We start from the raw sequence: 72,089 nt of genomic DNA, 5'->3' as shown, positions 1-72,089 counted from the left end.
TTCCACCAGTAGCTTATGTAAGAAAACTATCAAGTTAAGTGTGCTCAGGCTGGAGCAGCCATCGGATGGGTGACTGGATGGGAAGTTGTGTCGATGTTAAATTAGGTGATGGGATGGGTCATTTCGGTCAAATGACCGAAATGCCCCATTCCCTCAGCTAATTTAACCTCGAGGTCCTTGTTATTTATTTATTTTTATTTTTAACACATGTTAAAGAAGGTCTACCGCATTATTTTTTGACAATGTGCGATACATGGCATACCGTTGATCCATCCGACCTATTTGTGATGGAATAGGCCGTGTGTGTGGTGGGCAAACGCTTGCTAGTATTCAACCGTTTGGGATTGATGAATTCATCACCGACGGGATCCCTAGTGTGGTCCGTGTTCATCTGATCATCATCTACTTCTTGTCCAGCAATTGATGGCGTTTTATAAACACGCCACCGTTTCCCGCCATTTCCTCACCTATTTCCCGCCACCCTGCTATATTGCGCATAGGGGCGCGTGACGCACGGAGGCGACAAGCGTAGCCTATAGCACATCCACCTTTTCCAAGCATGCCAACCCACCAAAGCGCCGCCTCTGCCATCAACCTCGTCGACGAGGAAAACGAGCAGGCGCCACGGCCCGTCGAGGCCGAGGCGCTCCCCGGCAATGCGATGGACGACGTTGTGATGCGCGTCATCGCCAAGTTTGAGCAGACCTTTGGCGCATGGCGCTTGAGCGCCGCGGATCAAGATATGCATGTCAGTGCCGACAGGCCGCAGCTCGCCACACAACATGATCGATGGCGCGCCGCAGAGCAAGGTAGGCGCGTCCACGCCGATAGGCTGCGGCTCGCTGCATGGCGAGACCATTGGAGCACCGCACTGCGAGAGGCGCGGCGCGCCGCACAGCAAGAGCGGATCCATCGGCGCTTGCCTGCTGTCGACACGGCGTCGCAGCTGGGTACACGTCCCGTCAGTACCCCCATTCCTCGCCAGGAGTGGGCAGAGGCCCTCAACGTCGTACTTGCACCAGATGCCGGCCACGCCGTACTTGCACCGAACGCCCGCCGCGCCGTTCGCATGGGTGCCGCGGTTCGCCTTGTCCATGGCCCGCTGGATGCCAACGCGCTGGTCTGTAGGCTCGACCGCCTCCTTGGCCCAGGTGTCCACCTGGGCGCAGTGGAGGAACATGGCCGTCGCGTCCTCGAGCTGGTGATCTCCGATGAAATAGCCAACTTGGAGCTCGATATCGCGCTCCAGATGTACCGCGAGCGTGTCGACCGCTTGGACGAACGCCTGCACGAGTTCAAGTAGAGCCAAGAGCTACCCTAGGCAAGGGCTGCTGGTCATGGTCTCATGGACGCGTTTTATTTTGAAAAGTTGTTTCGACATGGATAACTTTGTATTCACAGCAATCATAGTATTGCTCTGTTTCAATGTGTGTACTCTGTTTTCCATTCTTATATGTTTTGTTTCAATGTATGTATATATGCTTTCCATTCTGTATATGTGGATGATAACAGCTAGATTCAAATTAGTATACAAAAACAGATAGAAAATGGAATTCATAATATATATATATATATATATATATTAATTGTTCATTAGATCATCACAGAATATGTATATATATATACAGCCCGTCTATTCTGCTAATATTAGCAGAATAACTATTCTAATAACACTTCCGTACTACACGCTCAACGCAAGTGCACGTCATTGTTTGAACCAAGCGTGCTGCAGTACTCACGCGAGTGAAAACTTCCCATCGCAAAAAACTGCACGCCGTGTTTTTCAGTACTGTTTTCGCTCTAGTTTTCTAACCGTTTATTGGAACGAGGCGTATAATATAACTTTGGAAAGCTATGGATTAGGCGCAACTTCGATATGTTGAACACTTTTCGAGATTCCTCACGGTTTAAGAGCAGTTTTGAAAATGGTGCGGACCACAACGAGTGGCAGCGAGCGTTTTTTTCTAAACCGCTCGTCGGAATGAAGCAAATGATACACCGTTGGATAGATATCATCGAGGGTCATCTTTTTCATACCTATTTTTTCTCTAATTCGTTATGGTTTAAGAGCAGTTTCAAATTTACTAAATCGCGGAATTCTATTTTTCAAAAAAATTCAAATTTTCTGTACTGTTTTTGCTCTAGTTTTCTAACCGTTTGTCGAAATGAGGAGTATGATACGCCGTTGCAAAGCTACGGACGAGGCTCAACTTTCATATGTGGAAATAGTTTTGAGATTCCTTACGGTTTTTAGTTAATTTTGAAAATTATGCGGTTGACGACGAGAGACAACGGCCGTTTTTCGCGAAATTTTTACAAACCGCTGGTCGAAATGATTCAAATTGTATGCCATTGGAAAGATATCGATGAGGCGCAACTTTTTCATGTAGAACACTCTCTTCGATTCCGTACGGTTTAGGAGCAATTTTGATTTTAACGAAATGCGGACACTCTGTTTTTTCGCGACACCAAAATCGTCGTATGTACTGCATCAAACAGAAAATCGCACTTCTTTTAGACTAAAAACTACACTTCGTTGGACAAACAAGTGCACTTCATGATTTCTTTTTTGTGGGACATAAATTTTCCTAAACGAGGTGGAGTGCACTTCATGCCGAGTGTTGGTGAACCGCAATACTATGAAAAGTGAACCTCGAGACTACCGTAAACGGGCCGTACTGAAACTGAAAACTGCACTTATTTAGACTAAAAAACCGCACTTCATTGGACAGACAAGTGCACTGCATGATTTCTTTTTTATGGGACGTAAACTTTCCCAAACGAGGTGTAGTGGACTGCTTCAAACTAAAAACCACACTTCATCGGACAGACAGGTGCACTGCATGATTTCTTTTTTGTGGAACGTAAATTTTTCCAAATGAGGTGGAGTGCACTTCATGTCGATCGTTGGTGAACCGCAACAATATCGAAAAGTGAACCTCGAGACTACCGTAAACAGTCCGAGACACTACCGAAAATGAGCCGCTTGAGTTTTTTTTCAAACTCACTATTTTTTACGTGCGTAGACCGGGCGAGTGGGCCGCATGGACTGAGCAAGTGAACCATATGTAATGAGAAGTGAGCTGCTTTCCGAGGTGTTTTTGTTTCGATCACCAAGTGAACCACAAAGGAGTTTTATGGCGAACTTCGTGAGAGAACAAAGTGAGCTTCAAATGTACATATCCATTCATTATTTTTAATATATTTTTCTAACATTTTATTTTGTAGTTTCATCTAAACTACCGGGCCGAGTGTAGTGAATCGCACGCAATGACGAAGTGCACTGCAACTCCCAATGCATTTTTGTTTTTTTAACACATGAGTGCAATTTAATTTTTTGGGAGAAGTGAACCACAACATAAATCAAAGTGAGCTGCATGGTTTTTCCTTGTTGTTTTTTTAAGTATAAAGGATTTTTAGACTACACGACTGAGGCCAGTGAACCTCATGAACGGTTCAAGTGTACTGATTTTTTTATTAAAAAAATTGCATAGTGAACCACACAGACTTTATAAAGCGGACCACACGGATTTTTAAAGTGAACTACAATACTTTGAAAACATACACTTCTTTGGTTCACCGAGCGCACTGCTTTTACAAAAAAAAGATTTTACAAACTGAGCAATAACCCATGATGCAGTGTAACAAAATTGCATCCCTTTCTTTTCTTCTGTCTCCATGTTACAATCATCACACACAAAATACAACCCACTGCACATTTTTAAATGCCCGCACGCAATCACACAATGCGGTGCCTGCCCCGCCAAACCGCACGCGCTCTCTGGACGTACTGCAAGCACATGGTCGCTCATTTTGATAGTGAACTTCAAAAGCTTTTTCTCAATCACAACGAAATATTTAAGACAACTCCAGAGCAAAATAGGTGAATTGCCAAAAGGCAAAAAGAAAGGAAAATATTTTAACAGCTCCTCTCAGTGCTCAATGTAAAAGCTTCAGCAGCAACCTTGTTCAATTTTTGCTTCAACTCTTCTTTGAAGCATATCAGATAGTTTATCCTAGATTATTCTGGAAATCTCAGTTACATAATAAATGTGCAATGTTCTTGTCTAGAGCACAGCAAACACAAAGCGTCAGAGATACTTTTTCTTTTACAAGATTGTCAAGTTTTTTCAAAATAATATTATGAGCTACTACCAGCTACAACAAGAGGAACACATGCAACCTAGGGGGGTCATGAAGCTGCCATAGAGCCGGGCTAAAGACAAGCATAACAACACACACACACACACAAGTTAAGAGCAGCATATAACAATTGTGAGGAGTAGATTCCAGAGCTATCCATTTTCCAAACTAGGGGAATCGTCTTTATCTGAATGTTGTGGTAGAGCGTTGTTGTGCATGGACGCTCGCTGCACTTAGACGTGCACGGACGCTCGTCGGATTGCACGCGAATGAGCCCTGAACCGCATGCGAGAGTCGCGAAAACTGCATGTCATGGTCGGCGGATTGCAGGGGAAGAGATGGCCCTTGCCGGAGTGCACACGCATGAGCCCTGCACCGCATGGTGAGCGTCTCCGAGCCGCAGAACCATGGTCGACGGACCACAGGGGAAGAGATGGAGATGGCGCTCTCTCGACTGCACGCACACAAGCCCCAAACCGCATGACGAGCATCTCCGAGCGGCACGGCCATGGTTCACATACCAATGGGAAGAGATGGCGCCCGCCGTACTGCACGCACACAACCTCCGAACGGCATCGCGAGCATCTCTGAGCTGCAGGACCACAACACCCGCATATTGTGAGGCACAATCCTTTTTATGAACTCTTCGACCATCGAGGAGGAGCACCTCACCTCGCATGGAGTGAACTGCACATGCTGCTGGTGAAGCTGCCGGACTGCGGTGTGAACGAACACATGTGGATAAGGGGGAGAGAGCAGAGTGGTGGCCGTCGCTACTGGCCAAACTGCCTGCAGCTGGTCATCGCGGGAGGGCCATTGGTGGCCCTGTTGAACTGCACGAGGAAGCCAAAATCGCCGGCATCAGGCGAGGGAGCTCGGTCGCGCTCCTTGCCTCCTTCGGTGGGGTGAACTGCACCTGTTCCCTTCTGCCCCCGCCATGAGCGCGCTCGTCCGCCATCGCTCCTTTCCTCCCCATGCGGCATGGCGAGCAGAAATGAGAGAAGGCAGCACCCGAGCTGCACGGGGAGCGGCAACCGAGCTGCATTTGGGGAACGACGCCCTGAGCAGCTGCTGGTGCAGGGGCAGAAGATGGGAGCATGGCGGCGTCTCCCATTGCTGCGGGACACGGCGAGGTGGCGGAAATTGTCCGGGCAGCTAGTTGGGCGCCGGATTTGGCTGACGGTGGCTGGATCCGACACGAGAAACCATGGTGATGGCCGAATCCAGAGCAGCGGCGGGTGGACAAGATTTTTGAGATGGCCATGGCTTCACCTACAGCACGAGAGAGATGGAGTGAGGGTGAGGAGGGAAAAGACGGAGAGAAAGCAAGGCGGCACCGTCCGGCGCGGCATCGGGGCAGATCGACGAAGAGCATGGGAAGGCTGCAGCTGAGCTCTGCTTCTGAGGCCAGCCCTCATAGCTGCTGCCATGGATTTGGAAGGTCGAGCTTCACCATTGGAACCAGTTGCCCTCGTCGACCGGGATGCATGTAGATACATGGGAGGAGGTGGCGGGTGCACGCCGGCTCTGGGGATGGCGTGATTTGGGGAAGAACCCGCACAGCCCGCTGCTGCGGTAGAAGGTGTGGAGGGGGAGGGGAGAAAGTGGGGAGGGGAGGGGCGGCACCGCTGCCGGCCGCTCCGGCAGAAGGAGGCAGGGAGGGGAGGTGCGGCGGCTCTCCCGGTCGCTCCCGCGGTAGAAGGCGGGGAGGGGAGGGGAGGGGCAGCGGCGTGGAGGCGGGGGTGTTAGCAGAATAAGGTACTAGATGTTATTAGAATAAGACTCTTAAGGGTGTTATTAGAATAGACTCACCCTATATATATATATATAATCATCACATATACGTGATGGTACTTAACTACTAGGTACAGTGCATAAAATTGAAAACCAACAATACTAAAACTAACAATCCCTCCTGGGGCCAGTATTCCGGCAGCCCCTTGCCAGCAGCTCCCTGGTGCGCGGCGTCTTCCCAGTGTGGAGGCAGTACTCCGACTCCTCCGCCTCGCAGCACTTGACGTACCGATCTGCCTCTTGCTGGCGGACGCGCGTGGCCGATCTTGCCTTCGTTGGGCGCCCACCGGAGCTCCTCGTTGGTGGCACGCTGGAGCTTATCGGCCCACCTCTACGTAGCGACGAGGTGCCCAGCGCCTATGACCTTCCTCGCAAAGTACCCGTCTTCGTACACCTCCTCGGCACGACGACGCGCCTCCCCCAAAGCTCCGCCGCCTCCTTTTTCCAGGCGGCATCACGGGCTTCACAGGCCGTCTGGTACCTGGCTTCCTCCTCCGCCATCTCCTTCTTGAACGCCACTTGCCTGGCTTTCTCAGCCGGCGGCAGCGACTTCCACAGACAAAGATTTTACTAGCCCCAAAACCAATCCAAAGTTGGGAGGTCCGGCGCAACCTCGTTAGGTGACGCGTAGGGGTCCTCGTCGCTGCTAATCGAGTGAGCGTCCTCGGGGGGCGGCGACTCCTCGTCGGCGCGTGGGCAGACCGGCGGCGCCATGGCAAAGATTTGAGAGAGAGAGAGAGAGGGCGAGCGAGGGGAGGATGTAGATGAGAATGCAGGTAGGACGACGTGAGTGTTGGAGATATGCCCTAGAGGCAATCATGTATGATGATATTTCCTATGTGTTTATGAATAAAGATAGTCCTTGGACAATATCAATGATGTGTATCAGCAAGTACGTGACTTGTTTGTGGGACTATGCATTGTTTGATGGCTGTCCTAAAAGGTCCCTAGTCGAAAGGGCTGTGTGGACGCGCAGCCGACTAGACTAGCATATGACACGGTCGATGGCTTGGTCTCACTAGCCATGGAGCATTGGATGCTAACCGAATAATATGGGCTTGGAAAGATCTGATCGGATTCGACGTAGTCGGATCTGAGTCGAGATAAGGTCCGAGTCGGACAAACCCAACTATGAGACGCAGCGATATGTCATCTGTGAGTCTCTAGTACAACATACGTTCTATGTCCTAAGACCTAAGCTGATGCATGTACTCGGGATGGTGACAGACTTGCTTTGGGCCGACCAAATGCTACTCCGTAACTAGGTAGTTACAAAGGTAGGTTTCAGGTTTGTCTAGACCCATGCTGCGAGACGTGGTCGAGACGTGGAGAGATATACTCTGGGCCCCTCGTGTGATCCGACCAAGATAAGCATGGCCATGCGACATGGATTATGATATAATCCGGTTTGTGGTCGGCATCACTGGAACGAGAAAGAGGTCGGGCTAGCACAGGGATGACAGACTCGCCTTGAGCCTGACAACATATATCGTGTGGCAAAAGGAATGGAAGTATGATGTACAGGTTCGCCTAACCAGCTTCATCGTTTGCTTGGTGGTCGGCACGCCTTGCTAGAGGCCGCTACCAGCCATGTAGTTTGGAGGTGATCCGAACTGCGACCAAGCCGGCTTGAACCTAAGGGGTCGTGCGCTTAAGGGAAGGAACCTATGAGTTCGGATCCGAGGACACTGGTCGGATGTGATCCGAGCTGTGTTCGGATTGTGGCCGAGTAGACTTGTGGGCTTTAGGGTCCATGCGAGGCCCAAATGTTGAGCCCGTGACGGACGCCTATATAAAGTGGGGTGCGGCATACTCATGTGGTTGATCGCTTCAGCGCTGTCACTAGGGTTTGCATGTGTTGTGAATAGACACCTCCACTCGCCGCCGGTTGTGTGATCGGACCTAGCAGTCCGTCGCACGGCGTTCCTCCTGCACGCGCGGATACTGTTAGAGGCGGTGCGCCTGCGCCGCTCCGGCGAACCTGTGCGAGGGATCCGACGACCGGCTGTTCGAGGGAGATCGGACGAGGAGGAGACGATCCACGCGAACGCTGCCCCAACTCTTCTTCCACTGCACGGCACTGCGCGCCTAGTGGTCGCGAACTGTGATCCATCTCCCGTAGCATGTTCCTGGTTGTTCTGCGCGTAGGAAAATTTTAATTTGCAGGCAACGCACCCGACCGAAGAACCCAACAGTGGTATCAGAGCCTCTGTTATATGATTTGGATTCAGATCGTATGCATATTAGATATGTGGAGGCGGCAGATGAGATCTGTTGTCGTTGTTGAGATCGGCTGTGTGCACGGTTGATGAGATCAACTGCACATGGGGATCGATGAGGCTATGTTTTCTGTCAAACAGGACCGCCGTGTGCGTAGCGCCTTGTATTTTGTACACGATCACTCAAACCGGTAGAATGCGATTGTATGCATAACTTTGTTTTGCAGGTTTGATGTGAATAGTATGGCTCATGTGTATGTGATGCATGTGTGTAAATTATACATGGCCTGCGTGTCATGTTTGTCAGCCGGCAGGAGCCAAAGTGCTGTCATTATATTGTATAATGACCTGCGTGTCGACTTGTGACTCTATGTAAAATTCATTACTAGCTGTAGTAGTTGGATAATAGAGATCAGGTTGGTGGCTTGGCGTCCCGGTGTGACAAACAAGATGGAGTTCCTAGATGGTCATCGGAGTCGGAGCCGACCTAGAAGAACGTCCATGAAGGAGCCATACTATTTCACAATATGTTTTTATTTGTGATTGTTATGCTTCTTGTTTTCTATGCATGTTAGAATGGTAGAAAGATCCCTCATGAATATCAAGCGAATTGCCATCCCCGATGTTGCACCTTCGCACGACAAGTACGTCTAGTAGTGGGCTCATAAAATTGAGGTACTGCTGGGTGTCCTTGAACTGAAGGGTTCGTGTCGGACACGGACATGCACTGCATCAGGTTAACTTGACAAGGCTATCAAAATGGTTTTGGGCCTTGTGGCAAAGAAGGTTGGGGGCCGGGGTATGAGATACCTTCCCGATCGACAGGAGTCGTATAGAGATACGATTAGCAAGGAGTTGCTTACCGAATAGGCATGTTGTCTAGCAGTGATGCTAAAGCTCACTAGTCGCATGTGCTAGTCGGATCCTGAATCACTGAGAGTTTGCGGAGGGATGCTGACTTCAGTGGGAGTATTTCTGTTTAAGGCTTGAATTACTCTACATAAACACATTGCTTAGTGATTGCATATTTTCTGTTGTAGATCAATGGCACCACCTGCTCAACCCAACTTTGCATTGTAATCAATTCTGGAAAAGGATAAACTAAATGGAACAAACTTTACCACCTGGTATAGAAATCTGAGAATTGTTCTCAAGCATGATAAAAAGGAACATGTTCTAGAGGATCCAATTCCAAAGGAACCTGCCGATAATGATAGTGCCACAGCTAAGAATGCCTACCAAAAACTCGTTGATGAATCAACGGAGATCAGCTGTCTGATGCTGGCTTGTATGGAACCCGATTTGCAACAGCATTTCAAAAATGTTGAGGCTTACGATATGATCGAGAGTCTCAAGAGCATGTTTCAGACATAGGCTAGGACTGAAAGGTTCAATGTCTGGCGATCCTTGATGGATTGCAAGCTGAAGGAAGGTGATCCACTGAGCCCACATGTGATCAAGACGATCGGATATGTGCAAGCTTTGGATAGGTTGGGCTTCCCGCTCTTGGATGAGATGGCTACTGATGCAGTTCTGGGTTCTCTTCCGCCCAGCTATGGGACGTTCATCTCGAACTATCATATGCATGGCATGGAATGTAGCTCACTGAATTGCATGGGATGCTCAAAGTGGCAGAGTAGGATATTAAGAAAGGCACGCATCAAGTGTTGATGGTGCAGAAATCGGCTAAGTTCAAGAAGAAGGCTAAGGCAAAGGGCACGGAGATGGTAACCTCCGCCGCTGCGCTGAAGTCTGGACCGGACTCAAAGACCGTTTGCTATCATTGCAAGGAAAACTGGTCACTGGAAGAGGAACTATAGCAAGTGGCTTGCAGAGCATGGCAAGAAGGCCGGGAATGCTGCTTCAGGCAAAGGTACACTTGTTGCATATGTTATAGACATTTACCTTGCTGACATACCTAGTAGCTCTTGGGTATTTGATACTGGATCGGTTGTTCATATTTGCAACTCGATGCAGGGGCTGGTAAGAAATAGGCGTGTGGCACAAGGGGAGATGATGAGGACATCAATACCATTGTTACACCCACAGCCCCAACTACTACATATACTGGACCAATTACTAGAGCTCGCACACGCCAATTAAATTATCAGGTACTTTCGTTTCTTGGTAAAGATTCTAATGTTCATGAGAATATGATGCTGCCTAAATTGGATACATTTGTTTTTCTTACAAATGAAGGGCCTGGCATGGATAAGAGGGATGAACATTGGAGCAAGAACAAGCATGGAGTTGATGGCATGCGCAAGGGGAACAAGAACGGAGTTACAAGTGATGATTTCAGGACTTTGAAGCCACCATAATGAGTGCTTGAAGCCTTGGACGAAATATACAAGATGCCACTTCATAAACTTCGTCCAGAGGCTATTCTAGGTGCCGTGTCACCTTATTATTGGGTTAGGCCCATGTAATTTCGAAATACATAAGTATAGGTTGTTTTTAGAGTCCGTATGTGTGGGGAAACAAGAGATAGGGTTGGTTTCGGACCCCTTCCCCAAGGGCCACGAAATTCCCCCCTCTTCCTCCATATATACAACCCTTAGGGCACCGTTTAGACTTTGGGTTTTATTTAGATTAAAAGTTCGCCATAGCTGCAACTTTGCGTACTTCGTTTGTGTTCAACGACCAGACCAAGGCGTCACAGAACCCCGCCTTCATTAATAAAGCTTTCCTCTTATATTCGCAATATCCAGATTGCAATCTTAGTTTCTTGCTTGTTATTCGTTTGCTCGTAGGAAACAGGCCCTCGTGGTCAGGTTGATCGTGCTCCATCGTGGTCAATAACCCTCGGAAGTTGGTTTAGCGATTGCTAAGGCGCGATGTCTCGCACGTTCGTAGTCGGATCGTCAAGGTCGACTCCCACAGAAAACGATAGCCACCATCTCATCGAAACATCGGGACACCTTTGCCTCTATCAAGTGGTATCGGATTTTCAGGTTGCTCGGTGAGATTTTACAGTTTTTCATAGTTTAGATCGAGTCTGTTCTTCATACCTATAGTCCACGAAAAAGCCAAAAAAATAGGGTTAGTTCATCTTATTCGAACCAATCTGAGCCTTTGCATAATCTTTTCTGTATTTGCTTTGTTGAATTTGCGGTTGCATCGTCGTGTCAAGTTGCTGGTCCTAGCGTCTAGTACTTTAGAGTTTCGAGTTCTGTTCACAAGTTGTCACGCCGCCGCCGCACCATCATCATCACCGCTGCCATATACCACCATTGTCATCACCGCTGCCATATACCACCATCATCATCACCACTGCCATATACCACCATTGTCATCACCGCTGCCATATAACACCATCATCATCACTGCTGCCATATACCACCATCGTCATCACCGCTGCCATATACCACCATCGTCATCGCCGCTACCATATACCACATATCCACCGCCATCACGCTAATCCGAGTCCACCTCCATCACAGATTCGCCACCAGTCCGTGTTCCACCGCCCTGCATATATCCGCCACCAGTCCGAGTTTCCACCAGATTCATCTCCGCCACCAGTCCGAGTCCAGTAATTGTTGCTTTGTTCTCGATTTCCAGATCACGCGATACTCCGAGTCGTGACAGAGTAGGACTCCCCAACTTCCGAGCCATCCGCAGAAGAAAAATAGTTCCTGTTTCAAAAAAAATTCTAGCTAGGCAGTTTTTAGGACATTTGTAGACTTTTTCGAAAAAAAAATTTGCGGAGCAAAAAAAGAGAGGAAAAAAAGTGCAAAAAAAGTGAAAAAAGAAAAAAACATTCAGAGTGTGCTCCTCCCCTGTTTACGTGCAGCGCCGTGATTTTGTTAGTGTTCTAGGCTCGTGTCTCTAGCACGGTCTAGCCTAGGACCAACATAGTACCATCGTTGAGCGTTTATTCAACTTTGCATCTCTGAATTGATTATTGCTGACCCTTTTTGCTACCATATTATAAGCCTTCCCAGCTCCACACATCTACGTTGTGCGTTTGACTCTCCCTGGTAATCGCTCTATCCAAGCTTTGAGAGTTTTGACTACAACGGTTGACGATCACCGCCTGCTGCTGGGTAAGAACTGCTAAGAATTTGAGATTTGCTTGACGGATTTGTGACACCCACCACCACCACCCCTTTTTACTAGTCTGTTGGATCATATTCTTGTGTGTTTCTATTGCTGCTAACCATGCCAGGATCACAAGCCGACGAGATTGACTCGGAGAACTTAACGAACAAGGAGCTTCATGATAAGTTTCAGCAAATGATGACTGAACAGGCGCAGGATGTGCTGAACAATTTTGAAGAGGCCATGGAGAATATCACTGGCCTTGAGAAGACGTTCGAAACAAAGCTCGATAACAGATTTAATGAACTGCTTGCGCGTCTTCCACCACCGGCTGCACCTGCCGCACCTCTGCAACAACAACAACAACAACTACTACTACCTCCACGTCGCGAAACATCCCTCCGCTGAGCGAGCCATGTCCTTCTGCAACCTGGCCAAACTGTTGGAGCTGCTATTGATACTTCTGTGGCTCCTGCTGCTGATGTGGAGGATGATTATGCGGGAGATTACGAGGATGAGGTTGATCAAAATCAGAACTACGTGCAACCACCAGCACCACAACCACCAGGTCGTCCACATGCAAATAATGGCAATGTTAGGGCTCCCCCTCAGGTACGAGATCATGACCATCTCCCTAAACTGAAATTGAATATTCCACCATTTGAGGGTAGATATGTTCCTGATATATATCTTACTTGGGAGTTAGAAACTGAACAATGATTTACATGTTTACAATATCCTGAGGAGAGACATGTTCCTGCTGCTGTTTGTGCTTTCACTAGCTTTGCATGTGTTTGGTGGTCTGAACATTGTAGATTATATCCTGTTCCAACTACTTGGGCTGCTTTGAAAACTGCTATGCGTACTCGTTGGGTTCCACCATATTATCAACGTGAATTAATTCAAAAATTGCAGCATTTAAGACAAAGAAAAAATTCTATAGAAGAATATTATCAGGAATTACAAACTGGCATGATTAGATGTGGTATTGTTGAGGAGAATGAAGCTATGCTTGCATGTTTTATGGGTGGATTAAATAGAGAGATTCAGACCATTCTAGAGTATAAGGAGTATAATAATATCACTCGTTTATTCCATCTTGCTTGTAAAGCTGAACGTGAAGTGCAGGATCGACAGGCATTGGCGCGAACTAACTTTTCTGCAGATCGATCTTCATCATGGACACTACGTGCATCCTCTACTTCCACTGCACCATCACCTCCATCAGGTGCCACCTCCAGCCGTGATACAAGAAAGCAGGCACAACCACCACTCCCTGCCAAGAGCACACCCGCCGGGCCTGCGCGGAGCTCTTCTTCTTCCATGGCGTCAACAGGGCACACAAGTGATATTATTTGTCGTCATTGTAAGGGAAGAGGACATTTTGCGAGAGAATGCAAATCTCAGCGTGTGATGATTGCTACCGAGGATGGTGGGTATGAGTCCGCTAGTGACTATGATGAGGAGACTTTGGCTCTTATTACACATGAAGAACACGGTGGAGATGATTCTAATCATGAGACGCAATACATGGCTGCTGAAGATGCTGCCAGGTATGAATGTTTAGTTGCTCAATGTGTTTTGAGTGTGCAGGTTACACAAGCTGAGCAAAATCAGAGGCATAACTTGTTCCATATAAAGGGATTTGTGAAGGAACGTTCTATTCACGTCATCATAGATGGAGGGAGCTACAACAACTTGGCTAGCATGGAGATGGTGGAGAAGCTATTTCTCACCACATGACCACATCCACATCCTTACTACATCCAATGGTTCAACAACAGCGGCAAGGTTAAGGTAACACGTACTATTCATGTGCATTTTAGTATCTCTACATATGCTGATTATGTTGATTGCGATGTGGTACCTATGCAAGCATGTTCCTTATTACTTGGTAGACCATGGCAATTTGATAAAAATTCTATACACCATGGTAGAAACAATCAGTATACTCTTGTTCATAAGGATAAAAATATTACTTTGCTTCCTATGACTCCTGATTCCATTTTGAAAGATGATATTAATAGAGCTAATAAAGAAAAACAAGAGAAAAATAAGAGTGAAAATCAGATTGTGGCAAAAGAATTTGAGCAACAAATGAAGCCTAATAATAAACCATCTAGTGTTGCTTCTGAAATTAAATTGAAAAGTGCATGTTTACTTGCCACCAAATCTGATATTGATGAGCTAGATTTTAGCAAATCTGTTTGCTGTGCTTTTGTGTGCAAAGAGGCATTATTTTCATTCGAGGATGTTCCTTCCTCTTTGCCCCCTGCTGCCACTAACATTTTGCAGGAGTTTGCTGACGTCTTCCCACAAGACGTGCCACCGGGATTACCATCTAATCGAGGGATTGAGCATCAAATTGACTTAATTCCCGGTGCATCGCTACCCAACCGTGCACCATACTGTACCAATCCAGAGGAGACGAAGGAGATTATGCGTCAAGTACAGGAGCTGCTCGACAAAGGTTATATACGCGAATCTCTTAGTCCTTGTGCTGTTCCTATTAGTGCCTAAAAAGGATGGTACGTCGCGTATGTGTGTTGATTGTAGAGGCATCAAGAATATTACTATTCGTTATCGTCATCCTATTCCTAGGCTAGATAATATGCTTGATGAATTGAGTGGCTCTACAATATTCTCCAAAGTTGATTTGCGTAGTGGATACCATCAAATTCGTATGAAATTGGGAGATGAATGGAAAACAACATTTAAAACTAAGTTTGGTTTATATGAGTGGTTAGTCATGCCTTTTGGGTTAACTAATGCACCTAGTACTTTCATGAGACTAATGAACAAAGTTTTACGTTCTTTCATTGGACGATTTGTGGTAGTCTATTTTGATGATATAATGATTTATAGCAAATCTTTGGAAGAACATTTGGAACATTTATGTGCTGTTTTTATTGCTCTACGTGATGCACGTTTGTTTGGTAACCTTGGGAAGTGGACCTATTGCACCGATCGAGTATCTTTTCTTGGCTATGTTGTTACTCCACAGGGAATTGAAGTTGATAAAGCCAAGATAGAAGCTACTGAGAGTTGGCCGCAGCCCAAAACGGTCACACAAGTGAGGAGTTTTCTTGGACTCACTGGTTTCTATAGGCGTTTTGTGACAGATTTTAGCACCATTGCTGCACCTCTCAATGAGCTTACAAAGAAGGATGTGCCTTTTGTTTGGGGTACCGCACAGGAAGAAGCCTTCACGGTATTGAAAGATAAGTTGACACATGCTCCTTTACTCCAACTTCCTGATTTTAATAAGACTTTTGAGCTTGAATGTGATGCTAGTGGAATTGGATTAGGAGGTGTGTTATTACAAGATGGCAAACCTGTTGCATACTTTTCTGAAAAATTGAGTGGGCCTAGTCTGAACTATTCTACTTATGATAAAGAATTATATGCTCTTGTTCGGACTTTAGAAACATGGCAACATTATTTATGGCGCAAAGAATTTGTTATACATTCTGATCATGAATCTTTGAAACATATTAAAAGTCAAGCTAAACTGAATCGTAGACATGCTAAATGGGTTGAATTCATTGAGACTTTCCCTTATGTCATTAAACACAAGAAGGGTAAAGAAAATGTTATTGCTGATGCTTTGTCTCGTCGCTATACTATGCTTTCACAACTTGAGTTCAAAATATTTGGTTTGGAGACCATCAAAGATCAATATGTGCATGATGCTGATTTTAAAGATGTAATGCAGAATTGTAAAGAAGGAAGAACATGGAACATGTTCGTTATTAATGATGGCTTTGTGTTCCGTGCTAACAAGCTATGCATTCCTGCTAGCTCTGTTCGTCTTTTGTTGTTGCAGGAGGTGCATGGAGGAGGATTAATGGGACACTTTGGCATGAAGAAGACAGAGGACGTACTTTCTACACATTTCTTTTGGCCAAAGATGAGACGGGATGTTGATCGTTTTGTTGCTCGCTGCACTACATGTCAAAAAGCTAAGTCACGACTCAATCCTCATGGTTTATATATGCCTTTGCCTGTACCTAGTGTTCCTTGGGAGGATATATCTATGGACTTTGTTTTAGGTTTACCTCGAACAAAGAAGGGGAGGGATAGCATATTTGTTGTCGTGGATAGATTCTCAGAAATGGCACACTTTATACCATGTCATAAAAGCGATGATGCTGTTAATGTTGCTGATTTGTTCTTTCGTGAAATTATTCGCTTGCATGGTGTGCCAAATACTATTGTTTCAGATCGTGATACTAAATTTCTTAGCCACTTTTGGAGATGTTTATGGGCTAAGTTGGGGACTAAACTGCTTTTTAGTACTACTTGTCACCCCCAAACTGATGGTCAAACTGAAGTAGTCAATAGAACATTGTCTACAATGCTTAGGGCTATTTTGAAGAATAATAAGAAAATGTGGGAAGAATGCTTGCCTCATATTGAATTTGCTTATAATCGTTCATTGCATTCTACTACTAAGATGTGCCCCTTTGAAATTGTGTATGGTTTCCTACGTCGTGGACCCATTGATTTGTTGCCTCTTCCATCTTCGGAGAAGGTTAATTTTGATGCTAAACAACGTGCTGAATTGATCTTAAAAATGCATGAGTTAACTAAGGACAACATTGAGCGTATGAATGCTAAATATAAACTTGCTGGAGATAAGGGTAGAAAACATGTTGTCTTTACACCTGGAGATCTTGTTTGGTTACATTTGCGTAAGGATAGGTTTCCTAATTTGCGCAAATCAAAGCTACTGTCACGTGCTGATGGTCCTTTTAAGGTGTTAGAGAGAATAAATGATAATGCATATAAACTTGAGCTGCCTACAGGTTTTGGGGTTAGTCCCACTTTCAACATTGCAGATTTGAAGCCTTATTTGGGTGAGGAAGATGAGCTTCCGTCGAGGACAACTTCATTTCAAGAAGGGGAGGATGATGAGGACATCAATACCATTGTTACACCCATAGCCCCTACTACTACATATACTGGACCAATTACTAGAGCTCGCGCACGCCAATTAAATTATCAGGTACTTTTGTTTCTTGGTAATGATTCTAATGTTCATGAGAATATGATGCTGCCTAAATTGGATACATTTGTCTTGCTTACAAATGAAGGGCCTGGCATGGATAAGAGGAATGAATATTGGAGCAAGAACAAGCATGGAGTTGATGGCATGCGCAAGGGGAACAAGAACGGAGTTACAAGTGATGATTTTAGGACTTTGAAGCCACCATAATGAGTGCATGAAGCCTTGGACGAAATATACAAGATGCCACTTCATAAACTTCGTCCAGAGGCTATTCTAGGTGCTGCGTCACCTTATTATTGGGCCAGGCCCATGTAATTTCGAAATACATAAGTATAGGCTGTTTTTAGAGTCCGTATGTGTGGGGAAACAAGAGATAGGGTTGGTTTCGGACCCCTTCCCCAAGGGCCGCGAAATTCCCCCCTCTTCGTCCATATATACAGCCCTTAGGGCACCGTTTAGACTTTGGGTTTTGTTTAGATTAAAAGTTCGCCATAGCTGCAACTTCGCGTACTTCATTTGAGTTCAACGACCAGACCAAGGCGTCACAGAACCCCACCTTCATTAATAAAGCTTTCCTCTTATATTCGCAATATCCAGATTGCAATCTTAGTTTCTTGCTTGTTCTTCGTTTGCTCGCAGGAAACAGGCCCTCGTGGTCAGGTTGATCGTGCTCCGGCGTGGTCAATAACCCTTGGAAGTTGGTTTAGCGATTGCTAAGGCGCGACGTCTCGCACGTTCGTAGTCGGATCATCAAGGTCGACTCCCATAGAAAACGATAGCCACCATCTCATCGAAACATCGGGACACCTTTGCCTCTATCAGGAGATTGACATCAGGGTCGGCAACAAAGCAAGAGTTGCTGCATTGGAGGTCAGCACGATACAGCTCCAGCTTCCTTCTGGATTTATTTTGGAATTGAATAATTGTTATTACATTCCTGTACTTAGTCAGAACATTATTTCTGCCTCATGTTTGATGAGTCAAGGTTATGAATTCAATTTAAAGGACAATGGTTGTTCATTTTATTTGAATGTTATGTTCCACGGCTATGAACCCATTGTTGATGGGCTATTTATATTGAATCTAGAACAGGAACCGGTCTATAACGTGAATGTCAAGAGGCATAAGCCTAATGAGATAAATCCGACATACTTCTGGCATTACCGGCTTTGACACATTAGTCTGAAAGGCATGAAGAAGCTCCATGATGATGGGCTCCTAATTTCGTCCGACTGCGGGTCGTTCGAGACATGTGAATCATGCTTGCTCGGCAAGATGACTAAGTCTCCTTTCGCAAAGAGTTGCGAGAGGGCGTCCGAGCTGTTGGAGCTTATACATAGCGATGTGTGTGGTCCAATGAGCACAACTGCCAGAGGCGGCTATCAGTACTTCGTGACTTTTACTGACGACTTGAGTAGATATGGATATATCTATTTGATGAGGCACAAGTCAGAAACTTTTGAAAAGTTCAAAGAGTTTCAGAACGAAGTTGAGAATCAGCTCGACAAGACTATAAAGCTTCTATGATCTGATCGTGGAGGTGAGTACATGAGCCAGGAGTTTGATGATCATCTGAAAAGCCGAGGTATAGTACCTCAGCTCACACCTCCGGATATGCCACAGAGAAACGGCGTGTCGGAATGGAGGAATCGTACCTTGTTGGACATGGTTCGATCTATGATGAGCAAATCGGATTTACCCTTGTCATTCTAGGGATACGCTCTAGAAACTGTAGCTTTTCACACTTAACAGGGTACCATCAAAATCCGTAGACAAGACACCACATGAGATGTGGACCGGGAAGAGTCCCAGTCTGTCTTTTCTAAAGATTTGGGGTTGTGAAGCATTTGTCAAGCAACTCATCTCAGACAAGCTTACACCCAAGTCAGATAAATGCATATTCGTGGGATATCCGAGGGAAACCTTGGGATACAACTTCTACAACCGCGAAGAGAACAAAGTGTTTGTTGCTCGGAACGGGGTTTTCCTTGAGAAAGAGTTTCTCAGTCGGGAGGCCGGTGGGAGGACGGTCTGGCTCGAAGAAATTCGAGTACCACTCGCGGTCGGCTCGGCAGGTGATGGGATCATACCGGAGTCAGTCAGTGAACCCGTAGTGGAAGCGGCACCGGAGCCACGGAGGTCAGAAAGATTGCGCGGAGTGCGTGATGTATTGTTGCTAGAAGGCGACGAGCCGGCCACGTATGCGGAAGCGATGGTGAGCCCAGATTCTGAGGCATGGCTAGAGGCCATGAGATCCGAGTTAAAGTCCGTGGATGAGAATCAAGTCTGGGACTTGGTTGATCCGCCGCCTGGCGTAACGGCCATTGGTTGCAAATGGGTCTTTAAGAAGAAAACCGTTGTGGATGGAAATGTTCAGATCCATAAAGCTCAGCTTGTCGCTAAGGGTTATGGACAAGTTCAAGGAATTGACTACGACGAGACTTACTCGCCGGTAGCGATGCTGAAATCGGTGAGGATCGTACTAGCTATAGCTGCATATTTTGATTACGAGATATGGCAGATGGATGTCAAGACGGCCTTCCTTCACGGAAATTTAACCGAGGACGTGTATATGATACAGCCCGAGGGTTTTGTCGATCCGACTAGCACTAGTAAGGTATGCAAGCTCAAGAGATCCATTTATGGGTTGAAGCAAGCATCTCGGAGCTGGAATATTTGTTTTGATGAGGTCGTCACTGGTCTCGGTTTCATCAAAAGCGAAGAGGACTCTTGTTTATACAAGAAGTTAAGTGGGAGCTCGATAGTATTTTTGATCTTGTATGTGGATGACATACTACTGATCGGAAATGATGTTTCGATGCTGAACTCGGTCAAGGAGTCATTGAATGGCAAGTTTTGATGAAGGACCTTGGCGAGGCAATGTACATTTTAGGCATTAAGATCTATAGAGATAGATCGAGGAGGCTGCTCGGCTTAAGCCAGAGCACGTACATTGATAAAGTGTTGAAGCGGTTCAACATGAGTGAGGCGAAGAAAGGGTTCTTGCCACTCTCACATGGTATAAGGCTAAGCGAGACTCAGAGTCCTTCGACATCTGATGAGCAAAGCAGGATGAGTAGGATTCCGTATGCCTCGGCAATCTGATCCATAATGTATGCCATGATATGTACAAGGCCAGATGTTGCTTTTGCAATAAGCCTAACAAGCAGATACCAAGCCAACCCAGGTGAGAGTCACTGGGCAGCGGTAAAGACTATTTTGAAGTACCTGAAAAGGATAAAGAGATGTTCCTAGCTTATGGAGGTGAGGAAGAGCTCGTCGTAATGGGTTACGCCGATGCTAGTTTCCAAACCGACAGAGATGATTGTCGATCACAGTCCGGATTCGTGTACGTCATGAACGGAGGAGCAGTGAGCTGGATGAGTTCCAAGAAAGATACGGTGGACGATTCTACAACAGAAGCCGAATACATTGCGGCTTGTGAAGCTGCAAAGGAAGGTGTTTGGATCCGAAACTTTCTGGATGATCTTGGTATTTTCCCAGCCTCGGTAAAACCGTTGGACCTTTATTGTGATAATTCTGGTGCCATCGCACAAGCCAAGGAGCCGAGGAATCGCCACAAGACCAGACACATAGATCAGAAATATCACCTGATACGAAAGATCATAAAGAACGATGATGTAGAGTTATGCAAGATTCACACGGATGCAAATGTTGCAGATCCGTTGACTAAGCCACTTCCACAACCCAAGCATGAGGGGCACGTTAGAGCTATGGGCATTCGATGTCTATTTGATTGACTCTAGTGCAAGTGGGAGACTATTGGAGATATGCCCTAGAGGCAATCATGTATGATGATATTTCCTATGTGTTTATGAATAAAGATAATCCTTGGACATTATCAATGATGTGTATCAGCAAGTACGTGAATTGTTTGTGGGACTATGCATTGTATGATGGCTGTCCTAAAAGGTCCCTAGTCGAAAGGGTTGTGTGGACGCACAGCCGACTAGACTAGCATATGACACGGTCGATGGCTTGGTCTCACTAGCCATGGAGCATTGGATGCTAACCGGATAATATGGGCTTGGAAAGATCTGGTCGGATTCGACGTAGTCGGTTCTGAGTCGAGATAAGGTCCGAGTCGGACAGACCCAACGATGAGACGCAGCGATATGTCATTTGTAAGTCTCTAGTACAACATACGTTCTATGTCCTAAGACCTGAGCTGACGCATGTACTCGGGATGGTGACAGGCTTGCTTTGGGCCGACCAAACGCTACTCCGTAACTGGGTAGTTACAAAGGTAGGTTTCGGGTTTGTCTAGACCCATGCTGTGAGACATGGTCGAGCAAGATGGGATTTGCCCCTCCGATCAGGAGAGATATACTCTTTGCCCCTCGTGTGATCCGACCAAGATAAGCATGGCCATGCGACATGGATTATGATATAATCCGGTGTGTGGTCGGCATCACTGGAACGAGAAAGAGGTCGGGCTTGCACAGGGATAACAAACTCGCCTTGAGCCTGACAACATATATCGTGTGGCAAAAGGAATGGAAGTATGATGTACAGGTTCACCTAACCAGCTTCATCGTCTGCTTGGTGGTCGGCACGCCTTGCTAGAGGTTGCTACCAGCCATGTAGTTTGGAGGTGATCCGAACTGCGACCAAGCCGGCTTGAACCTAATGGGTCGTGCGCTTAAGGGAAGGAACCTACGAGGTCGGATCCGAGGACACTGGTCGGATGTGATCCGAGCTGTGTTCGGATTGTGGCCGAGTAGACTTGTGGTCTTTAGGGTCCGTGCGAGGCCCAAATGTTGAGCCCGCGATGGACGCCTATATAAAGTGGGGTGTGGCACACTCATGTGGTTGATCGCTTCGGCGCTGTCACTAGGGTTTGGATGTGTTGCGAATAGACACCTCCACTCGCCGCCGGTTGTGTGATCGGACCTAGCAGTCCACCGCACGACGTTCCTCCTGCACGCGCGGATACTGTTAGAGGCGGTGCGCCTGCGCCACTCCGGTGAACCTGTACGAGGGATCCAACGACCGGCTGTTCGAGGGAGATCAGACGAGGAGGAGATGATCCACGCGAACGCGCTGCCCCAACTCTTCTTCTGCTGCACGACACTGCGCGTCTAGTGGTAACAAACTGTGATCCATCTCCCGTAGCATGTTCCTGGTTGTTCTGCGCGTAGGAAAATTTTAATTTGCAGTTGACGCACCCTACCCAAGAACCCAAAAGTGAGCAAGGAAGTATTTATTGGTGGTCGGAATCTAGATCGACAGGGACAGTACACACGTCGGTCGCCGGAATTTACGAGTACTGTAGTTTGAATCACACACAATTCCCGCAACAAATCCGTGTGTGAACATAATAGCTGACGGTTTCCAATACAGAACCCTGTCTGATTAATGACCCCCGCTAGTCACCTACCAAACCTCGAGCCGCGAGATAGAGTGCCAATCGTGTCGGGCCGGTTGTCTTGCCAGATCTTTACATTTTCTTTTTTGAACACCAGATATTTACATCGTCTGATGATTTTTTAACTCGCACACAAGTACACAAAAATATGATTTTTCAAACTGTTTTGGTTAGGCGTTGCATGTAGATGTAGTTCAATTTGAATAACGGTCATTAAATGGTTAGAAAATCAATTAAATATCTTTAAAAGGTCAATGACCCCTGAAATTTTTCAAATTTTCACATCATAGTTGTATTAGTGCACGTTAAACGTAGGAAAAAAATTGAAGGCCGTAAGAGGAAGCTATCTCCCGTCCGTCAGCAAACATGCATTGTTCCCTTTCGGAACCACGAACCTTCTGGTGAGTTGCTCCGGTTTGTGAGGGGTGTGTGTCCAAACTTTCGTCAAACAGGCCAATTTTTTTACCACATCATCTTGGTGGCATGACATTAAATCAAGCAAGGTTTCATGTTTTTCTGATCATTTTTTAATTTTTTGGAATTAAAATGCCATGGCATGCACTCCATGCATGTGCCCATGCCTTGACACCAATATGTTCGAAAATTCATTCGAATTTACTGCACATGGAATTAACTCGCACACAAGTACACAAAAATATGATTTTTCAAATCGTTTTGGTTAGGCATTGCATGTAGATGTAGTTCAAATTTGAATTACGGTCATTAAATGGTTAGAAAATCACTTAAATGTCTTTAAAAGGTCAAATGACCCCTGAAATTTACCAATTTTTCACACGACAGTTGTATTAGTGCATGTTAAACGTAGGAAAAAATTTGAAGGCCGTAAGAGGAAGCTATCTCCCGTTCGTCATCAAACATGCATTGTTCCCTCTCGGAACCACGAACCTTCTAGCGAGTTGCTCCGGTTTGTGAGGGGCGTGTGTCCAAGCGTTCGTCTAACATGCCAATTTCTATAGCACATCATCTTGGTGGCATGACATTACATCAACCAAGGTTTCATGTGTTTTTGGTCATTTTTCTATTTTTTTGAATTAAAATGCCATGTCACTCCATGCATACGTATGCATGTGCCCATGTCGTGAGACCAATATGTTTGAAAATTTCTTCTAATTTACTGCACATGGAATTAACTCGCACACAAGTACACAGATATGATTTTTTAAACCGTTTTGGTTAGGCGTTGCATGTAGATGTAGTTCAAATTTGAATTACGGTCATTAAATGGTTAGAAAATCACTTAAATGTCTGTAAAAGGTCAAATGACCCCTAGAATTTTCCAAAATTTCACATTACAGTTTTAGTAGTGCACGTTAGACGTTGAAAAAATTTGAAGGCCGTAAGAGGAAGCTATCTCCCGTTCGTCATCAAACATGCATTGTTCCCTCTCAGAACCATGAACCTTCTAGCGAGTTGCTCCGGTTTGTGAGGGGTGTGTGTCCAAACTTTTGTTGAACATGCCAATTTCTTTACCACATCATTCTGGTGGCATGACATTAAATCAAGCAAGGTTTCATGTTTTTCAGGTCATTTTTTATTTTTTGGAATTAAAATGCCATGGCATGCACTCCATGCATGTGCCCATGCCTTGCGCCAATATGTTTGAAAATTCCTTCGAATTTACTGCACATGGAATTAACTCACACACAAGTACACAAAAATATGATTTTTCAAACGTTTATGGTTAGGCGGTGCATGTAGATGTAGTTCAAATTTGAATTACGGTCATTAAATGGTTAGGAAATCACTTAAATGTCTTTAAAAGGTCCAATGACCCCTCAAATATACCAAATTTTGACATGACAGTTGTATTAGTGCACGTTAAACGTATAGGAAAAAATTTGAAGGCCGTCAGAGGAAGCTATCTCCCGTTCGTCATCAAACATGCATTGTTCCCTCTCAGAACCACGAACCTTCTAGCGAGTTGCTCCGGTTTGTGAGGGGTGCGTGTCCAAACGTTCGTCAAACATGCCAATTTCTTTACCACATCATCTTGGTGGCATGACATTACATCAACCAAGGTTTCATGTGTTTCTCCTCATTTTTCTATTTTTTGAATTAAAATGCCATGTCACTCCATGCATACGTATGCATGTGTCCATGTCGTGAGACCAATATGTTTGAAAATTCCTTCTAATTTACTGCACATGGAATTAACTCGCACACAAGTACACATATATGATTTTTCAAAACGTTTTTGTTAGGCGTTGCATGTAGATGTAGTTCAAATTTAAATTACGGTCATTAAATGGTCAGAAAATCACTTAAATGTCTTTAAAAGGTCAAATGACCCCTAAATTTTTCCAAAATTTCACATTACAGTTGTAGTAGTGCACGTTAGACGTAGAAAAAATTTGAAGGCCGTAAGAGGAAGCTATCTCCCGTTCGTCATCAAACATGCATTGTTCCCTCTCGGAACCACGAACCTTCTACTGAGTTGCTCCGGTTTGTGAGGGGTGTGTGTCCAAACTTTCATCAAACATGCCAATTTCTTTGCCACATCATCTTGGTGGCATGACATTACATCAACCAAGGTTTCATGTGTTTCTGATTTTTTTGAATTAAGATGCCGTGCCACTCCAATGCATACGTATTCATGCATATGTGTCCATGTCGTGATACAAATATGTTTGAAAATTCCTTGTAGTTTACTGCACATGGAATTAACTCGCACACAAGTACACAAATATGATTTTTCAAACCATTTCGGTTACGTGTTGCATGTAGATGTAGTTCAAATTTGAATTGCGGTCATTAAATGGCTAGAAAATCACTTAAATGTCTTTAAAGGTCAAATGACCCCTATAATTTTCAAAAATTTCACATTACAGTTGTAGTAGTGCACGTTAGACGTGGAAAAAAAATTTAAAGGCCGTAAGAGGAAGCTATCTCCCATTTGTCATCAAACATGCATTGTTCCCACTCGGAACCACGAGCCTTGTATTGAGTTGCTCCGGTTTGTGAGGGGCGTGTGTCCAAAATTTGGTCAAACATGCCAATTTTTTTACCACATCATCTTGGTAGCATGACATTACATCAACCTAGGTTTCATGTGTTTCTGATTTTTTTTTATTTTTTGGAATTAAAATGCCATGTCACTCCATGCTTAATTGTGTCATAGCCCTTAGACCAATATGTTTGAAAATTCCTTCCAATTTACTGCACATGGAATTAAATCGCACACAAGTACACGAAATATGAGTTTTCAAACCGTTATGGTTAGTTGTTGCATGTACATGTAGTTCAAATTCAATTACGGTCATTAAATGGCTAGAAAATCACTTAAATGTCTTAGAAGGTCAAATGACCCCTGAAATTTTCCAAAATTTGACATGACAGTTGTATTAGTACTACAAAATTTCTCATTCATTTAAAACACCATCCGTTGGCACTTTATTCCAAATTCGTCTTTCACACCTAATAAAAAATATCTACAACATCACACACAGTTGTTTTCTAGGAACCGTTTGCGATGAAAATATCTGGGTCTATTGAAGTCTCCCTCCTTAAGCTTCGCCGACTCGTCTGCTCTAGTGCCAGCAACCCCCGAATCCACGAATCCCGATCCCCATTCCCGCACCCCCTTCTTGCAAAGATGAGGCTGTGGAAACGCTTCGTGAAGGCTCGTACGATGGCCGCGTCCCCCCCGACCGCCGCCGCCTGCGCCGAGAGCGTGGCCGCCTACGCCGAGAGTGCCACCGCATCCGCATTGAGCGCGGCCACTTCTGTCGAGAGGGCGTCTGCTGCAGCTGCTGCTGCGACGGCAGCTGCAAACACCGAGAGCGCTCGAGCTGCCGTCCATGCCGGTGATGTCGCCCTGGACCGGGTCGAGGCCATCCACGCCAAGATCGAGGATGCACACGCCAAGATATTTGAGGCCACCTCGGACTCCAGCATGCAACCCACGTCTGAAAAGGCAGCGGTGGCCATGGAGCACCTGCTTCCTCATGAGGTCGCCGAGCGGGAGTTGGAGATGCAGGAGGCTGCGGAGATCGAGGAGCGCCGGGAGGAGTTGCGCGTGGCTGAGGTCGAGGTAGGGAAGAGTCTGTCTGTCGAGGAATCGGCGGTGGAGTACCAACACGAGCTGTGGCGCAGCCACTACTACGAGTACTACAACCTTGAGGGTGGCACCAAGGATGAGGACGAGGACGCGGCCGACTTCAGCAGGGGGCGCGGAGTCCACCAACGGCGGCATGTCACCAGGACAAGTCATCGACGTCTCATCTCACACCGGCGATGCATAGGCCGGCGCAGCGGCGGATTTTTAATTATGCGTACTTAGGCTTTGTTTTTAATGCTGGTCTTTTGTTAGAACAATGTTTAGGTCAACTGGCTCTGTGTAATTACTAAAATTGCTCGATTCAGTAAGTGTGGTCTGTCTGTTGTACGCTCTTTTGTGTGCCCAAATTTAAATTATGCAATGACGTACCCGAGGAAATTTCCACCAAAATTTGAATTATCAAACCCATCCCATGTGCGTAAAGCAGAAGAATCATTTGCGATGCACACAATCGTTCAAAGTGAATGGTCCAGCGGCACCGCGCGCGTTTAAAGTGAATGTGCCCATGCCTTGAGACCAAAATTTGAATTATCAAACTCATCCCATGCGCGTAAAGCAGAAGAATCGTTTGCGATGCACACAATCATTCAAAGTGAATTGTCTGGCGGCACCGCACGCAAAGTTTCCCTCCACATTTCCAAAATTTTGGCCTACCGCCAAAATATCTACCCCCGCCCCCCTTCCCCACCCCCTTTTCTCCCCGACCACAAGTCACATTTCCCCTGTTTCCTCCTTCCTTCCTTCCTTGCTAAGCTATAGCCTCTTCCTCGCTCTCGCCGTCTCGCATCCTACCGCCGGGGTCGCCATGGTCTCCTTCAAAGACATCTCCAGCGGTTCCTCCTCCGGCGACTACTACTTCACCACCCGGGTATGCCTCTCTTCTCTCTCTCGGGCTATGACTTGGAATGAAGGATTTTTACCCGGAGGTCGATTTGAGTCGTTTCTTCCTCTTGTAGCTCCCTAAGACCATCAGTGGCAACGAATGGAGCGGGGTGGCTGAAGATCTATCTGCTCGTTGTCACCATCAATCTCCATGCGTGAAGCTACTTGTGTTTGATTCTGTGGACACTGGGAGGAAGTTTCTGGCATGTGCAGAGAAGGTTAGACCCTCTTCCGTTGTTACAAATCATTTGTTAGATGTGATTCAGACACTGTCACGGTCCCAACCCATTCATACCACACCTTCAACCAAACGCATCCTAAGACAGTGTCACAGTTTGTACCTAGTATATTAAATTGTTGCCATCTCATCAGCAGTGCCATTAGAAAATTAATTGGCATTGCTTTAGCAGTTTGTGCAGCCAACTTTGGTCCACACATACGAGCAGCGAAGCAGTAAAATACTAAATCTTTATGGCACGAAGGAACTGGGCATCGGAGCAACTACGTGCTCCGGAGTCCGGGTCCCTGATTTTTTTCCGCTGCATCGGCTCGCCCGTTCAGGGCACCGGTGCGAGATGTAGCAACAGTTGTCTTTACACCAGTTTTGGCATACATAGTGGACGACCTTAGTGCTATTAGTTCTATGTTACTAAATTTGTGCATGTACACACCTGTTAGTATCAATTTGCTGTCATCCAAACACTGTCGCTGTGCTGTTGCAGTTATATTTACCTTCCTCATAAAATGTTCAATTTGTTATTTATTGTACATGAGTAAGAACTTGTAGCGTCGTTGTAGTTAATTATAGCTTCTGATGTTCCAGAATTTGGTTGTTGTCTCAGTACCAATTATTTCATTTGCACATTGATCTTTTCGAGAAGATATGTCATAATTAACATGTTTCTTCAGTTTTTCAAAATAAGCATTGGTGATTTTCTATGTTGCTATAAACCCATTTCCCCTACAATTGTTACTGATCTAGTTTCAAATATTATAGGATGAACGGAAGTGTTCTTACTTGGAGTGGGTTGATCAAGAGTGGCCGAAGTCTTTGAAGATGTGCCTAACGAAGCTCTGGAGCATGTATGAGGAAGTGAATATAGCTAGGCTTAGAGAAAGTCTTGTCAACGCTGAAGCATATTTCAAGATGCGGGATAAAAAGTTGAAGGTGGAGAATGAGCTCATATTTTTTTAAAAGACTTTGCTAAGATGGTGTTGGCGAAGGAGGAGGCACTTTCCCAGTTGGCCCGTGCAAAACGGGTTCTTACTGAACTGAAAGCAGAGGTGGATAAGACGAGCCTGGATGATCTCGATTAGGGAAATGAATATATTGTTCTTATGAAGTTGAACTAGCTATGTATTGTACTATGTTTTTTTCATTTAGCTACCGTACTGTGATGTTATAATGTATTTATGTGCCTAAGATGAAATTGGCAAACAGCTGTTCGATATGAAATGTGAATTTGCGTAATACTGGAATTATTAATTGTAAACTAATAAACCTGGTAAATGTGTCATGGACCTTCGCAAACGGTTCTAGCAGTAAAAGCGGTTGTGATGGATAGCCCAATGCCACACAGTTTTCTTCATCAAATCATGTGTGATATAGTTGATAAAAGCAAACAGTTAACCAAGGAAGACCCTGTGTGATAGTTACACCTTTCACACACGAGCCTACACATAAAACTGTGTGGGATGTACGTCCGAACGGAAACATTTTCCCTGGATTGACTGTGTGGGATGTACATAAGAACAGAAACGTATTCCTTGGATTGACTGTGTGTGATATACATACGAACGGAAATGTTTTTCTGGGATTCACCATGTGGGATGTACATACCTACGGAAATGATTTTCTTGGATTACCGTGTGGGATGTACATACCTACGGAAATGATTTCCGGGATTCACCGTGTGGGATGTACATACCTACGGAAATGATTTCTGCGATTCACCGTGTGTGATGTACATACCTACGGAAATGATTGGGTTTCGATGCCTCGCCCGATCACACACGGCCCCAGCCTGGGTCCCAGGAGGGCCTATCCCCGACGATTTCTGAGTCGTGTCGGAAGGACACCCTATCGCACACACTCACTTGGCGACGGTTCCAAATGCCGTCGCGGAAAGGGGTAAAAAACCGTTTGTTTAGGACCGACGCGCACTAGTGCTAGCTATGTAAAGACAAACCTGGCTATCAAGAACAACTAAGTCCATGTGCTGGATAGGCCCATTGTCATTTCCTCCATGATAAAACCACAGGCGTGAGACAAGGACAGAGACAACCCATTGCCTACTGTGGTCGTGTATCTCAGAGAGCATCTGATGCGCCATCTACAAAGGCAGAGACACTTTTGGTTAGGAAGGTAAAAATACACAGAGAAGCACCACGCCAGGTTTTGCAATACGATAACATACCTAATCGAAGTCAAGTGAACAGACATAGTAAATGAACCACCAAAATATGTTTAACGCGTAAATAGATGCATAGGAAAGAACAATAGATGTTATCTTAGGTAATGCCCAGCAACAGATAAAGTAATATTTACAACCTCAAATCTTACTGAAAAGGGAGCAGACAATCGAAATATACAACCAAACCAGGAACCATACAATAATAGAGACCAAAAGGCAGCAAGTAGTAGTGAGACCAAAAGCAGATCGCAATATAAAGCGTGACGTAAGCACTATTCCAAAGACTGAAAGATCTTAGAGAAAACTACGTTTCTAGTCTGAGATCCAAGCGTGCCATCTTCATTCTCGATAAGTATTTTCAAGATTTTCTTGGAAGTCACATGTGAGACTGCCACGTAAAGCTGGCCATGAGTGAAAACAGGACTTTTCAGGTATAATCCAACAGCCTAGAGAGTATGTCCCTGGCTCTTATTGATGGTCATGGCATAACAAACCCTGACTGGAAACTGGCGACGATGCAAAGTAAATGGCCATTTAGTATCCTTGGTAGTGAGGCAAATCCTTGGAATGTATACAACATCCCCGATATTAGAACCAGTCATGATAATAGCCTCAATGACTTTCTCACCAAGCTTAGAGACAACAAGACGAGTACTATTACAAAGACCAGTTGCTTGACTTAAATTCCTAAGGAGCATAATCGACACACCTTTTTTCAAAACCAACTTGTGCTATGGGAAATTGTTAATTTTAATTGTATTCAGGTACTTGATAGGATAAAATACATCCATGTTACGCCTTGAGTCAGCAGTATTTCCTATAGAATCATAGCTTAAATACTCCCTCTCAGCAGAAGGCATTAAGGCTAGCACATGGTCATTAACTTCTTGAGCTAGATCATTTGTTCTTGTTAAGATAGCCCTTTGGCGCAAGTACTTTGGATTAGAGCAGTTTTTAGCAAAGTTTGTGTATACAGCATTAACAATAGCACCTATTCTATTATCCTCGGAATGGATCAACGTATCATCAGGAGTTGTTACCCAACTTGGCTCACACTCCCCTTGCCGAGTAACACAAGGCATTGTGCCATCACAAATACTCAAGATCCAACCAGCAAAAGAAGCCATCTCAGCCTGTAAAATAGGATCTGTTGTTTGCACAGCCAAACGCATGTTTATGTTAAGATGCAGAACGTCTATAAAATTCCACAGAGGTGAATTTGTTATAGCAGCATTTATAACCTACGAGCGAGTCCCACCCTCAATGACTGGTAAAATCTGTCTCAAATCACCACCCAAAACCATAACCTTACCACCAAAAGGCATGTCAGCTATAGAAGGATCGTCGGCAGACAGAATATCATGCAAGCTATGATCCAAAGCCTCAAAACATCTACGATGCGTCATTAAAGCCTCATCCCATATTATTAGTGAGGCTGATTCGATCATCTCTGCTAATTTGCTAGATCTTTTTATATCACATGTTCCAGTGCATCTAGACTGATTGGTATTTTAAACCTAGAATGAGCAGTCCTAACTCCAGGCAAAAGAAGTGCTGCAACCCCAGAAGACACAACCGTGAGAACAATCCTTTCTTTACCTCTAAGATAAGCAATTATAGAACTCCAGAGAAAAGTATTCCCAGTCCCACCTTATCCGGAAACAAAGAAAAAGCCAGGTTTTCCAAACACAACTCTGTCGATAATATTCTTATAAGCTAGGAGTTGATCTAGATTTAATTGGTTATACATGGTTTCTGCCTTTAGCAGTTCACTTTTAGGATCAACACATAGTTCATCAGTTATCATCTCATTGTCATGAAAGTTATCATCATATACAGTCTTTAATGGCAACCTGTAGTCTAAAATATTAGAACCATTTTGACTAAATAGAATGGTCAGTTTATCAAGCAACATGTCTCTCAGCTCATTAGGAGGCACAACATGACTATCATCACGAAAAGAGCGCTTGATATTGTACTTAATATCCTCAGCCATGTGTGACCAATATTTTTCAAAAAAAATCATTTTCATCGTTAACTCCATGATGGACAAGGATTGTAACAAAAAGCCAGCGTAGCTGATCCCCCATACCCCATGTCAAAGCCTCATCAAACGCACTATACCATTCAAGATCATCTCCAAGCAAGCCTCTAGCAGCACATGCCTCCTTAAAGGTTTCATACACAATCCCATATAAGTTCTAACATCTGTATATGACATGGCACCTTTGACAACCATCAGGAGCATTCTAAGATAGAAAAGCTCTCTAGTTGTAGGGTGCACAGAATAAATCCTACCAATCCTATAGCTCGAGGTCTTAGGAATCCATTGTTTTTTGCTTGCTAGGCAAGTCCATTTGGCTGGGAAGTCACAATAAGTAAGAGACCTAGCATTTGCATGGCATCTATTAGCTGCAAACCACTCGGTTAACATTGTTCTTTGTAGCCACGCATCGTCAGCAACTGACTTTAGGTTTGCTTTAACATTGAAACGCACCATGTGTTTATTTAACAAATGAACAGGCAATCTTTCAACAGAAGGCATCTTACTGTGTATATCAAAGCCATATATCCTCAAACAACCATCTTTATCACATATGTAACGGCATTGTCTATATTCCATGATCTCATCAATCTCAATACCATGCTTGTTTTTGATGCTTTCAAACAAAGTTTTTGAAAAATCAGGACCCTTTGTAACATACTTATAAAGATACTTGATGACATGGGTTTTATTGCACCACTCAACGTTAATATGCGCCTGGTATTTTTTTAGCATGAGCAGATTATATGGAACAACATGCCTATTATCAAACCTGACCTTATTTTTAAGTATAAAACGACCGTTGTCTGGGCGACTATACACAAGGAATCCACTATCATCTAGAGAGGTTTCAAGCTGGAATGACTTTGGAAATTTTTTTGAACACAATCCATCTTTCATGCAAGGACATTTAATACCATCTTCCCCGCAAGGGCCGTGCATCATGTGCTCAGAAACAAGAACATATCCAAGAGGATCTGCAATAGGATCAGGGATGGAAGCCGATATCAAAGAGTCAAACAAAGCAGGACTAACCTCCCATTTTTTCCTATCAAGCCAGATCAGGATATGGGCATGAGGAAGCCCTCTTTTCTGGAACTCCACAGTGTGCAGTACTGTGAATAAAGGGGGAAAAACTATCACGAGCTGAGGTGGAAAAGAATAGAAGAAAAGGAATGAGACTAATCGCAAAGAACGTTTTACCAGCTACGACATGACCAAAGGCCTCCCCACTCTTAATATCATGAATATAGTCATTGAGCTTTCATGTGATAAACCCTGACCGGAAGATCTGCCCTATCTGAAGGCACCTGGTCAGGCTTAGAACACAGGGCTTCTGTTACCTTAGGCCACTTGGGATTACAGGTAAAGGTGCTGAAAAGGTGTCGTGGGCCGAAGACACGCGAAATGGCCACTGCGTCTTGGAAGTTCTCAATCATATAACGCCGGCCACCGGTAAAAGAGGATGGAAGTATGTTTTTCTTGCCAACAGAACTTGCATCTGTCTGCCCTTTTCCAACAGCATCAGTGACCCCTTGCAAGTTCTCTGCTCTAAGATCATTATTAGCCTTCATGACAAAATGCAGCCTCCACTCGTCTATGCAAGCGCGCGCATCTACAATGGCTTGTGAGGAAAGAAAACCACAACAAAGGTATGGATTCTGATGCTCTGGTCTATAGTGGAGACAATAGGAATAATAGTCCTGCATGGTGAGCCTGGTTCTTTTGCTAGTATCTAAAGGGTCTGAACCAATATATTTAAGCCCAAGCTGAAACCGACATTCTGCATAGGGGAAGAGAAGAGGACACTGCAAAGGCATATATGAAGTTTGCAAAGAAGATATTTACCGCAGATTGTCATCTCTATCGTGTATTATAATGTCACGACAAGAAGTCTCCGCCGTAAACTCACCAAACATTAAAGACGCTAGCTCGTCAGTTGTAGGAAGGCTAAAATGTGGGCCATCAGATTCTCCAGGGGCAACTAAACGAATGGCTATCTCGGGATGCTTATTGGCTGCTAGTATTTCTCTAGCTGATCTAAACGTTTTGACATAAGAATTGTGTGTATCAAGCATGTGCATCAAGCCTTCAACAATAGACTCATCTAAACCACCATTACTCTTTTCACCCTTTTATAAAGCCTGAATCCTGTTTTGCACCTCATTCTGGGTATCATATATATAGAGCTCAGCATACTTAGGGGTATTTCCTTCCTTAGGCATAAGAGACCCCATTCGATGACAAACCTGGCCGTTTATTATATATATTTGGACCATTACCATCATTCACCGAACGGTCAACAGTAGTTCCAATGGAAGTAAATGCAAAAAGGTAGTTGTACTGACGATTTTTTTATAAACTCTCTGCTATGCGAGGAACCATTGTATCTCAACAACTCAGAGAGAAACAAGGGTGGCTTCTTAAAAGGTGTAATATACACCTTACCACCCTTGCAACATTTGTTGTAAACCACTCGCCTTAGTGTAATAGCGGAGTCCGATCTCACCCTCTCCTCGAACCAGAAGACTGCACCGCACTTGGTACATTTGTAGTCTGGGCCACCGTAGAAAGATCTCTTTCGGTACCCAGCTGCAAATTCATTGTGCCTCAGTAACAATAGCAAATCAGTAATGCATCATACAATAGTTTCTAGACACATCGGCACTCAGTATACCTTTCAGCATCTCAGACTCCTCAGCCGTGAATCCAACACAGTCAGCACTTAAGGGTGATCCAATGGCAGGGCCCTTTCCCCTAAGTCTATCGACAACCACCCTGCATCTCTTTCTATTACGGGCCGTAATTTCTGGACTAAGAACGGGGAAGAAACCATCATCTAAAAAAATAAAAGGCCATGTCACAAGTACGAAGAGGAATCGAGAGTATGCAGGAGGCACACCCACAAAGCAAAAGAACCTATTTCAAAAGGGCATCTTGTACATTTTCTTTTAGGCAGGCCTAAGGATATGTAAGGCAACGGAGAGTCACAGAAAGACAATTTTCGTCGAACAATGTGGCACGGAGGCGGTTGGTCGGCGCTTGAACTGGCCTTCGACGAACAGAACGGCGTGGAGGCATAATTCAAAGGAAGGACATGAAGAACCGAACAACCACAACACACTGCAACAGAAACGTAACACAAGGAAAGGCAATCTAATCAGGCGCATAACACAGCAAGAAGGCATGCACCTAGACCAAGAAACATAACCCAAAAAACAAGGCTCTACAAAAGGGCATGGAACTAACATTTTTTAAACGAAAGGGAGAGCCATCCGAAAAGCAAACCCAGGAAGAAAAGCAGGATTTTTTTCCTAAGAAGGTTAAAATACATAGGCAGGACAAAAAAGCCATCAAACAAAATCAAAGGAACATGCCTTTGAAAGCCTAAGAAGAACCACCAGTGCAAAAAACAGAGAAGAGAGAGAGAGAGAGCAAGCCCTAGAAACACCTTCCCAAGAGCCCATGGAAAACTATAAGCCCAAAGGTACAGGATCCTCTAAAGGCCATGCCCCAAGAAACACCTTCCCAAAAGCCCATGAAGAACCACAAGCCCAAAGGAACAGGCTCCTCTAAAGCCCGTTCTAGTTTTTTCTCTATAAGAGAAGGGGGCGGTCCAAAGGCCAAAGACCCAGCCGAGGAAGAATCAATAAACAAGTAACACATCTATTATCTGGGCACGTGGGAAGAGTATTGAATGTGAAGAAGAAGGCTATTCTTTTTAGTCTCGCAAAACATAGAAAGAAGACACTGCAAGGGCCAAAGGCCAGGTATATAAGAGCCATATAAAAAGTCCAAAGACTTTATTGCATCAGAGGAATGAACCAATTCAGTACAAAGTAGGCACGCAGGCCCAAATAAGAAGCCAAGAAAAGATAGCTAAAGAGATTGAAGAGAGGAAAGCATTTGCGCGCACAATAGACCCTAGTCAAACTACACCAGAACAGGGGCAACATCTGGGTTTATCTCCGTTTCTGCAGACGTACGGCGCAAGCGCAATAGCTCTCTCTCCAAGTGCCCAACACGCCGAATGGCAGAGACAACAACCGTTATAGAAGAACGAAGAGAGCTCCTATAGGCCATCATACAGTCATAATTATAGTCTCGAACCACAAACCCGTATAGACGCTGCAGAAAACTTATGGCCTGGAGGGCAGCCTGTTCACAAGCATGGAAAAAACCACACCAGGCTGAGCTCCAAAAAAATTCTCGGCGTGGAACCGGAGCAGAACTATCCCCTGGAAGCTCGAGTTCTACCCCAGCAAGAACAGACCCATCCTCCGTGATTTCACACAGATACGAAAGCGTCGGCAAAGCACACCGAGCCACCACGGCTTCCAAAATGGGTATAACAGTTGAAATAAGACCACACATCCTGCTCACACACAACGAAAGTCAAAAGAAAAAACTAAAAAATAACACGACCCCCGGGGCAGACCCGGAACAGCGAGATTATCAGTACATCAACAACCATGATAGCATGCACAGACAAACAAATATATCTGAACCCACAAGTAACGCACATGCAATGGAAAAGAAGAGCAAACCTTCAGGAGCAGTAGCAGGCCGCAGGTTCAGAAACAGAGCAGTTTTTCCAACCTGCAAAATAAACGCAGACAGAACCATTAGAACACAGCAAGTCATAGAGCACATATATACTCCATCAAAGGTAGTAAACAAGTGCAGAGCAACACGATGGCACCAGAACAATTCTTCTTTTAACCAAAGGAAACAACATCACTCAGCATGCCAAAACACCATCCACTATATATATATATATATATATATATATATATATATATATATATATATATATATATATATATCAGCTTTTAATCGCTGAGCAATCTAACTGTAGACATGCAGGAAGCGAAGGACTATCAATTAACCTCACACACCATGTTTTTTCAGGCAAAGTAACAAATAGAAGAAGTATAAACCTTCAGGGTCACTGCAAAGGCAGCAAGCAAGCAAAACGGACTAAGCACAACACCTACTCAGACCTAATCTTTCGGCTATCCCTAAGCAGCGCATCACTCGACAATCTAGAAATAGAGACAAAGAGGCAAAAGAGCAGCATATTACTAGAACGATGAAGCACAACTATAACAACAACAAGCAAGCGAACGCGGATGAACAGCCGACCAACCTGAGAACAAACCAAAACACAAATTATACTCATATTAGCCGCTGACGAACAACACGAAGCATGCACAGATAACGGAACGAGAAAATGCCAAAGCAGAGCACATGACAGCAGGCAAACATCCTATCGAGCAACACCCAAGCATTTCAACAAACACCTCAAAGGCATATGCCCACACAGAGGCAGAAGAGGCGAGCACTAACCTGGACAGCAAGAACGGAATGACGCACGCTCCCACGCAAGAGCCAACGGGAAAAACCGGTAGCAAACTTTGCACCAATGAAGCAAACACAAACAAAACAGGCCAGTAATCAAGAGAAGGAACGGCAGAAAGGAATAGGCAAAGGATAAGAGGATGAACCTCAACCAACGCCACCCATGGAGCAACGGGCGGCCATGGCGACAACCGCAGCGCAAGCTGTTTGAACTGGACGAAGCTAGTAAAAGATAAGAATTGAAACACAAAGAGAGCATCATGAAGCATATGACTAGAACATTTAAGTCTAACCCACTTCCTATGCATAGGGATTTTGTGAGCAAACAACTTATGGGAACAAGAATCAACTAGCATAGGAAGGCAAAACATGCATAACTTCGAAAACTTCAACACATAGAGAGGAAACTTGATATATTGAGATATGTAGATGCATATGTTCCACTCTCATAATAATTTTCAGTATCATCATGAATGAATTCAACAATATAACTATCACATAAAGCATTCTTTTCATGATCCAAAAGCATAGAAATTTTATTACTCTCCACATAAGCAAATTTATTCTCATGAATAGTAGTGGGAGCAAACTCAACAAAATAACTATCATAGGATTGAAAATTAAAATCATGATGACAAGTTTCATGGTTATCATTATTCTTTATAGCATGCATGTCATCACTATAGTCATAGATAGGAACTTTGCTGTCATAATCAATTGTGACTTCTTCCAACATAGTGGAATCATCATTAAATAAAGTCATGACCTCTCCAAATCCACTTTCATCAATATAATCATCATATATAGGTGGCATACTTTCATCATAATAAATTTTCTCATCAAAACTAGGGGGGCCAAAAACATCATCTTCATCAAACATAGCATCCCCAAGCTTATGGTTTTGCATATCATTAGCATCATGGATATTCAAAGAATCATACTAACAACATTGCAACCATGCTCATCATTCAAATATTTTGTGCCAAACATTTTATTGACTTCTCCTTCTAACAATTGAGCACAATTTTCCGATACATCATTTTCAAGAAAGATATTATAAAGATGATCAATAATATGATGCAACCTCAATTCCATTTTTTGTAGTTTTCTTTTATAGACCAAACTAGTGATAAACAAGAAACTAAATGATTCAATTGCAAGATCTGAAGACATACCGTCATGCACTCACCTCCCCGGCAACGGCGCCAGAAAAGAGCTTGAAATTTACTAGGCAACTTTATTCTTGTAGACACGTGTTGGGCCTCCAAGCGCAGAGTTTTGTAGGACAGTAGCGATTTTCCCTCAAGTGGATGACCTAAGGTTTATCAATCCGTGGGAGGCATAGGATGAAGATGGTCTCTCTCAAATGACCCTGCAACCAAATATAAGAAATCTCTTGTGTCCCCAACACACTCAGTACAATGGCAATTTGTATAGGTGCACTAGTTCGGCGAAGAGATGGTGATAAAAGTGTAATATGGATGGTAGAAATATATTTTTATAATCTGAATAAATAAAAACAGCAAGGTAGCAAATAGTAAACGAGCACGAAAACGGTATTACAATGCTTGTAAATGAGGCCTAGGGTCCGTACTTTCACTAGTGCAACCGCTCAACAATGCTAATATAATTGGATCATATAACCATCCCTCAACGTGCAACGAAGAATCACTCCAAAGTTCCTATCTAGCGGAGAACATAAGACGGAATTGTTTGTAGGGCACGAAACCACCTCCAAGCTATTCTTTCCGATCAATCTATCCTAGAGTTCGTACTAAAATAACATGAAGCTATTCTTTCCGATCGATCTAACTAAGAGTTCGTACTAAAATAACACCAAAGCAAATTCAGATTCATAATATTCAATCCAACACAAAGAACCTCAAAGCGTGCCCCAAGATTTCTCAGAGAAACAAAGACAAGAACGTGCATCAACCCCTATGCATAGATTACCCCAATGTCACCTCGGGAATCCGCGAGGTGAGTGCCAAAACATATATCAAGTGAATCAATATGATACCCCATTGTCACCATGATTATTCAATTGCAAGACATATATCAAGTGTTCTCAAATCCATAAAAGTATTCAATCTAATAACAACGAAATCTCAAAGGGAAAAACTCAATTCATCACAACAAGATAGAGAGGGGAAAACACCATATGATCCGACTATATTAACAAAGCCCGCGATACATCAAGATCGTGACATCTCAAGAACATGAGAGAGAGAGAGAGAGATTAAACACATAGCTACTGGTACAAACCCTCAGCCCCGAGGGTGGACTACTCTCTCCTCATCATGGTGGCCGCCGGGATGATGAAAATGGCCACCGGAGATGATTCCCCCCTCCGGCAGGGTGCCAGAAAGGGTCTAGATTGGTTTTCGATGGCTACAGAGCCTTGCGGCGGCGGAACTTCTGATCTAGGTTAACCCCGCGTGTTTTTGGAATGTTTGTGAATTTATAGGGTAAAGAGGGGGTGCAGGAGGCCACCGAGGTGGGCACAACTGGCCCCCAAGGCGCGCCCTAGTGGGTTGTGCCCCTTTCGGGGAACCCCCAGGTGCTTCTCTGGCCCATCCTGGGTGTTCTGGTCCATCAAAAATCTCCAAAAAGTTTTGTGGTGTTTGGACTCCATTTGATATTGATTCCCTGCGATGTAAAAAACAAGCAAAAAACAGCAACTGGCACTGGGTCAATAGGTTAGTCCCAATGAATGATATAAAGTTGCTATAAAATGATTGTAAAACATCCAAGAATGATAATATATTGGCATGAATACTTCATAAATTATAGATACGTTGTGCACAGACAGGCAGACATCCCTTCTCTTATTGATATTGCAGTCGTACCCTCTGTTTGTCTAGCAGGCCTCACCCACCATTTGTGAGAAGCAACTCCACCACCAACCCTCCTACACTCTACCTTTGTTTCTCTCCCAGCGTTATTCCTCTGCTACACATATGCATGGATGCCGATCGATCTCCCTCAATACATAGCTAGGTCTCTCTCCTTCTCCACACATATACCAGTCGATTTACCTCTCTAAAGTTAGGTCTCTGCCCCCTCCCCCCCCCCAGACACACCGATAGTCGAACGTTGTAGGTAGGTATCCATGCCACAGAGACAAACTGCACCTTTGCCCTCTCACATTCTAGTAGGCCAACCGCCCTGTATCTTTGACGTGGGCAAACACTAATTCGATGGCACTCTTTATCGATGCGCACCCACACACTTCATCCCTGTTTTCGATTCCATCGATATCTCACGCCGATGATACCTCCACTCTCTTCTCGTGGATCGCTCCACTATATATGATATATCCAGGACTCTATTTCACACACATTGCATATGTACATTTTTTTGGTTGAGATATCATCGACACATTGCCTCTATTTCGCACAAACCATCTCTCTCACACCCACCCACGTACGAACCTACATGTAAAGAAGAGGTGCACGCACGACACACATACTCACGTCTCGTTCCCGGCCACACCCGCGCGGGTACACAGTGGAGCTCATTTCTGTACAAAAAGGCAGCCCACATGATAATTTGACGCATGTAGCGGTTGTTTACTCGAAGGAGGGTTGTGTACCACGCGTACACGGAACAAAGTTCGACTTGACGTGTTAGTATTAAATATAGTTTTATTCCTCAATGGCACGTACAGAATATAAAATGATTGTCATCGAGAAAAAAGAAATCCGCCCCACTATATACAATGGAGCCTGCCTGCCGGGGTTTGTCTCTCGTCACACTATCTCGCACAAGGCGGCGGTGGCCTCTCTCTGTCTCTCATCGTTGGTCACTGATCCGGTCGCATCCCGTCCGCCGACGAAAAGGGAGGATGTGCATCATTTCTCCATTCGACATCATCGAGGCAACACGTACCGATCTGTGGTACCCGCCGTTCTCTCTGACCAAGCTCCGGTGCTGTAGGGCCTTCGCAACTTGCTCGGTGCCGCAGTATGGGCAGATCCCGCCCACCGCCGCTCTCCTAGTTACGTCCAGAGGACCACCAGGTACAACTTCCTCCCCTCTGGCCTGGCTCCACTGCCCATCTTCCCACGTCGCTGCATGTGGAAAATCTTGCATGTGGATCTTCCCTAGTTCTTTGCCCAAAACGTAGCTCGTCTGGCGTACTTTCCATATTGCAATCTCGTCCTCACACCGTTTTCGATAAACAATTGTGCTGTTATCTTCCCTTAGGACAAGGAATATGCTTCTTTTTTGTCGTCGTATGTGTCATCAACTGTTATTGGCCAGTAATTGTTTCCTTTCTACCTCTTTTTTGCAAACAGGGCTATCCATTTCACCTCGTTGCTATTGCGACCTTTTGGTGAACTGCACAAATCACTTTTTTTCTTAAGAGTGTTTTGTGCAGTTCTACTAAAATGTCACACGGGCAACGTCTCTTCAGTGCGACTGCACAAAGGGAGATTGGTTTTGCTCTATCCTCCTCATCCAACTCCGAGCCTAATCTTCTCCAACTAGTTAGTCTTAAGAGAGACTGCAAAGGTGACCGGTTTCTATTTGTGTGTTTATTGTTTCATCAACAGTCCTCTATTATTGTAATCACACTTAATATCTTGGGAACAGGGACGCTCAGCTCTATTTTAGTGGAACTGCACAAAATGATCGGAATGTTGCATGCTCCTGACAGCTACTTTTTTCCCAACACCCGTTGTTAATTTAGATAGAGCTGGGGGGATTTGCTGCCAATGAAAGCATGGATCAATTTTAATTTAACATATTCTCACAACTTTGTCTTCAATTGTGATGTAAATATTAGCTCTGATCTGCTAATCATTGAGATGCATTAGCAAGGAAGTTAGTTTTTGTTTTTTTCTGAAAGAGCATGGATGTTAGTTTCCTTTCTAGTATTTTGATTGATGTTGTAATGAGACAACCTTCCAGCTGGCAAGAGACACGAAACAAAAGCTGAAAGCTTCAGAGCATTTTACAATTTCATGTCGCTAGAAAATAATATGTATACGTCAATTATGTAAACAAATGCTGGAAGCTTGATAGCATTGCCAGAAGCCATTTAGCATCCGGGTCCATGTGCCATGCACCAAATTATAGTGCACAACCGCACGGGAGACTCAGCCCGGTTGTTGCGCTACACTAATAGTGAGTAATGAGCAGTCAAATCATAAGCCCCACCTTTCCCACTTCAAGTTGCTCGGAAGAGGAAACCATCAATACGCTCTTATTTGAATCCGCTCATACTACTCCCTCCGTCACAGTTTATAGAGTGCACTTCAACAATCTCTGGGACCAAGGCGACTAGCGATCGGCCTGAAAAATAACATTGGTAGTTATAGCATGGCGTCTATTACTAGAGGAAATAATGCGTACACATATTGTCGCGGATATACCCCGCGGTATGACCCGGCCTGATCTATGAGCCGACAAGAGCTTGGTGACTCACTTGTGACCCGGTTGAAGCTGGCGATTCACTGGGGACCCGGAGGGCGGGTCAGAAGAACGACAAGACCCAACGGCCCATAAGACGGCTCATGGGAAGGCGGGCTCATGTTATGGTAGGCCGGCTTAAGAGGAAAGGAATAAGGAATATTCTGTTATAAAGGAAGCAAGACTAGGATTCCGCTTGTAATAAGAGTAGTCCTAGTCCTACTAGGACTCCACATGTAACCCGCCCCTGCAACTTATATAAGGAGGGACAGGGCACCCAAGAGGGACAAGTTTTACAAGTTAGGTTTTAGACAGACAAGTCAATAGCTCTCGAGATAGAGCACCCTTGTAATCGTGATCATCATTATCAATATCAATGAAACAGGATGTAGGCTTTTACCTCCACTGTGAGGGGCTGAACCTGGGTAAAAACCTCGCGTCTCTTGTCACACTCAACCCCTCTCAAGCTACTACATAGATGCGTTGGCCTCACGACTAAGTACTTTCAACGAGGACATCTGCCGTGACGAATCCACGATAGTTGGCACCCACCATGGGGCCCGCGCACGGTGGCGCCCACCGTGTGTTGGCCTCACCCTTTCTTGGAGGGATATCTTACAAGGATCGAGAAGTTCGCAATCTTCGAATGAGAAGAGCCGGTTGGAAAGGATCTGCATCAGCTTCAAGTTCATCGGTCCAGATTCATAGTTTGGAAGATTTAGGGAAAATTAAGGTTGCGATTTGATGGCTGCCGCAAGTCGCCAAGAAAGAAGTTACAAGTCGCCAACACCATCGGTGTGTCAAGTTTCGGTAGCTCGCCAAAACCAGTACGGTCGGAGTTGCCGTCACTATTCAACCATCAACAACAAAGGAAAAAGTCAAGGAAAGGGAAAGAGGCAGACGTGAATTTTCTAAAGACGCCTACAACCCAGAAACGAACACAATCACGACTGGGAGTCAACATCCATGACCCGGATTCACCACGACGAGTGGCCACGGGCTTCCCTCGAGCCGGCGGCGGAGCGCCTCCACCGTCGTCTCTCAGCTGGCCTCAGTTGCTGCCGTCAAACCGCCCCGTCTATGGCCTCAACTGGCCTCCGCCCTCATGACCTTTCTCTGAGCCGCCTCCACCTTCGCTGGCCTCGGCCTTGAGTCGCTGCTTTCAAGCCGCCACAACCTCACGCGGTTTTACCGCTGCACCTCGAGCCGTCAGGGGCCTCCTCTACTGCTCTATAAGCCGCCGACCACCAGTGTTCCGCCGAGCTGCCGGCGCCTCATCTGGCCGCTACCAACAGCGCCTTCTCAACCCGCCTCCTCGCGTCAGATCTCCGTCTCGCTGAAGAACCGCCGGGTGCCTCCGTCGGACTCGATGGAGCCGCCGCTTCGCCTACTCGCTCCGCCAGATTCGGCCTGGGGCTACTACAGTTGTGGCCTCGCCTGGGACTCGCCTCGCCGGTTCACTTCTTCTGCCACAAGCTGCCTTCTTCATTCTTTTCAGGTGTAAAAGCTTAAGTAGTCAAAGACTAGGCTACAAGTCAAACAATATACTACTCATCACAGATCAGAGGCCGCGCATGATGAGTATGGACACTCGCGAAGAAAGTTTTAGTCGGCCTGTGGAATACAACAGATGAACACTACTATCCCAAGTATTTTACTCTAAAGGCCATGACCTAGAGATGGACCTGTTAGAATTAAACTTGCTGTTTTTTGTTTTTTCATCATATTTATTTAGCAGTGTCATCCATGTTGTCACGTCCAACCTACCTGGCTACGGGCATGTACTCACGTAGAGAAGAGATTACGCCTGTATATGCAAGTCAGTAGTGTATCCCGTTGAGTTTGTTAGTAGTTTGCATGGATAGGCTAGCTGCATGCGTCTAGTTCCGTGGAGTCCAAGCGGCCGAGTTGTGTAGCAGAAAGAGGTGGAGAAAGAAGCGGGCAAAATCAGTTGTGGCATGCACCGGCTGCGTGAACTCTTAGTTGATCTACAAAAAACTTGGAAGAGGCTCAATCTAGACGTGGGTTAGTTGAGTAGTAACCAGGTCAGACAGTTGTGGCCTGTGCGTGTGTGTGCATGGAGTTAGTGGGTGAGTGGCTGCGTTTTAGCCGTGTGCTTCCGGCTATTTAAGCCATCATGTAATTGCATTGCAAGTGTGAGAAGAAAACAAAGAAAAGGCAAAGTGTGTGCGTGCCAATACTCTGTGCGTATCTTCTTCCACCTCTAGTTGTGTGTGTGAGTCTTCTTCCTCCTTCGGCTATGCCAACATTTGGTATTCAGAGCCATGGTGACTGAAGGTTCACGCACTCCGTCGCCGGGTCTCCGCCGTGTCTCGGCCTCGCCGGTGGTGCGCCGAGGCCGGAGCCCGACGCGGCGTGGCTGCCGCGAGGTGGTGGGGCAGCAGGAGGTCGTCCACCAGGCCAGCAGCACCGTCGTCTACCCGCCGCTGACGGCAACGAACTACTTCGAGTGGTCACTGATAATGAAGGTGAACATGGAGGCCCAACGCGTGTGGGACGCCATCGAGGGATGCGGGAGCTTCAGCCAGGACAGGGCGGCGCTGGCGGCAATTCTGCGAGCCGTGCTAGAGGAGATGCACTCCACGCTTGCCGTGAAGGCGATGACAAAGGAGGCATGGGATGCCATCAAGATCATGCGGGTCGGCGATGCCCGCGTCCGTGAGGCCAAGGCGCAGACTCTCCTCAAGGAGATTGATGTCGTCCGCATAAGGAGCGGCGAGACCCTCGATGAGCTCGCCATGCGCATGAACGGGATCGCCAACAAGCTGCGCACGCTCGGCGAGAACCTCGACGAGGTGAAGGTTGTGAAGAAGCTTCTTCGCATCATGCCGTCCAAGTATACCCTGGTAGCTATTGCCATTGAACAACTTCTTGATCTTAAAACCATGTCCATGGAAGAGCTTGTGGGAAGGTTCAAAACGGCGGAGGACCGGAGCGACTTGGACGAGAGCGCCAACAACTACGACCAAGGTGGTGGGAGTCGCCTGCTCCTCACGGAGGAGGAGTGGCTTGCTCGCAACCGCATCGGCGCCGGCAAGAAGAAGCGCAACTTCGACATACGCAAGGTGCAATGCTACAACTGTCAAGAGTACGGACATTACTCCAAGGACTGCACCGAGCCAAGGAAACAGCGGGCGCTTCTTGCTGCCGCGACGGCCGACGACGAGCCGGGGCTGCTGTGATGCTACGGCATGGGAGTTCGAATAAACGACAGCAAGGTTAAGGGGGTGATTGTTAGAATTAAACTTGTTGTTTTTTTGGTTTTTCATCATATTTATTTAGCAGTGTCATGCATGTTGTCATGTCTAACCTACCTGGCTGCGGGCATGTACTCACGTAGAGAAGAGATCACGCGTGTATATGCAAGTCAGTAGTGTATCCCGTTGAGTTTGTTAGTAGTTTGCATGGATAGGCTAGCTGCATGCATCTAGTTCCGTGGAGTCCAAGCGGCCGAGTTGTGTAGCAGAAAGAGGTGGAGAAAGAAGCGGGCAAAATCAGTTGTGGCATGCGCCGGCTGTGTGAACTCTTAGTTGATCTGCAGAAAACTTGGAAGTGACTCAATCTAGACGTGGGTTAGTTGAGTAGTAACCGGGTCAGACAGTTGTGGCCTGTGCGTGTGTGTGCATGGAGTTAGTAGGTGAGTGGCTGCGTTTTAGCCGTGTGCTTCCGGCTATTTAAGCCATCATGTAATTGCATTGCAAGTGTGAGAAGAAAACAAAGAAAAGGCAAAGTGTGTGCGTGCCAAGACTCTATGCGTATCTTCTTCCACCTCTAGTTGTGTGTGTGAGTCTTCTTCCTCCTCCGGCTGTGCCAACAGGACCCAGGCATGGGAATGGATTTGACTACACACCGAGCCTTCCTCACCTCGAATAGCCGGAGTGCATCCGCTGCACTAGGCCGCCACTGCGCCTCCGCCGTGGCTCACTTTGAGCCTCTGCCTCCGGGCGTCGTTTCTGTCAACTCGCCGAATCCGCGCGCCTTCCTCCGTGAAGCCGTTTCTTCACCGCACTGAAGCCGCCTTTGTTTGGTGTTGTCTCTTGGCCGTCTCTACCATGTCCAAGTCGCCGGCCGTGGCCACGAGCTCCTTGCGGCAACCCGCTTCCACGCGCCTGCAACGCCCGCCGCTACCAGAGCCGGCCCTGCCCCTTCGTGTGGCCTCGGTTGTGCGCTGAGTTGCCACTTCCGCGACCCATCTCACTTCGCTGTAGTGGCCGGTTTCTTCCACTTCATCGACCCAGGCCTCGCCTGAAAGATGCCACCGCCGGGAGTTGCTCCTGTAAATGAAATCGCCTCTACTTCGATGCTCGCGGCCCTGCCTCCGCGCCCGTGAGTCATTGGTTTGATTTAAGCTGTTTTTAAGGCTGGGGCTCTGAGCTGCCGTCATTGGCTTGCGCCTCTAAACCGTTGGCTGTTGTCGAGCCACCGTTCCCACGGCTTTGCAACAGTCGCCGCCGGAGTCTTTTCCTTTTCTATCTCCGTACGTCAGTGCCTTGCAAGCCGCCTTTCTGAGCCAGCGATGTGGGAATTATTTTTTCTCGTACTGCTGCAGGGGAGTCTCACCAATTATTTTATTCTCTGTGTCAACCGTGGAGGATGTGAGCTTCAGCAGCTGCTGAAGGGAGTTCAGAGTCAGAAGGGTCTTCGACAAGAAGAGATATTACAAAACTTTGACACGCCAGCTCTCTAATGCCATCGTTTGACTATGAGAGGATGTGGAGCTAATGTTCTGAATCACAAACAAGCCGATATTGCTATAGAGCTTGACTATATGTGCTTGCTTTTACAAAGTTGCACTTGCTTGGCGGGTTGCGGCGAAGAAATTCCACTAATTTGGCCGGTTCTAAATTGGCACTTGGTGCTACCCAGAGGGCATTACTTGGTCGAATTGCTATGGGTACTAATCCAGCATCCATACAATTATTACATTCACCCGAGATTTCCTATGGGTATGGACACCAGCGAAGAAACAAGGACCATGGAGTTTGACTGGGTGTGGTCAGCTCAAAATTTATCAGAGTACACACGTCCATTATTACGAATGTTTGCAACTCGCCCGCGGTGGACTTCAACTATACCACAGTCATCATCAACCTCGTGGTTGATAGTTTTCGACAAAATATATCAGGCGATATTCATCTAAATCTATTTTCTTAATAAATTGTTTCTATCAGAGAACAATCACTTTGGTGTGTATATTTTATGTGCAGGATAAGTATTCATTACAAAGTGGCATTATACCGTGGAGATGGAGGCGCGCCAACATCATTCGGCACAGGTGGTCCTCCATGTCGCGTTACTAAACAGACTCCTGCACCGGCTTACAACGCCGTGGCCGTCTCCCGCGACCGCACTGGCTTACAACGCCGCGGCCATCTTCAAACGTTGCGGCTGACTTCAACGTTTACATCAACACGCCAGGGGCTGCATACACCAGTATGAGCCGCCCAACGGACGCACGCAAGTCGCCGTGCCCGTGGTCCAGTTTACGTCAACACATCGGTGCAATGCTTGCATGTACGAGCCACCCAATGGACGCGCTCAAGACGCCGCCCGCAGTCTGATCTACATCAGCATTTCGGTGCAGTGTTCGTCTATAGGAGCCGCCCAAATGGACAGGCGCACAAGTCGCCGCCACTGCGGTTTGGTTAAACTTCAACAACCAGCCGGGCCAAACCATCGACCGGACTATTGAAGCAATTCATACGGGATCATCTATAACCTGCTACAATCAAGCTTAACCTTCAGTGGATTTACATGGCGTTGTCAACACCAAAGGCATACGCTTATGACACAGTCAACTACGAAGACTCTCAAGCCGCCTCTTCGAGTCAACTTAAGACTCGAGGGCTATAGATATGGCTCGACACATTGTCGTTTTCAACAAAAACCCCGGGTCATTGCAAGGAAGTTAACCCGGTCCCGGTGGCTACTACATTATTGACGGAAGGATTAAAAGTTGCCCAAGAAGATGAGCCACCGAGAGGCGCCATCCAAACATGGGTGCCCTGATTTATTGGATCATCATCAAGTCACTTGGGGGCTTCTGCTGTTTTCTTCATACAAGATGGCGGCTTACAAAAGGGCGGCTTACAAGATCGTGCAATAGTTGATTACGTCAACAAGGTCGCTTGGGGGCTTTCAACCCGCCGTGTTAAGCTTCAACCCTCTCGATCGGCTCGTCATCCACTGCAAGTTTGGGTCATGTACCCAAAAGTTGATTACGTCAACAAGGTCGTTTGGGGGCTTTCAACCGGCCGGGTTAAGCTTCAACCCTCTTGATCGGCTCTTTAGCCACTGCAAGTTCGGGTCATGTACCCGAAATTTGATTACGTCAACAAGGTCGTTTGGGGGCTTTCAACCCGCCGGGTTAAGCTTCAATCCTCTCGATCGGCTCTTCAGCCACCGCAAGTTTGGGTTATACCTGCCTGTAAGCTGATGCCGCTCCGCCACGTGAACCGCCGAACTCTACCAGTTATTCTCGTCATGAGACCCTGCACTAGTTAAGGTTCAAACGACGGCTTGTGTCACGTGAGGGCCTCTTACCGATGCGAGGATAAACTCACTCATCTGCTGCGTACTCTCCGCCAAGTGGCTCGTCGTACTGTTAACAGTCACTCTAAGACCCTGCACTGTTTAAGGTTCAAACGACGGATTTACGTCACGTGAGAAGTAGCTTATGGGCATAGGGGTACTCATGCCCTGCTGTAGCACTCCAATATGGCTCGTCGTAATCTTAACAGTTACTCTTTAAAGACCCAGCACTGGTAAGGTTCAAACGACGAATCTGTGCCATGTGAGAACCGGCATTTGAGTTTAGGAAGCCATGCCTAAGTTTTTCAAAAACAAAAAGAAGGAAAGCAAGAACATCATACATTGCATACATCATCATGCATTGCATCATGCATCATACGTACATATCATGCCGGTCTTCAAACCAGGTCAAATCATAAAATTCTGCACGTATAAATAGATCTTTGATAGCCAAAATGGCTGCATCTTCATCATGGTTTATCATAGCCAGTATTAAATGATTGGGGTTTTCAAGCCAGCTCAGAGAATAGGTTATTTTTTGAAGAGCCGCCCTATCAGATATAATGTTGTGTCATCTAATTGACCAGCTCTTGGATTTTTTCAACTAGTGCTCTGTAGTAATCTACAACACTTATGGATTTCTCAAACATATATTTGTCGGGTTGCACCGCAATCATGAGCAGGGATTTTATTTCAAGGACAAAGGCATTATTACATGATATTCATACCGGGTTACAACCACGGTCAAGGATTCATTCAGCAAATCATGATGAGTTACATTATTCAAATTGAGATTACATCAAGTATGCAAGTCCCATGTCGCTGCAAGCATGCACCATGGCACTTGGGGGCTAATGCAAAGTCATTTTTAACTTACCTCATTGAAGACCTGACCCATCACATAGTGATGAGCCGGCCCTTGGGGGCTACTAATTGATCATGTCAAAGGTAACCCGAAACTTGGGAGCTATATCATATGGTGTTATTTTTTGAAGTACATACAAAGTCCCAGCTCAGCATTATCTTACTGAGCTGGCCCTTGGGGGCTACACATTGCTACTTAAGTGTACATGATCATATCTACAAAGTCCCTACTCATTATTGCATAATGACCCGGCACTTGGGGGCTACACATGTGAAGTGCAAAATATTCAGTTTATGACTGGTGGCTTAGATGAACAAACTGGATTTTCTCCAAGGTTGCAACATTTTAAAGCAAATCTTAAAGCTATCACTATGTTCTCTTCTTAAGACTTGGGGGCTACAGGTGACATGCATACCAGGGAGAAACATCTTCAAGTTCTTAGTTTTTTGAACAAACCAGGTATCGTATTCTCAGTTTTGGCCTGGATAAATCAGGAAAGTTAATTACATGACCCAGTGTCAGCAACAATCATGACCCGACATTATCAGTCATAACCCAGCAATTTCGAGGATCAAAACTTGACAAGCTCTAGCATCATTAAGCCGGAGTATTCAAAAACTGGTTCAACTCCAGAAGGACATCTAAGTCCAATATTTTTATTAAGTCAGAGCATTGAAGACCGACTCAAACAGATTCTTTTTTATAATATTTTTCTACAAGCAAATTGACTATGAAGCTGGCCACTTGACCCAGACTTTTCAGAAGAAGTACCAGGATCTTTTGCATTGGCAAAGTTTGAACATATCTGCTAAATGTGATTTGCTATGAAGTCATGTACACGTATCAAGAAGGAAATGAAAAGGACTTAAGGATGATCAGGTGCCGGTTCAGGAAAACTTTTAACCCGGAGCACAACCTGTCAAATATGTTCTTGTGTTTATTTTGCAGGATGAGTTTAACATGAATAAATCCAAATAAACTGGGGGCTAATGTCGGGGATATACCCCGCGGTATGACCCGGCCTGATGTATGAGCCGGCAGGAGCTTGGCGACTCACTTGTGACCCGGTTGAAGTTGGCGATTCACTGGTGACCCGGAGGGCGGGTCAGAAGAACGACAAGACCCAACGGCCCATAAGGCGGCTCATGGGAAGGCCGACTCATGTTATGGTAGGCCAGCTTAAGAGGAAAGGAATAAGGAACATTCCCCTACAAAGGAAGCAAGACTAGGATTCCACTTGTAATAAGAGTAGTCCTAGTCCTACTAGGACTCCACATGTAACCCGCCCCTCTAACTTATATAAGGAGGGATAGGGCACCCAAGAGGGACAAGTTTGACAAGTTAGGTTTTAGACAAACAAGTCAATAGCTCTCGAGATAGAGCACCCTTGTAATCGTGATCATCATCTCAATATCAATGAAGCAGGATGTAGGCTTTTACCTTCGCCGTGAGGGGCCGAACCTGGGTAGAAACCTCGCGTCTCTCGTCCCACTCAACCCCTCTCAAGCTACTACATAGATGCGTTGGCCTCACGACTAAGTCCTTTCAACGAGGACATCTGCCGTGACGAATCCACGACACATATGCATGCAGTGCTTCCACCCCGGGTACACACATGCATGCACTTACTCTACTCCGCGTACACACCTGCATTGAGAGAAAATTGTGGGCTTAATTGTGGTTACCACATCCTAAGTCCTCATTTGGTTCATAGGATAGGAAAGTCATAGGAATAGGAAAGTCACAAGAAATGAGATGACATGTATCTGAAATCATATGAATAGGAATAGGAAAGAAGATGCCCTTTGGTTGACATCATAGGATTTTTTTGCATTGAGTCTAGCCTAATGTTTATTTTCCTATGAAATGTGGAGGATAGGAAGAATTCCTTCGTAGGAGTAGGATTCTATTCCTTCCTAAAGGAATTTTTCCTATACAAATCCTATCTTATGGGGTTCCTACAAAATTCCTACAAACCAAAGGAGGCCTAATTAATTGAGCATTAAACCAAACGCGTCTAAAATCTGTCTAGTGGTGGAAATGCATGAGAATTGAAGCGCGCCCTATAAAGTATGACGGAGGGAGTAGTATGAAGGTGCAAAACCAAGTCCGCGTATGGCCTGTCGGCCAGCGCGCTTCCTCTTGGCATATCACTAACATGTGGGACCGGAGTGTGAGCAAACTATTCTCATTTGATGGCAAAATGGCCAACCCGCCGCTCCTTGAGAGAGACGAGGAGCGAGAACACAAAGACAGGCTCACACGGAGGCCAAGATATATTCGAGCATGGTTGATCGATATCATCATTACATGTTCGATGTTTTTTAATAGTACCATTGGGCTGCCATTTTCCGCACTTCTCCCGAATAAATGTGTACTTTATCAGAGATTAAAATGAAATAAGATTACAGACGCTCCACCATGCAGTTCCTAGTACCTGTATACTAGTAGTACTACACGTAGTACTACTAAACCTTGCGCTTGACTCTTCGCCTCTACGGGAAGTCGAACAATGATCGTACTATGGTGTATGCCTCTGGCAATTTGACATCAAATGAACAGCTGCACGTCCAACACCTGGGTGAGGATAGGTTGCATTAGTCAAAACCTTCTCCTCGTCCTGCGAGCCACCGCGGTTGAGGTAGACGGAGAGGGCGTAAGCAAGCTTCACCTTGTCTTGCAAGCTTCTCCTCGTTCTGCAAGTTGACAGGACACACCAAAGTAGTGCTAGTCCACACTCCCTCCTTTTCGGTTATTATGGCTTAATCTTTTTTGTGGGTAAATGAGAGAGCTTTATTCATACATAAGCATTCTTAGGACAATCAGCCAAGAGAATGGTCACTAGGAAGCGAGGTACCACTACTACAGGTTGGTCCAAACGCGACAGTCCAATCAGAGACCCTTCGACGAAACTGTGTGCGATGCATTAATCACAAACAGTGATGTAATAAAACCGTCAAAAAAGATGCACACCGTTTGCGATGGCGGTGACATCAAACACGGTTCAGATTGGAGTTGCGTGTGCGATGCATGGCAAACGGTTAATCCAGAAGAACAGTTTGCGATGAGGCAGAACAACAGAAATGAGCAGCCAGATGAGGGTATATGCGATATACGGCATACAGTTCACTAGGATGAACTGTGTGTGATTAGGCAACACAATAGAAATGGTCAGCCAGATCAAGGTGTGTGCGATGGAGGGCATCAGTTCACTCGGATGAACTATTTGGGATGAGCCAACACAACAGAAACAATTCAACTAAACAAGATGTGTGCGATACGCGACAAACAGGTCCATAATCATAAATGTGTGCGAAGACCAATAATAACACAGACGATTGCTGCTAATAAGCCATGTGATTTGCTTTGTCTACAGAAGAATAACACACACACACACAAATATATATATATATATGTGTGTGTGTGTGTGTGTGTGTGTGTGTGTGTGTGTGTGTGTGTGTGTGTGGTGTGTGGTGTGTGTGTAACTGAACTAAACATCCAATTACATATGTGACTATACAGATCACTCATACACATCTCAATAAACAATTGCATGCATTCTAAACTAGGAGAAACGATCGTCTAGTCATCTACTTCTTGTGATGCTTCTGCCACTACTCTGTGGCTCGATCCCTTGTCTGGGGCAGGAAGAAGACACTTCCTCATGTAAACGATCCGCCTGTACATCTGTATCTTGTGTACACGTCCTTGGCCGCATACTTGACGTGTTGTTCATCTAGTCTCTCATGCCAGACACTGTGACAGGCGTTCTTGTCCTTCTTGCTCTCATCCTTCATCTTCATGTAGTAGAGGTCGATGATGGCCGAGGCGAGGTCAACCAGGGAGTTCTGTTTGTTGTTGTCGCTGAGGGAGTCCTGGATTATGGGGTACCCGGGCGTCCGGGCTATGTGACATGGGCCAGACTGATCGGCCGTGAAGATAAAAGATAGAAGGCCTTCCCCCGTGTACGGATGGGACTCTCCTTTGCGTGGATGGCAAGCTTGGCATCCGGATGTGTAGTTTCCTTTCTCTGTATACCAACTCTGTATAACCCTAGGACCCTCCGGTGTCTATATAAGTCGGAGGGTTTAGTCCGTAGAGGCAAGGACAAATCATATAGGCTAGACATCTAGGGTTTAACCATTACGATCTCGAGGTAGATCGACTCTTGTAACCCCTATACTCATCAAAGTCAATCAAGCAGGAAGTAGGGTATTACCTCCATCAAGAGGGCCTGAATCTGGGTGAACATCGTGTCCCCTTTGTCTCCTGTTACCTTTGATCCTCAGACGCACAGTTCGGGAACCCCTACCCGAGATCGGCCGGTTTTGACACCGACATTGGTGCTTTCATTGAGAGTTCCGCTGTGCCGTCGACAGAAGGTTCGATGGCTCGTTCTGTCATCAACAACGATGCTATTTCCGAGGAAACTTCCCTCCCCTGCCAGATTTTTGTGTTCGGCGGCTTCGCTCTGCGTGCCAAGTCGATTGGCCACCTCGAACAGATCGACAGATACACCCCTGGACATCAGATCCGTTTCTGGAACGTAAATTATGTCGCCGATATCTGAGGAGACAAGATTTTCAAAGGGTTCACGGCTGTCGGTGTCAAAACCGGCGGATCTCGGGTAGGGGGTCCCGAACTGTGCGTCTAGTTTCGATGGTAACAGGAGACGGGGGACACGAAGTTTACCCAGGTTAGGGCCCTCTTGATGGAGGTAATACCCTACTTCCTGCTTGATTGATCTTGATGAATACGAGGATTACAAGAGTTGATCTACCACGAGATCGTAATGGCTAAACCCTAGATGTCTAGCCTGTATGATTGTGATTGCCTCTACGGACTAAACACTCCGGTTTATATAGATACCGGAGGGGCCTAGGGTTATACAAAGTCGGTCTACAGAGGAAGGAATCTTCATATCTGAACGCCAAGCTTGCCTTCCACACCAAGGAGAGTCCCATCTGGACACGGGAGTGTCGTCTTTTGTCTTGTATCTTCATGGCCCATCAGTCCGGCCAACGTCACATAGGCCGGACGACCGAGGACCCCTTAATCCAGGACTCCCTCAGTAGCCCCGAACCAGACTTCAATGACGATGTGTCCAGCGCGCTGATAGTCTTCGGCATTGCAAGGCGGGTTCTTCCTCCAAATACTTCAAAGCGTCTGATTCGAAGAGTTATATTCAGCTTTCCATTTAATGTCGTACCCATTGGCTTCTGCGCCTCCATCACTTCGGCTTCCACGTGTCGAGCGAATACAAAAGGTCAGCGCATTTTTGCACATAATACCTTGGCCGTGTAAGAAAGGCGTATATTTAAGTGGATTGGATCTCAGATGCCATCTCGCACCAGGCGGAAAATCCTCAGAGCTTGCTAGGAGAAACCATTCCAACATGGCTAGCGTTCCCAGTTCTTCCTCCTGCCACCAGGGCTCCGAAAAAGGTGATTAGGAGAAATGCTGGGTATCCCATGACCAGCTGAGTAAGCTTCAAATGCAGGGATTCCTTCCCCCCGCGGATCTAGTCCCTGTCCGTGCAGTATTAACCTCCTTTACAGGCGAAGCCCTGGCAGAAAATTTCCCTAATCCAACCAGGGGGAGCGAGTGTGCTTCATATCCTTCTTAATAAGAGGCGTCGGGTTTCCAATCCACCCCTTCCTCCGAGGTCTTCTGGAGTACTACGGCCTCCAACTACACAACCTCACTCCAGCCTCCATCCTGCATATCGCGGGTTTTGTCGCTCTTTGCGAGCTATTCATGGGCTGCGAGGCCCACTTTGATTTATGGAGAAAACTCTTCTACCTCGTCCCTCGTACCCAAAAGGGATCTGTATTCGAGGTGGGCGGTGCCGAGGTATGGCGCATAGCCGGGACCGGATACCTGTCCGGAACGCCGAAGAAGGCATCCGAAGAGTGGCCCTCAGAGTTGTTCTATATTGAGGACGTCGCTCTCCCTGACCCAGTCCGAATGGGTCTTCCCGAATTTACCAGTGCTCCATTGAGGAAAAACGCCACAGATGGCGTCCTCGGAGCCTCGAGGAGGAAGACAGCGCAGAAGTCCAATAATTAATGGGCAAGATTAGGACACTTGCCCAGTCCAGAGTATCAATAATCCAGGTAATGGCAACTTCAGCGAGAGGTGTTCAGCAGCTCCAATTCAGGGGCTCCCTATGTGGCACTATAATGGGGAAGATGACGCCTCACGTTGCGGACGAAATGGTCCGGATTCCCCCACCGCCCTGGCCCCAATATTGGTCGATCTGTATAAAGGGGAGAAAGAGGAGTTCACTCGTCTTACACGCCGGGAGGGATTTTCCATGTACAATCCTCCTAGCTGGGTGAGTTTTAATCCGACCACTTTACTCAATCCTCTCCCTGAGTCATGTTTAATTGACATTAACCCATCCATTTTGTAACAGGAATAGCGGAAGGTTATCGCGGGGATCTATAGCCCTGCTCCACAACCGGAGGACCATAACCGGAACCTTGACCCCGGATTCGAAGAGGATCTGGACATATTTGTAGAGCTTGAGGAGGGAGTATTCTACCAGGCGAGCTATGATGGCACAGAAGTGGCCATCATGGCCGACTATCCCGGTCTCCTTCCTGCCTCACATGTAAGTAATCAGGAGACATTTCCTCCGAAAGAGATTCCTCATTATGCCTCACCCATCGCACTGTCTCGTGCTCCAAAGGGGAGGCGCTCGGCGTGCCATGCTGCACCAGAGGCGTCTCATAAGAGAGCGGCGCCCACGCCGGGCAAATCTTTGAAGAGGAAGGCAAATGACAACACGGCCAAGCCTTCATCAAAGAGGTATGGCTTTTTAAATATGCCCCTTGGCAGTCACATCGAACTGTGACATCGTCCGTTGTGTCTTATGAGGAAGAGCGTTCGCCGGACTATGTCTGGGGATCCTGCCGGTCGCGCCTCCACTAGTCAGGTTCCAGACCCTACCTTAAGGGCGGAGGCTAACACGAGAGTGACGCCGGATTGTCCTTCTGTATAGGGTTCGGATGATGTATCCGTCATGAACTCTGAAGTGGAGAGCGCCATGAATCATCGGTGCCGGAGGGCCGATCTTCGCGACCCCGGCTTTACAAAAGAGGCATTCAATACCTTCAGCTCGGCTGATGCATACATTCGAGCCACTCAGGATGGGCTTGCCAGAGCCACAGACCAACATTTGACAGATATGTGGGTGAGTGCGCATTGTACAAATTTGGTAATCATATACCAGTAGCCCCCGAGACTTGAAGCAGTTGATACATTTGATTTAAGGATCATTGTATAATCAGGCGCTCGCGGAGAAGAACAACCTGCTGTCTCAAGAGCTGGAAAAGTGTCGGACCCAGCTAGCTGCGGCTACCGTTGAACTGGAGAAATCCAAGGAGGCACCACCTGGTAATGTTCCCCTCTATCTAGAAAAATATAATCATATACCAGTAATGTCAATACTGTTATTTTCCCATGGCAGGATCGTTAGATCAACTGAAAGAGGAACTGGAGGCCACGCAGGTGGGAAAACAACGGGCCGAAAAGCAACTCGCCGCTGGCGAACGTGTGTTGACAGGGACCAGGGATGATAAGAACAAGCTGCATGATACCAACACCCTGCTGGGCGAAGAGCTAAAAGACATGCGAGCCCAGCTAGCTGATGTCGTAAAGGAAAATAGGATGCTACGAGGCGGCATATTCAGTATGCTTTTGAACTTACCTCCATGTAATTCAGCGAAGAAATGAGCTGACAGATTTATGTCTGCAGGTATGCTGATTGGCCGTCCCAAAGAGGAAATGTCTGGATCTCAAGGCAATCTGCTGCAAGAGCTGTCGCAACTGCACGAGTGAGCTCGACAAGCAATGCGGAGCGTTGCGAAGGCTTTGTGGCCATCCGCCTCCCCTCCAGGAAGTATGGAGGAGCTTGTGAAGCTATTCCAAGGAGCTCGGCGGCGATTTCAATTATGGAAGATATCGGCCTGCCGAGAAGGTGTGCGAGAGGCCTGGGCCATGGTAAAAACACGGTACACCAAGCTTGATCCAAATCATATGGCCCGGGTCGTACCTCGGGGGTCAGATGGACAAGAAATTCTAGTTAGTTTGGTATATGATGAAGTAAAGATAGCCGCCAAGTTTTCCCAACAGGATTGTAAGCTAGATAGCCTGTTAGACGGCATAGAGGAAGAAGTTTTTGAGTCCAAGTGACTATATACTTCGATTGACAAATTTGTCCCTAGCCGGATTGTAAAATGATTGTCATGGCAGACCTTTTCGCTTCGACCTCTAGCCCCGAAGGTGCGGAGTGTTTCTGAATACCGGAGCGACAATATAGACCGGGGTATGCGTGGAAACCAGGCGTAGGGGTCATAGTTGCTTGAACAGACAAGTTGTATCCGGCTAGCTATGTTATATTACTTGTTGATTGTAAGAAACGTCTTCCAGGGTGAATAGTTCCGTTAAGGGTTCCTTTCCCTAGGTGAACATGCGTTAGTATGCATGCCCGAACTGTGATTGAAAAATCGCAGTATATGTAACATCCGGGGATTCATAGTGTAATTAGGGTACAATGTCTTTAGTCCGCTGACCGAATATTCTCTTAAGAACGCTAGCTTTCGGCTTCACCCAGTCTGAGGTACAAGTCCGGATGACCCGGCTGTAACAATCGCAGAGTTGCTCCCTTTATGCCCTAGCCGAACAAACGGGAACGTAGGGCATAAGCATAGGAGCCAGGCAACCCAGCTAGGCCAAAACTTAAGTCATAACGGTGCATATAATGGCGAAGAAAAGGTACATATGAGGAAAGGACAGATATGTGGTGAGCTTGATGCTCGTAAAATAATAATAATAAGCTTCTATAAGAGAAGCCCCCAGATATTATGGGCGTATACATTTAAGGATGTGTACGTCATAGGTGTGCGGTTTGGCCGCGCAAGAGCTATAGAGCTAGAGAAAAAGTTAAAGAGAGAAAAAATGGAAACAAAGGGAGAAGAAGACGAACAAAGAGTCCAGCTCTAGGCGTAGAATCTTCGGAGTCTGGCAGCATTCCATGGGTTCGGCTCTAAGCGATTGTCCGATGCGTCACGCAGGCTGTACGCTCCTCCAGTGAGAACTTCATCTATGATGAAGGGACCCTCCCACTTGGGCTTGAGTTTGTCCTTTTTCTTTTCTGGCAAGCGTACAATGAGTTCACCAACATTATAAGTCTTGGCCCGCACTTCTCTACTTTGGTATCTGCGAGCCTGCTGTTGATAGAATGTGGAACGGGTTTTGCAACGTCGCGCTCCTCCTCCAGGGTATCTCGACTGTCCTGCTGATCAAGCTCGGCCTCTCTCTCTCTCTTCATACATGCGCACTCGAGGTGAGTCATGAATGATGTCCTAGGGCAAAACGGCCTCTGCGCCGTATACCATGAAGAATGATGTGTATCCGGTAGTGCGATTGGGCGTGGTCCGCAGCCCCCACAGTACAGAGTCAAGCTCCTCAACCCAGTGCTTGTCTGATTCTTTCAGAGACCGCACTAGTCTAGGCTTGATGCCGCTCATGATAAGACCATTAGCTCGTTCGACTTAACCGTTTGTTTGTGGGTGATAGACAGAGGCGTAATCGAGCTTAATGCCCAAGTTAGCACACCAGGTTTTCACTTCATCGTCTGTAAAGTTGGAGCCGTTATCGGTGATGATGCTGTGTGGGACACCATAACGGTGTACTACACCGGATATAAAGTCTATTACTGGTCCGCTTCGGCCGTTTTAACTGGTTTGGCCTCTATCCACTTGGTGAATTTATCTACCATGACCAGAAGATATTTTTTCTTATGGCTTCCTCCTTTAAGGGGTCTGACCATATCAAGCCCCCAGACCGCGAAAGGCCAAGTAATGGGGATTGTTTGTAGAGCGGTAGGCGGCATATGGCTTTCATTGGCGAAAAGCTGGCATCCGACACAACGTTGGACAAGGTCCTGTGCATCTGCTCGGGCCGTCGGCCAAAAGAAACCTGTATGGAAGGCTTTACTTACAAGGGCCCGAGCCGCGGCGTGGTGACCGCCGAGACCAGCATGGATTTCGGCCTGGAGCTGCCGTCCCTCTTCTTCGGAGATACATCTTTGAAGGACTCCGGTAGCGCTCTTCTTGTAGAGCTCTCCGTCATGGACCTTGTAGGCTTTCGAGCACCGAACAATGCAGCGAACCTTATTCTGATCCTTAGGGAGCTCTCGCCAAGAAGGGTTCGGTCCATGGGGCAATTACTACCATTATTAGATTGGCCGATGGTGTTATTTCGGTGGCTGAGCCCCCGATGATATCGGTATTGTGTTCGGAATCTGGGGGTATAATCGGATCTGGACTGGCGTTGCTGCTCTCACCCTGCCACACCACGGATGGCTTGAAGAGCCTTTCCATAAAGATGTTATGCGGGACGGGGTCACGCTTGGTGCCCATTCGAGCAAGGACATCCGCTGCTTGATTACTTTCACAAGCCACATGATGGAACCCGAGTCCCTCGAACCGAGTTGATATTTTGAGTATGGCGTTATGGTAGGCCGCCATCTTCGGATCTTTGGCGTCGAACTCTCCATTTATTTGGGATATTGCGAGATTTGAATCCCCGTGGACCTCCAGGCGTTGTATGCCCATGGAGGAAGCCATCCAAAGACCATGCAATAAGGCCTCGTATTTGGCTGCATTGTTGGAGTCTGTGTATAATATTTGGAGTACGTACTGGACTGTGTCTCCAGTGGGGGACGTTAAGACAGTGCCCGCTCCTAAGACGGCTAGCATTTTAGAGCCATCAAAGTGCATGACCCCGTTGGAATATGTGCCGTACTCTTTAGGGAGTTCGGCCTCTGTCCATTCGGCGACGAAGTCGGCCAATACTTGGGATTTAATGGCTCGGCGTGGTTTGTATGTTATGTCGAATGGCAGGAGCTCGATGGCCCACTTGGCAATCTGGCCCGTAGCATCGCAGTTGTTTATTATGTCATTGAGTGGTACTTCGGAAGCCACCGTGAAGGAGCACTCTTGGAAGTAGTGTCGTAGCTTCCGGGATGCCATGAAGACCGCATATGCTATCTTTTGGTAATGAGGGTACCGGGATTAGCATGGTGTGAGGATAGTGGATACGTAGTATACCGATTTCTGAAGTGGGAATCTGTGTCCGTCCTCCTCTCGCTCAATGACGAGCACCGCGCTCACCACCTGGTGTGTTGCAGAGATGTATAATAGCATCGGTTCTCCGACGTTCGGCGCGGCCAGGATTGGGTTGCTCGCTAAAAGAGCCTTTATTTCTTCCAGTTCGGCCATTGCCGCATCCGTCCACTCGAAGTGGTCGGTGCGTCAGAGAAGGCGATAAAGTGGCAATGCCTTTTCTCCCAGTCTGGAGATAAAGCGGCTTAAAGCTGCCACGCATCCGGCTAGCTTTTGGACCTGTTTAAGGTCTGTTGGTGTAGCCAATTGTGATAAAGCTTGGATTTTGGCTGGATTTGCCTCAATTCCTCTATTGGACATGATGAAGCCCAGCAGTTTTCCAGTGGCAACACTGAAAACACACTTTTCCATATTGAGCTAGATGTCATATGTACGGAGTTGTCGAATGTGAGACGCGGGTCTTCTATTAAGGACTCGACGTGCCTAGTTTTGATGACGACGTCATCCACATATGCCTCAAGTGTCTTGCCGATTTGTTTCTCCAGGCATGTTTGAATCTGCGTCCCGTAGTGGGCTTAGTTTTCTTCACTATGGGGTTGGGTGCCCCGCGAGGGTGCATCATTTTTGCCCGCCAGAGGGGTTGGGTGGAGACCGGTGGTTCCCAGCGAGATGTTTGAGTTTTCCAGACGCTTTCCATTGCGCAGTACGTCTGTACTATGGTTGCCAAGTCAGCAAAGTGTAATACGCTACGGTGGTTGATGGCGTTGAGGATTCCTTCATCCGTGCAATTACTGCAGAATACTGCAATCGCGTCCTCGTCGCGGCAATCTTTAATCTTGTCTTTGACAAGGAGGAATCTGGCCCAAAAGTGATGGACTGTTTCCTGAGACTGCTGTCGTACGTACATGAGGTCGTATATATCCGGAGGACCGGAATTTCTTGGCGAATATTGCTTGTGGTGGGTGGGTGGTTCTAAATTCGAACCCTGACCCAATCTGGAGTCCGGAGTTTGAAGAACCTTCGAGCTTATTAGTTCGGGCTCCGGGCTGTTAATGATTTTCCAGGCCCGACACCCGATTCTAGGTTCGAAGGACCGGGAGTGTCGTCCCGCAGACAGGTATCCGGCTCTTTGAGCTTGGAAATCCGAACATAACTTATCTTCAACATAGGGGAAGAGTTGTTGTTTTGCTCTTCTACGACCGCTATCTGATGGCTGATCGGCGGAGATTTGATTTCTCTCTGATCGGGTTTAAGCCCAATCTGATCATAGTCTGTAGCTACCCCCATGGCGGGGATGCGATCCTGGAGTTCGTTTAAAGACGACAACTCAGCCAGATCCATCCGTTTGGAGTATTTGGAGTCAACACGGAGACGATTTTCGATGACCTGAGAGGTCATCATCAGCTTGACAGTCGAGCGGGCGGTCATGGTGAAACTGCCTAGCCGGAGGGTTTGGCCTGAGGACAGGGATCTTCCGGAGGTGATATTGTCCTTGTTCTCAGCGGAACTCTCAATGAAAGCACCAATGTCGGTGTGTCAAAACTGGCGGATCTCGGGTAGGGGGTCCCGAACTATGCGTCTAGGATCGATGGTAACAGGAGACGGGGGACACAATGTTTACCCAGGTTCGGGCCCTCTTGATGGAGGTAATATTCTACTTCCTGCTTGATTGATCTGGATGAATACGAGGATTACAAGAGTTTATCTACCATGAGATTGTAATGGCTAAACCCTAGATGTCTAGCCTATATGATTGTGATTGCCTCTACGGACTAAACCCTCCGGTTTATATAGACACCGGAGGGGCCTAGGGTTATACAGAGTCGGTTTACAGAGGAAGGAATATTCATATCCGAACGCCAAGCTTGCCTTCCATGCCAAGGAGAGTCCCATCCGGACACGGGAGTGTCGTCTTTTGTCTTGTATCTTCATGGCCCATCAGTCCGGCCCACGTCACATAGGCCGGACGCCCGAGGACCCCTTAATCCAGGACTCCCTCAGCGGCCCCAACCATCGCTCTGGCCTTAGATACGGAACAAACCGCCAAGTCCGAAGATGGGAGTTTGGAGCCCACCGGACTCTTCGCTGCAAACCGCACTATCGAAGATCTGGAGGCGATTGTTTCCGCAGCGAACTCAGAATCAGACTTGGTTCCTCCTATCACTGAAAGGCCGGACTGGCCCCCGGACTCTAGCTCCACGGACTCTCGTTTCCCCGTCCAAACCTCGCTCTTAAACGAGGCGTTGGACTTAATTACCTCTGAATTACGCCCAGCCCGGACTAGGGGCTAAAAGCGGGGAATTTTACGTCCCACCCACCACCCACTTCATAGCCACTGTTAAAGATTTAACTGACATGCTGGACTACGCCTCCGAAGACATCGACGACATGAACAACGATGCCGGAGATGAACAAGGCCAAGACCCGCCGTTTATCGGATGTTGGACGGCCACCTTCACATATGACGTGTATATGGTGGTCACACCCAAAGATGATGACGGCGACGACAGGAAGGATCCGGTTGAGGGTAAGCCTTCTGAGGCACCTCCAAAGCATCGACGTAACCGGCGCCGCTCAAAATCGCGTCGTGAAAAAGACAATAACACTCCGAGGAACGCCGAAGTCCCCGAAGCCCCCGTCGATCCAACATCCGAACAGGATGATTGGGAGGAAGGGCAAGTTAACCCTGACGATCCGGTCGGGAACAAGGACTCGGAGGATAGTAACTTCATCATGCCAGAGGAACCACTCGAGCAGGAGCTCTTTAAGCGCCAGCTAATCGCTATTGCGATAAGCCTAAAAAAGAAGCAGCAATAGCTCCAAGCCGAACAGGATACACTCAACGACAGATGGACCCAAGTCCTAGCTGACGAAGAGTATGGCCTTCAACGCCAAACAAAGAGTTATCCAAAGCATTGGCTACTACCACAATTTGACGACGAGGCCCTCGAGCCCATACCGTCAAGACATGACCGTGCTGATGAACTAGACCGACCACCACACGGGCGAGATAAAGCGACCACCTACACCGAACACCAACCCGCACCACCTCGCCGCGGAGGCAGAGAGACAGTGGCTCCAGGATACACCTACGACCTATGACAGGACCTGGGCAATAGAGCAGGCCAAGCCAGATCAGTCTATGGATCAAGGGGGCGTGCCCCAACGCGAGAAGACGGCCATCAGGCCTGGCGCGACAGGCACAACCTCCCCCGGGCCGAAAACCACATACGGACTTCATCCGAACTGCATCGTGACGTCGCCCGATACAGAGGCGCCGCACACCCCATAGGCTTCACTGATGAGGTAATGGACCACCAGTTCCCAGAAGGGTTTAAACCCGTGAAGATTGAATCATACGATGGAACGACAGATCCCACAGTATGGATCGAAGATTTTCTTCTCCACATCCACATGGCTCGCGGTGACGATCTCCACGCCATCAAGTACCTCCCCCTCAAACTCAAGGGACCATCACGGCACTGGTTAAACAGCCTCCTAGAAAATTCCATTGGTAGCTGGGAAGATTTGGAAGATGCCTTTAGAGACAATTTCCAAGGTACCTATGTTCGGCCTCCAAACGCCGATGACCTTAGTCACATAGTCCAGCAACCCGGAGAGTCAGCCCGGAAACTTTGGACCAGGTTCATAATTAAAAAGAACCAAATTGTAGACTGTCCGGACACCGAAGCCCTCGCAGCCTTTAAACACAGCGTCCGGGACGAGTGGCTCGCCTGACACCTCGGCCAAGAAAAACTGAAGTCCATGGCGGCTCTCACCGCACTTATGACCCGCTTTTGCGCGGGAGAAGATAGCTGGCTAGCTCATAGAGGCAACGGCACCAGCGACCCCGGCACCTTCGAAGCCAGAGATGGCAACGGCAGGCCACGACGCAATAAACACAAGCGTCGAAACAACAATGAAGATACCGAAGACACGGCGTTCAACGCCGGATTTAGTGGCTCTAAACCCGGTCAGCCATTCAAAGGAAACAAAGATGGTCCATCTAGTTTGGACCGAATGCTAGATCGGCCTTGCCAGATCCATGGCACCCCTGACAAGCCCACCAATCATACCATCAGAAATTGTTGGGTCTTTGAACAGGCCGGAAAGCTCAACACCGAACACAGGGCAAAAGGGCCGCCTAGCAAGGATGATGACGAGCCTCGCCCATCAAACACAGGGGGCAAAAGAAATTCCCCCCTGAGGTAAAAACAGTGAATATGATCTATGTCACTCATATCCCCAAGCGGGAGTGCAAGCGCCCACTAAGGGACGTCTACGCCATAGAGCCAGTCGCCCCAAAATTCAACCCATGGTCAGCCTGTCCGATCACTTTTGATCGCAGAGACCACCCAACCAGTATCCTTCATGGAGGTTCGGCAGCATTGGGCCTCGACCCAATCATCGACGGATTCCACATCACACGAGTCCTCATGGATGGCGGCTGCAGTCTAAACTTGCTTTATCAGGACACTGTCCGTAAAATGGGCATCGATCCGTCAAGAGTCAAGCCCACTAAAACTACCTTTAAAGGAGTAATACCCAGCGTAGGGCCTGCTACACAGGGTCCATAACGCTAGAGGTAGTCTTCAGCTCACCAGATAATTTCTGAAGCGAAGACTTGATTGTCGGCGTCCTGGGAATAGGGGTACCCAGACTTGCCTGCCTGCGGCCTAGGGCGTGGCTCCACCAACGGCCTGGTACGGCCCCTCTTCAACATCAACCACTCAAGACCCTCGCGAGGGGCCAAGCCTCGTGAGACGGACGACACCAAGACCTCCTCAGGGGCGGCCTCGCTAGGTTGGCTCCCGAGGAGTGGAGATATCTATGCAAGGGGCACCTCATGAGGTCCGCGTGACGTGAGCCATGAAGACCAAAGCCAAGCGAGCGCCAGCGGGCTCAGAGTACTAGTTTCCTCTTTGGTGCTAAAGGAGCAAGCGCAGGCGAGGAGTCCCGAGGCATCAGGCAAATGTTTCCATATCGGTGCAACAAGACCAAGACCAGCAGGACGGCAGCACGGAGTTCACCGCAGAGCCCATGGCGGCGTCACCACCAGGGCCTTTGGCAGGCGAAGACCACCTTTTGTCAGGATAGCTTGTACTAGTTGTCTCCCTTCAAAATTGGCCATTGTGGGATCCCTTCCCGCCTAACATTTGGGAAGAGGACCGGGCCCTCTATAAATAGGACTAGCCACCACCGTAGTCAAGCATCGACTGTTCAAGGATCAGCTCATCTTGTATTGGATCCACTCCACCAAGGCCATCTCACCAGCTCATCGAGCGCAAGAACACCTCTCCTCAGGAGGCTATTCTTACTTTGTATTGTTCATCCTTAGCCTACAAGGCAATCCACCACACCACACTGGAGTAGGGTATTACACCACAACGGTGGCCCGAACCAGTATAAACTCTCATGTCTCTTGTTCCTTGGGTTCGGCGAGCTAGGCCTTGAAATCGTTGCGAGAGCGAGCTAGGGAGAGAGAGAGATCTTCGTGCGCACCCCAGAGTTCGAACCTCAAGGGTTTGCCGGAAGTTGACACGGTCAAGGAGTGGCTATGCCCGTGCAAGTGCGGAAGCGCTATGCTCCACGCTGGTGATAAACAACTGAGGGCAGCCCCATGGCCACATCAACCTCAGAGAGCCACCCGGCTCGGTGTCCAGCCTCACCGCAACGCTTTCCCCTCTGGAGAGTCGCGCGAGGGGGCCGGGCACGGGGGGCTACGCTTAGGTCACGCCTAGCGTACACCGCCCTGCCAGGTCCCTCGGACCTGGTCGTCGCGCGCCCCTCCCGAGCGGGACCTCGGCGAGGAGAGGTATGAAGGTCTGTTTGCGCGTCAAGGGGGACTCCTGAGCATCGCGACTCAGGAGCCTAACTGGCCACGTAGCCCCTCACCCCTTGGTCCCATCCTGGTTATCCGGACGGTCCAACGGCGGCGGAGGTATGCGCTGGGTCGGGCTCTGCCGACGTGGAACACTAAGGCATACTTTCACATCTCCTCCTCGCAGGCTGTTTGCGCGTCAAGGGGGACTCCTGAGCATCGCGACTCAAGAGCCTAACTGGCCATGTAGCCCCTCACCCTTGGTCCCGTCCTGGTGATCCAGACGGTCCAATGGCGGCTGACGTATGCGCGGGGTCAGGCCCTGCCGACGTAGAACATCAAGCAAACGAGAAGGAGGTCACGGAATCTTAGCAAGATATTACAAAACATGTTGTTCCTTAAACACCAAACATAAGTTTTAACGCCTCCACGAGGCACGTCGCATGTCGCAGGAAAGTTCGCAGGAAAGTAAAAGTAGGAAGGAGCACCATCGTTCACCAGCGAACCTCCACTTCAGCCTTGGGCGCCGTCGTCCGGAAGTGCCCGCATGTCGGCAGCATTGCCGTCACCCGTGCCGTCGGTCTTGGTCGAGGGATCGGCGACACGATCAGTTGGAGGCGCGGGGTCGATGGCAAGGAACTTCTTCAGTAAGGCCTCCACCTGGCCCTTCACGACTTCTGCAGCGGCTTCGCAGCGCCCCTCATCCACAAGCTCTAGCAGGACACCAAGGTCGGCGTTGGGGTCACGAAGGTGAAGGTGGCTGAGGATGCGCGTCAGGGCCGATGAGGAAAGTGCGCGCGCTTCCCCCTCCACCATGGGGCCGATTCCGTCGACGACGTCCTCGAGCGCCTTGACGAGTTGAGGAAGTAGTTGGGCGGGGCCGTCGTCATCAGTCACCAAAGGCTTCTCCAAGCCCTTCTCGTAGAGTCCCCGCAGCGCCTCACGGGATCTCTCCTCAAGGGACTTGAAGGCCTCGTGATCCTCGGCAAGAACCTTCGCCTTGATTTCCAGCTGGACCCTCTCCGCTTCCACGTCCTTCTCCAGCTTCTTCAGGCGGCTGCGTTCTGCGGCCTGCGCCTATGCCAGCTGCTCCAGCTCAGCATCACGGCCGGTCACCGCTTCTTCTTGAGCCTTCACCTTCTCCCCCCGCACCTCAAGCTGGCGAGCCATGACACCCCGTTCTTTGTGCAGGTTCTCCAGATCGACCTCCGCCGCCCTGCAGCGCTCCTTGGCGGCCTCGGCATCCTTCAGCGCCACCTCGCGGGCGGCCGCGGCTTGGTCGAAGGCCTGCTTGTCCTCCTCGGAAGCTGCCACGGCCTGGCCCAATGTCGCCCTGACAGACTCGTCGGAGTGCAGCCAACCTGAGATCAACTCTAGGTGCCCCGCCACCAGGCGACGGTCAGTGCCTTGAAGGTCACCCCGAAGCCGTGTCAGTGCGGAAAGAGCCTCCTCCAGAGCGTCGGGCGAAGCGGAAGGATCGCGAGCCAGCGGTGCGATAGGAGGAGGAGGCAGCGTCGTCGCCAAGATCTGCGAGCTGATGATAGCAGAAGAAGAGGCTAGGACCCCTGGGCCTGTGGGACCTCGGCTTGCGAGCTGAGAGTGGGCGCCTCTGGAGCCGGCTTGGCTATGGAGGTCATCTTCTCATGGGGTTGGTCCTCCGGACATCGCGAGGATGACCGAGCTGGAGAAGCATGGGCGCCTTCGCCACCCTTCTGCGCCGGAGGAGGAGTGGCCAGGCCAGGCTGCTGGGACCTCGAGGGTGCGGCCGCTCCCTCTATCTTCTTCGTCGCGGCCAGCGTCGGCCTGGCGGTGCAAGAGAAGAACGTCAGGAAGCAACGATAGAAGCAGGAGCAAGAACAAAATCGGGACAAGGTGCTTACTGGTCCACAGCGGCGTAGTCCCGCTGCCTCTTCAGAAGCGTGGACCCGGGGGCCTCACAGCCTGGGGCACCGGTTTGCGAGTTCCAAGAGCAGATGAGACCGTGGCAGCCGGCCCGATGGCAGCACCAGTCGACGTCAGAACAGGGGCGCCACCTCGGGAGACCAACGTCGACCTGCTCTTCATCGGAACCCCGGTCGACGGCTTCTTCGGGGGGGGGTGCCCTTGGACCTCTTGGTGACCCCAGCAGGGGCCTGAGACTCCCTCACCGGATGGTCGCCGGCCTCGTCATCATCAGGAAGGGCGCGGAGGAGGTCTGCCGCAAGAGGAGGGGTCTCCCCCTCCCCCTCCAGGGTCGCCTCTGAACCGGGCCTCTCCTGCTTGCTGGAATTGCCACAAGACACCAGTACCGGGGCCACCACCTCCATGGCCTCGGAAGGCGCTAGCGGCACGAGCCCGTGCCCATCGAAGCCAGGCATGGCGGCGGCTTCCTTCGCCCCATCTGGGGGGCGGTACAGAGGAAGATGGGAGTCTGGCGGGTACCCCAGATCGTCCCCGACCAGGAGGCGGATGGCCGCGCCCAGCTCCTCTTCGGACAAGGCATCCGGGCGCAGACGGAGGTCGTCCCCCTCGTCCCCAAGCTTCCACAGGGGGCGCGAGCGTGCCTGGAGCGGGGCTACGCGCGACGCCAGGAACTCCTTCATGAGCATGGCCCCCATCAGCTTCTCTGCCCTCGGGTCGTCAGGCTTCAGGTCGGCGGTCATCTTCTCCAGCACCTGCTTCGCCTAGGGATCGGTGAGCTTCGCGCGGAGCCACCTGTCGTGAGGCGAGGGAATCTCCGTCGGCAGCACCAACCGAGGGTGGACGCACTTGGCGTCCATCAGGACCCACTTGCTCCTGAAGCCTTCAGCCTTCTTCCCGGCCTTCGAGATTGCGTTGGTCCCGGTAGCCGTGACGAAGTTGGCGCGCCCCGAGCAATGGCCCTCCTTGAGCTGGAGGTAGAAGAAGTGGCGAAGCAAAGCCATGGGCGGCATCACCCCCACAAATGCCTCGCAATAAAAGGCGAAAATCGACAGGAGGAGGACGGAGTTGGGATGGAGATGAAGGGCATGCAGCTTGTAGTGGCTGAGGACGGTGTAGAAGAAGTCGGAGAAAGGGGGACCAGCCCCGTGACGACGCTATTCGTGAGGAAGGGGTAGAAGGTACTGCCTAAGGGCTCCGCCTCGGCGCAGCCAGCCAGAAGCGTGGTCTTTCCCCCCTCGTTGGTGCTGTCCGCCGTCATCAGGAGCGTGGCGGCGAGGTTCTTCTCCGAGACGCTAGGCGCGCTCAAGGCTGGCTCGTACCAGGAAGGCGAGTTCACGGCCTTCGCCTTGTCTAACGCCATTGACTGCAGGCTCGAAGAGGGGTTCGTGTGGATTTGGAGTCTCTCGGGGCGAGAAAGAGAAAGGGGATCTGGAGCAAGGCGAAGGAAGGCAGTGAAGGCTCTGCAACATGCACCAGCCTTTCGTTAGGGGGAGACAGTTGCCGAGGTAGCGTGGGGAAGCGTAGAGGACCACGTCCTGTCAATCACCACACGTCAATCAAGGCCGCAAGCGGTTGGGGCCCGCGGCGCTCCGCACTTGCCCTTTGGCTTCGCCTCGAAGCCAAGTCCGAGCGCGCCTTGGGCCCGGGGGCTACTGTCGGCGTCCTGGGAACGGGGGTACCCAGACTTGCCTGCCTGCGGCCCAGGGCGTGGCTCCAACAACGGCCTGGTACGGCCCACCATCAATAGCAACCACTCAAGACCCTCGCGAGGGGACAAGCCTCGTGAGGCGGACGACACCAAGACCTCCTCAGGGGCGGCCTTGCTAGGTTGGGTCCCGAGGAGCGGAGATATCTATGCAAGGGGCACCTCGCGAGGTCCGCGTGACGTGAGCCATGACGACTAAAGCCAGGCGAGCGCCAGCGAGCGCAGTGTACCAGTTTCCTCTTTGGTGCTAAAGGAGCAAGCGCAAGCGAGGAGTCCCGAGGCATCAGGAAAAGGTTTCCATATCGGTGCAACAAGACCAAGACTAGCAGGACGGCAGGACGGAGGTCTCCGCGGAGCCCACGATGGCGTCACCACCAGAGCCTTTGGCAGGCGAAGACCACCTTTTGTCAGGATAGCTTGTACTAGTTGACTCCCTTCAAAATTGGCCGTTGTGGGATCCCTTCCGGCCTAACATTTGGGAAGAGGACCGGGGCCTCTATAAATAGGACTAGCCACCACCGCAGTCAAGCATCGGCCGATCAAGGATCAACTTATCTTGGATCGAATCCACTCCACCAAGGCCATCTCACCAGCTCATCAAGCGCAAGAACACCTCTCCTCAGGAGGCTGTTCTTACCTTGTACTGTTCATCCTTAGCCTATAAGGCAATCCACCACACCACACTGGAGTAGGGTATTACACCACAACGGTGGCCCGAACCAGTATAAACTCTCGTGTCTCTTGTTCCCTTTGTTCAGCGAGCTAGGCCTTGAAATCGTTGCGAGAGCGAGCTAGGGAGAGAGATCTTCATGCGCACCCCAGAGTTCGAACCTCAAGGGTTTGCCAGAACCCGTAATCTGACATTGATCTTTGACATGGTCCCTTTCCGCAGTGGCTACCATGCACTGCTCGGATGAACCGCGTTCGCCCGCTTCAATGCGGTCCCGCACTATGCTTACCCAAAGCTCAAGATGCCCGGACCACGCGGCATTATAACAGTCAATGGAAACATGGAGCGCTCCCTCCATACTGAGGAGCATACCACGGCCCTCGCAGCTGAAGTATAGGGTGGCCTTTTCAAGCCGAATACTACATCGGCAGTCAAGCCCCCGGACACTGTCAAACGAGTCCGGTCTACCCTGCAAAATGACAGTCCGGCTCGTCCAGAGCTAGATTAGCAATTCGGCCTTCGTCAAGACCCCAACCCAATTGCGGCATACGTACCGCGCATACATAACTACGCACTAAAGATACCATGGGCAAGGACGGAGGCACACTAAAAGCAAGGTCCACAATACGGCTCGACCCTATT

At 47.7% G+C, this 72,089-nt stretch overlaps 1 protein-coding gene across 1 annotated transcript; it reads left to right on the top strand.

Moving 5' to 3' along the window:
* Window positions 1–45,082: 45,082 nt before the first annotated feature.
* Window positions 45,083–46,000, top strand: LOC141025985 (uncharacterized). Its single transcript, XM_073501924.1, has one exon. The coding sequence runs from the start codon at window positions 45,083–45,085 to the stop codon at window positions 45,998–46,000; it is 918 nt and encodes a 305-aa protein (XP_073358025.1).
* The last annotated feature ends 26,089 nt before the right edge of the window (window positions 46,001–72,089 follow it).

Source organism: Aegilops tauschii, chromosome 6 (assembly GCF_002575655.3).
Source record: "Aegilops tauschii subsp. strangulata cultivar AL8/78 chromosome 6, Aet v6.0, whole genome shotgun sequence".
In the NCBI taxonomy this organism is placed as follows: Eukaryota; Viridiplantae; Streptophyta; class Magnoliopsida; order Poales; family Poaceae; genus Aegilops; species Aegilops tauschii.
Note: the sequence above shows the minus strand (reverse complement) of the source record. Positions and strands in the feature narration are given on the sequence as shown.

Coding starts and splice junctions, on each gene's coding strand:
- LOC141025985 (XM_073501924.1), top strand. CDS start 45,083: ATGGTGACTGAAGGTTCACGCACTCCGTCGCCGGGTCTCCGCCGTGTC.